Below are 69774 nucleotides of genomic sequence, written 5' to 3'. Positions count from 1 at the left end.
AGTGTCTGAGGAACACAGTAGCAGAGACACACTGGGTCAGGCCTTCCTGACACACCCACCAGGCTCCTGGAGGGGCCAGGAAGTAATCTGAGCTGGAGGCCTGAATCTCCTGAGTTTGTTTGCAAATGGAGCCATACTGAGAACTGGATAAAATGGTGTTACATGATGTAAGGCAAAGGCCTGTTCCCTGCACATCCCCAAGGGTGAGCCATTGTTGGTTCCACTCACAGTTCTCCGTGTTGGAGGTAGGGGTGACGGAGGCATTTAGTGCCACCACTACATAGTAAGGAGGCTGGGGCTTAACACAGATCCAACAATTTTTGCCCAGTGTGTGGTTAGAGCTGTTAAGTGTCTTATGAACAGCTGATAAAAGGGCAAGTAAGGAAACCTGATATGTGTGGGGTTCCTGAGTAATAGGTGTTAGGTCAGGGATGGCTAGGTTCCCTAATGGGGCAGGGATAGCCAGGTCCCCTATTGGGCCAATGGGATGGGGATCTGGTAAAGGCTTCTTGGTCACAGTCAAGATCACCGTCTCTTCCACGTGTAGCAACCCCATGGTCTCCCAAGGGATAATAATGAGTCCCAGTACCTGAGAGACCAGGCCTCTCCAGGCAGGGTCAAAAGGGTTTAGGACAATAAGATTGAGTTTGGGGTGCCAGGGGTCAGACCTGATTGTACGGATATGGAGTAACGGGTCCAAGCGTTGGTCCGAGCCCCTAATGCTGTCCGGTGGGACCCACAGGGAGTCACTAAGGTCAGTTGAGGGGAGGTTGTAGGCCGTGACACAAGGGCAGGCACATGTGGTTGGGCATCCTGAAGTAAAACAGAACAGGTAGCCTGCATCTGCTGGTGGGCCCTCAAAAAGGGTATTGAGGGGGAGATGTATGTCTTCGTGACTTTGGAAAGTCCAGGACTGTTTGTTCCCTGTAGTGATTACCCAAGTAGAGCTTAACAAAAGTCCACATCTGGCATGCACATCCTAAGCCTTATCCCCCACCCCCTGTTTCCACAATCCGGCTAGCAGCTTCTGTGGGGGTGTAAGATCCACCCACAGCCAGCACCCAGAAAGCTGCCAACAGCACAGGTTCTTTTGATCTGCTTAACTAAGGAAAGCAAGGTGAAGGGGTTGACAAGCCTACTTTAATTCAGCATACAAATACCATTCACTTAGTTCAGGGGAAAAAGCCAGCACCCTGAACTTCAGAGCAAATGACAAACAAAGTACAAACATCAACAGACAGACCCAATACAGATTCATAGTTACCGAAATCTAGGTTCAGCCTGGGAGCTCAGAACAAGGGCTAGCCCAGAGTCCTGCACTGCTTCGGGAATGAGCTCCAAGGAAGAGGAGGCCAAGCCCTGGTTTTATATCTTTTTCAGCATCAGGGGTGAGTCACACATGCAACTGACCCATGTGACCTAAAATCACAAAGAGGCTACTTAAACCCACTAAAAGCCTCTGATGTCCCAGACATGTAAACTAGGCCCTTCCTCGAGTTAGCCCCACCTTGGGCCCCACCTTAGTTGCCAATCCACACCCACTAAGGTTTTACACCTAATAGGGGTTTGGGCCTGGGGCTTAGCACCTAGTAAGGCTCAATGAAATACACGAATTACTCAAAGCAAACAAAAGCCAAACTCTTCAAGGGCACTTGTCGAACTAAGTGCTAAGGAACCCACTTTGCCTACCAACACACTCCCCCACCCCATGGCTGGACCCTTTGTGTGCACCCCCAAAGTCCTCCTCCTGACCTTGGAGCATCTGAATTCCTGGAGGGCAGGGGTGGCTTCCTTGCTGTCCTTGAGTGCCCACGCCCAGCACAGTGTCAGGCACATAGATGGTGCTGACTAAATGCTGGCCATTTGGTTTCAATGGCTCTCTCACCTCTAAGCAGCAGTCAGCAGGCTGCTCAGTCACCGAGTGCACATGGGCCAGTGTGGGCACACAGCCCAGACAGCCTCCAGGGTGGGGCTCCTTCCTCCCTCACAAACCCTCCATGGGCAGGGACACCTTCGTACATCACTGCTGCCCAGGCTCATCCTTACTCTCCAGACTCTCTGCCAGTTCACTGAGAAACTTGCCTGTAGGCATGAAACTTTTCTGCTTTGAACTTGGGCATTCCCTAAGGCTCCTTCCTTGCCCTACTGTTCCTCTTTGATAAGGGATCCATTCGGAGAACTTTCTCAGGCACGCCCTGTAGTGCAGGCTACTGCCCCTAGGGGGAGGGGAAGGGGAGGTACTCCTCCCATTCCTGCCCTCCCCTCCTCCTGATACACATCTGCCTTGGGATGGATAGCTCCCTGTACCAGCCACTGAGATACAGACCCCAGGCTTGCTTCCCTTTGGTTCTGCCGAAGGTCCATGTTGGCACACTGCTGATGCTGGAGAAAGGAAGGGCTTAGCTGGACTGCACCAGCAGCAGCCTCTCCAGGCTGGCCAGGGTGGGACCCTCTGACTCAAGCCCAGCCGCCCACATTTATATTTCTCTTCATAACTTGCCCAGTCCACACACACACACACACACACACACACACACACACACACTTTTTGTTGCTACCTGAGAGTACCATGAGGCCAGCCTCTGGCAGAGGTAGGAAGACCCAGAGGACAGATGTGCATCAGCTTTGTGGCCCTAGGAGAGTGTTCAGGCTGCTTAGGGCTGGCTAATCCTTGCACATTGGCTCCAAACCAGATCCATTTTGGTGGAGGACATTTCCATAATGAGAGCTCCCCATAGTGAGGAAGCGACAGCTGGGACCCCTGTCCCCAAATGGATAGGCCTTTTCTAGGTCTGGTCAGATTCCTGTGGGCTCCTGCCTCTCCCAGCTGCCTCCATGCCAGCAGGGAAAGGCTGGGGCTAGGAGCCACCTGTTCGGAAGACTCCAGTGCTCCCCTAATCTCTGACTCCTCAGCTACACGCAGCCCAGTGACTGCTACAGGATGGCACCTGGCAGCTGGAAAAAGGTTTGTTGACTGGAATTTCCTGAACAATCTTCTTGGGGAAGAGTTAAGCCTGGAGAACTTGACTGCCTTTCTTTTGAATACAAGGGTTAGCCTTTCTAAGGGCCTCCCCTGCCCTCCCTCCACACAGACCACTCTGGGCTTGGAGTGCTGCCCCTCCACCATCACTGGCCCCCTTGATGGGTGGCCAGGAGCCTGAGGCCCCCTCATTACATGTGACCCAACAATGAACACCTCTGGGCCACACAGAGAGTTATCTTCCTCCTCTAAAAAAATACATTTATTTATAAACAATGTCAGTCCAGTGTCTTTTGTTTAATGCAACTCCTCCAGCCCAGCATGTGGTACCATGCCTCAGTCTCCTCACTTGTAAGGTGAAGGGACTGGCCCCAGGGGTCTCTAAGATCCCTGCCAGCTCTAGACTTATGGTTCTCCTACCCTATGTTTCCATTTATGTCTATCAACATGCAGATCTCCCTGGGACAATCAGACAGCTCTAGGTCTGACTTTTGAGGTCAAAGATGAGGTCATCCCACTCCTTCTGAAGTCTTACAACTGTTTGGGGTCAATTTTTCCCTCTTCAAGTGTCCCTGGAGCTCCTGACTCATGGCTCCATTGCTCCTTGGTCTCTGGAAGAAAGCCTGGAAACCCTGTCAGATGTTGATCTGTGGGCAGGACGCCCACAGGGGCCTTCTTGTCTCTGAGCAAACTCTCAACTCCCATGTGGACCAAGAGGCCTCGCCATCTATGGCCACGGAACCAACAGGTCTCGTCTTAGCAATGATGGCGTCTCAGAATTCCAGAACCTCAGAACCTCCGAGTCCTCATTCATGTCAGCCCTGAGCAAGCATTGCCCAGACAAGTGGTTGTCCAGCTTCGGCTGGGGAGCTCAGCACCTCTGGAGGCCAGCCCAGGCACTTTTGGGTAGCAAGTATTGCTAGGAAGCATTTCCTGTCTCGGGCAATCCCCTGGACTCTTTTCAGGATCCCTGACTCACTTCCACTTGTGATTCTGGCCCTGAGCACATCCCACCCCGCCGCCCCAGGACATTTTTCTGAAGGATGGAGCCCACCTGGGACTGCCCCTTCTGCCCCATCTGCTTCATGAGTGTTGGGTGCACAAGGGGTGTATTGGCTCATGGGGCTTCTGCCAATATGGCAAGAGTGTGGGGGGGTGGCCCTGACCAGGCGACAAGCTTCCCTACCTCAGTCCCAGCTCCAATGTTGTTCCTGCTGCAACTCGGGAGCCAACAACAAGTTTTTAGGGCCCTGTCAAGTATAGGTGTTCCCATTTCTTTGCTCCCACAAAAGGGCCACCATTACTGTTTTGACATCTATGGGACTTTTCTTTCTGTCTTTGACCTTCTTGAGGTAGATGCCTAGCCACAGCTCTGGGCCAAAGAATGTGGACATTTCAGTCACTTTCTTAGAACAATTCAACCTTGTTTTCTGGAATGGTTCTATTAAGTCAGCTCCACCAGCAATGCATTAGTGTGCCCATCTCTCCACAACCCTGCCTATGGTGCCTATCACCATGTTTCCTCATCTTTGCCATTTGTGGGTATGAAATGAAGCCTCAGGTTTGTTTGGATTCATGTTTCTCTTACTCCTAGGGATTTGGAGCAATCTTTCATATGATCACAAGGTGTTCCAAAAGTCTTAGTGCAGTTCCAAGCTTTTGGGACATCTTGAATCACGAAACATCTTTGTCAAGCTGTATTCATCCCAGCTCAAATCATTGAGTCGAAGTCAGACGAGGCAAACTTCAGTATGGCCACACCGTCTTCAGCTCCCCTGAAACTCCAAAGCTGGACAAAGCCGCCTTCCCTGAGCAAGGTCTTATGGCTCAGGTGTCCGGGGCAGCTCTGGACCTCCTGGAAGTAAGGTAAAACGAATGGGGGTAGCAGCAGCAGCTGAAGCTGGGCTCACGAGGGCTGCCACAGGGAGACCCTCTTGCCTGGATGTGCTCAGTCCTTGGGGAAGCTGATTTCTAAAAGAAGACACAATCGGGATCTTTGTCGCTCTTGGCCTCCTTAGGCGTCCACCCAAGAGCCCCAGGAAATCGCTTGGGTTTGCCTCATGTCTGGGATCTCCCAAAGAGGCGGGGCAGAAAGGGCTTCAATGTGCAGTGAAAAACAGGCATAGGGTAGTTATTTATTTCCTCACACAAAGGCAATTCTTAACCCTAGAGACTCACCAGTGTGAATTAGCAGACTTAAACAGCAGTGATAACATCAGTACTAGGATGCTCTCCCAAGAGACTGATACTTAAAATAATCAAAATGTGAAGAATTTTGTTGAACTACTTACCTGGCATTTTACCTTCATCTCTTCTCTGCCCTGTCCAAACAATTCCCTCTGGGCCCAAAGCTTTTGGCAAGCTAGCTCAAGAGCAGGGCTCATCTCCTGCCCAACCCCCCCACTCCCCCGTCCTCCCCCATAGTCAGCTTTGACCAATGAACCCAGCAGCTCAGAACCTCTCAGACTCACCAATTAGCCTCCAAGGCTGGAAACAGCCACTCAGTCACCCACAGTCAGAAAGACATGGAGCAGAAAAGAATAAAAGGCTCCCCACCCCCCCAACCTCTGCTCCCTTCCCATGGAGACCCACCCATCTCAGGAGGCACTAGGTCCTAGATCCAAGTTTGTCATTTCTGTGGGAGTGAGGGAAGGGCATTTATCTTTGCCTCCTCCCTCCGAGGAAGAGGCAGCTCCTTTAAGGTCCATGGAATGGGCCTCTGTCTTGGTGGTCCAGTGGCCAATCCTCTGGAAGCAGACACCCCTCGATGCCATGATAGAGCCAAGGGACCAATAAGGGGCTGCCTATTGTCCCAAAGTGCTTGAATCAATTTTGGGGTTGGGCAGAATCACCTGGATAGCTCGGGGCATGTTTTAGGATTCCAGTCCAGCTCATGCCCAGACTTTCAGTAAGGAAAATTGGAGTGAAATTCACAGGGTGGGCACCATCCAATCCTCAAGCTGCTGAGCACTGATTAAATGCCTACTGTGTGCCAGGCACTGTGCACAGGGCTGGGGTGGTGATGGAGGGGAGGTGATGGTACAGAGACAAAACCCAACAACTGCTCCTTGCCAGGACAGGCTCTTGGTGGAGAGCCAAGGGAGGCACGTGCAGGTTTGGAGGAGCCTCGTTTGCTCTTGGAGCTTTTTCCATCTGCTAGGTGCCATTCTGTGGCTGACTAGGCTGTGTCCTCATCTGGCCCTGTTGTTGGGGTCTGCGGCTGACTTCACAAGAAGGGAGGACTGCCCTAAAGTCTGGTGAGTCTGCCGCCAGCTGCCCTCAGGCATGGCCCTTCCCAGGCTGGGAGCTCCATGAGGCCACACAGGATGGCTAGAACCAATTTGCTGTAGTTTCTCCTCTTCCAAAAACCAAGGGCTTTTGCAATGGACCTCCCAGGGATGGACACACACACACACAGCCCATATATGAGCTGCCCCTCTGTGCTGTGGACCCCACGAGAATGGGAACCCCTGGACAGAAGGGGTTAGCTGTCTTCCTCTTCTATTTATAAAGCCAGCACTCAACACAGTGCTTGGCACAAGCAAGTGCTTTCTAAATGCTCTGTTCATTCATTCATTCACTGATGGAAGGAACAATCAAGGCTCATGCTTGTTGCCAAAGATCACCCCCCTTCCCAGATTTACGATCTTTTTGCTTTCCCTTTGAAGAGCTTTCTTGTCCTCTTCGCAACTACCACCCAAGACCAAAGAATCCAAATAGCAGAGTCTAAGGAAGAGCTGCTCCCCAGCTGCCCTGGTCATTCCACAGTCCAGAAACAACCACCCCTCCCCTGCTCCCCAGCCCAGCCAATGGCTCTAGTCTTAAGCTAGCCCCAAATTAGGGGAACAGGCAGCAGTCACTCACCAGTTTCCATTCCCTGGAGCACTGCTATTTTCTGTTGGGGCTCATGGGGCTTTGAGGTTCTTACAAATAAAACCAACAACGAGCACTTTTGTACAGCTGGGCGTGTCTTTGTTCAATAATCCCCCCTTTCTATATTTCTGGTAAAAGATTTTCTGGGTCAGAAGGGGTGAATAATTTGAGATCCTATGAGCCCAGCTGGGAGGGAGGAAGGGAGGGGACAGAGCTCAGCAGCATCTAAATCCCGTATCTGCTCATCAGTTTGTAGACATTCAGTTTCCAGCTGCCCCTGGGACTGAACACTCATTCCTCTTAGACTGGATAACCCGTGTCCTCTCTCCATTTGCCTTCTCTGCCCAAGCCTCCTCTCAGGCTGAACCCCATCCTAATAGGGCGCTCACATCAGGCTGTCCGCAGTCTCCCCCTCCCCCACCTTATTATGGTCAGGCCCTTATTATGCAGATTCACAAGATTACTCATCCCCGGGACAAAAAGAAGCAAGTGAAACTGCCCATGGCTTCAGAGGCTTCCATTGTGCTGCGCCACAGTACAATGTTCTCCCCACAGAACATTCTGGTGACTCCAAGTCTGTGTCCCTCCCTTGGCCACTACCTCCCCCAGTGGGAGCCGTCCCTGCTCTGTGCCCAGGCCAACATGCTCCAGAATGGGGACGGTGTGTCCCCAAGGCCGACATCCAATTCTACTACCTTCCAAATTTCTGTGGCAAGCAGCACAGGGCTGCTGTGATTTCCTTGGATCTTTCCTAACAGTTCACATGCTGTCTGCCCTCACTCTGAGTCTGCTGCATTTGTTCAGAGAGATCCTGTGCTAAGGTCTGCAGAGAGGACCCTGGCTCCAGAGGGCTCTGCTGCAAACTCGGCCACTGGGGACTTCCCAGGGGGTCTTGGCACCTGGAGGGGGCTGTGCAAGGGACTACCCAGTGATGCCAGAATTCAGAGCAGTCGGGAACCCCTGAAAACATCCTGTGTAAGCCTGCCATTACATCAAGGAGGTAAGTTCCAGGCCCTAGAGCTGTCCAGGTGGTCAGCAGAGAGAGGTCCAGAGTGGGGACTGGCCACACAGGCCACACTGGAATCCTGCGCATGCATCCTGGCCTCCACCACCAAAGAAATCTGACACCAAGCTCCTAACCACATTTCCTTTAATTGTAAAAGTAGTTCTGGGCCTAATTCTCACCATCTATACACTTTTAAAGGTATATACTTCAAGTCTGACATGGTGTGCACCAAGGGTACTAGTGACCAGGTCATACCAGGAACACATGTCCACGCATGGGCACACACACACACGTGTGTGCACACACACGATGCTAGAGATCAGGATAGCCCCTTGAAACCAGTCTTGCTCAACTAGGATTGGGGAGGGGTCCCTCAGTAGATTCCCCCTGGACGCTACTGCATACAGAGGGCTAGTTTTGCCCAGAGTGACCCCACCAAGGTGTGGAGGGAGGCAGGCCTTTGATTCCATGTGTCTGAAAGAGCCACCAGACATGCAGATGGAGATGTTTGGGTATACAAAGGAAGGAAGGAAGGAAGGAAGGAAGGAAGGAAGGAAGGAAGGAAGGGAGGAAGGAAGGAAGGAAGGAAGGAAGGAAGGAAGGGAGGAAGGAAGGAAGGAAGGAAGGAAGGAAGGAAGGAAGGAAGGAAGGAAGGAAGGAAGGAAGGAAGGAAGGAAAGAGGGAGGGAGGGAGGGAGAGAAGGGAGGGAGGGAAGAGGCTTGCTATGACAATGTCAGCCCACTGGAGGAGAAGGGGCGCTGCTGATAACCAGATGCCCTCAGTTCTTCCCAGGCCTCAAAGTGAGGAGGGGCCAGGCTCTGTCCACGGGAGGTGAGGTGAGGCCACACCAGATGAGTCCCCCTTATTTGGAGGTGTTCAGGTGTCTCGTCAGGTCCTCGATCCTCATGTCCTTCAGCTGGACCAGGTGTTCAAGCCTATGCACTTTCATCTGTAGAATCTGAAGTAAACAGAGTTATGGATCATTCCACTGGGAGCTCCCCGAGGGCAGGGCCCATCTTTGCTTCCTGTGCTTAGCATAATGCCTGGCACATAGTAGGTGCTTAATAAATATTTCCTGACTGCCAGTTACTCAGTAGAACTCACATGGCCACCTTGGAGAGTCTCTGGGGGGGTTGGGGTCAGCATCAGTGGGCCCATCTTACAGAATGGTCATTGAGGCTCTGCTGTCCCACAGCCAGAGCTGCCAAGGGTCAAAGCCAGGCCTTCTGCCTGTCCTTTCTCCTGCTATGCTACCTCAGGCCTTTGAGCTCCCTCTGAAAATGGGCCCCACGCCCACCCTCAGGATGGGTGGCCACGGCTTCTGCTTTGTGGATAGCAGAGTCACTGTCCTGCCTCTTCCTCCCAACCACAGCGCAGCGGTCCAGACCCTCATGAGCTGTCACAGAAATCAAAGCCCTTGTCACACCTCGCTTGTGGTCGACAGCCCAACAGATGGGTACTGTTTTCCTTCCCATTTTACAGATGAGAAAGTTGGCGAGTGACCAAGGAAGGGCATGTGGACCCAGGTGCTCTGGGCTCCAAATTTGACCTTCTTTCTGCTAAGCCCTACTGCGCAGGCAGGTGTGTTGAGGTGTGTCTCTAATCAGGGTCTGGTGATCCCTGAGTCAGTGATAAACTCTCCCAGGTCACACATGTGTGGAAAATCCCTTCTCAGTCCATTTGCTGGGCTGACCTGGGCCTCCTGTCCTCCAGGGCTGCATATGGCTGCCAACTGTGATTTTTAAGGAATGTGGGGGACCAACTCTACTGCTGGTGGGGCATGAGGAGGGCAGGTTCCCAGATAAGAGACCCCATGTGTCACCTCAGCATGCTCAGGGATGGGCCCTCAGGAGTCACTGGGTTTCTGACCGACCCCTTAGTGAATCAATGAATTCTGGCCTCCCTTTCCTGCCAGCCCAGGGCCAAAAAACCCACCCCAATAAGCACTGGTGGGAGGTGGGCCCTTGAGCAGAACTGGTGATGGGAGGCCCAGACATGGCCTCCTCCAGCACCAGAGAACAGAGAGCATCCCATGTGGCCTGGCCAGCCCTCCCTATGTCTAGACCACTTTATCCTGCTCTTCCAAGGGGCCTCTACTCTTAACAAGCTGCCCTTCCTCTCGGACCCCTTCCATCTTTATGCCCCTCTCCACCCTGGGTCCAGAGGAGGATGTATGCCCCTGACTCTTTTTCGCCACTTGCAGATGCTCCCCCTCAGCACCTTCTCCCTCTTTGAGGGTCATTATACCCGAGAATATCTGTCAGTCTCTCGAGATCCTGGCTCCTGGCCCCAGACACCCTTCTTCTATTTTCAGAATCTCAGCATCTGGATCACTGTTGCGACCTCCACCCTAACCCATGTGCTTAGACTTGGGGACTCTATGGTGCTCATGAAGGTCCCAACAACTCCCATGCCCTGAACCTTCCCTCCACATGGCACCCACAAGGTGCCTCTGGGCCTCCTCCATCTGGCCACCACTTCCAATCCTTTCCCAGGCTATCAGCCTTTGGGCAGCTTCCCTTTGAAATTGACCCTAGAGCTGACTCATTCAACGTTTCACCATCTTCTGCCTACAAATCCCTCACACCCTCATTCTCTCCCTGCTCTCTCCTTTCAACGCTCGACCTGAACCCTTCTCACACAGGGCCTTCTCCATGCCTTCCAGGGTCTGCCCCACACAGTCTCCACTAGACTATCTCCATTGTATACAGGCCCCTGACTCTTCCTTGGCTGACTATTGGACCCTCCACAGCAGCATTTCCAAACCTCTCTCCATCATGCCCTTCCTCAGAAGCCATCTACCATAAGCTGCCTCCTCTGCCCAGCTCCATGTCTTCAGGCCCCTCAAAGGCATCCCCATTCTCTCCTCCTTTGGTCCAGGCTCCAAGGGAGAGGTGGCCCTTCCAGCTGGGGCCAATGTCTCTGGTTTGTGTCCTCCCTGCTGTCTCCTCCAGGACCCTTCTGTCTCCCACCACCCCCTCTCACACCAATGTTCAATCTTTCCTCCTCCATTGGATCCTTCCCTCCTGCCACAAACATGTGCAGGTCTCTACAACCTTAAACCCCCTTCCCATGCCCCTCATCATTCCTTCAAGCTGCCATCCAGTGCCACTCTTCCCTTTCAGAGCCAAAATCTAGAAAAGGCTGTGCACGGCCACGGTCATCAGCAAACCTCTCACTTTGCCTCCGGCTCACTTCTGACCCGTGACCTCGTTACTGAAGGGAAGCTGCTCTCTCCAGGTCACCAATGATCTCTCTGACACTGACACCCCCACTGCCACTTTCTCTTCTGGGTTCTATGACGCTCTTTCTTCTGATCAGCCTCCTCCTTGACTCGCTGGCTTCCTTCTCTCTGTCCTTTGCAGGGTCATTTCTCTGGCCTTGCCTCTATGGGTGGGGGTGGGGCCCCTCTGTGCTGGCACTGAGGCTCTCCCCCCTCTCCAGGTGCTCTCATCAGCTCCCATGGATTCAACCATAATTTAAGTGCAGATGATTCCCAGGCCTGTCTATGCAGCCCTCTTCTCTCTCACGAGGATGATTCACATTCTCAAACCTGTCTAGCAGCCTCCATCTCTCTCAAGAGGATCATTCCCAGACCTGTCTACATAGCCTCTTCTCTCTCACAAGCTCCTGTCTCATCTGCCTCTTGGGCACCTCTCACATGGTCCATGGGCATCTCAAACTCAAAGGTTCCAAACACAACTGATTATTTTTCCCTCCTCCTAACATTCTGACTTCTACTGAGTGGCACATAATAGGTGCTTTAAAATGCTGGTCAAGTTGGACTCTAGCAGAGGGCATGGCTCCTTTGGTCAAAGGAACAATAAATAAAGAGACTAAATCTCAGAGGAAGTAGAGTCCCCTTGCCACTTCCCCTCAGGTCTTACATAATGAAATTCTTGTGATTCCTGCCTCAGTCAGTCAAACAGGCCATGGGGCAAGTGGCCAGACCAGCTGTCTGCCGAGGACACTGTCACCACTGGCATAAAGAAAGGCAGGCCACAGGGAAATGCCAGCACAGCTCCTTCACTGAAAAGCCCAAGGTGTCAAGGCTCCTGAAATCCCCTCAAGGGTGTTGGTAGAGACAAGTTGGGTCTTGGGAAGTCTCCCCATGTTTTTGACTTTGGGACCTCATCTTGCCCACTTCAAACAAGCAATTCCCGCTTCCTCACCCTTCACAGGGTCATTCCAAAAGTCTCTGCTGATTTCTCTGGCGCAGTAGGGAAGGACAGGGGCCCCACATAGCGAAAAGGCTGTTCGTGTCTGGAGGTGGCAGAGGAGATCAGGTAGTGACTTGGACCAAACGCAGGCAAGAAGGAAAGTAAGGGTCTTGGGCCCACAAAGTTGGGAGAAAGACTCTTCTGAGATGGTGACCCAAGGGTTGGGAGGGACCTCGGAGGTCATCTGGCCCCAACCAGAGGCCATCTTGGGAAGGGCATGGAGAAGAGAAGGTTTAGGAGAAGTGGCCAAGCTGCTGGACGGGAGGGGGACAAGCCCCGTTCTGCTCAGCCTATGGGGGGCAGAAAGTGCCAACAGCAGGTGGAGGGCGGAAGTTAGGAAGGACTTCCCAAAGTAGCCTGAAGTCTCTTGGCATTCAAAGAGGGTCAGAGGGGGCACAGACGGTGGCTGGTGACAGGCGCCTTCTGGGGCAAACCTGCTTCTCAGGAAGGGCAGGAAGGCCCTTCCTCCTCCAGGCCAGGGGCAAAGATGATGCTGTCAGAAGCCCCTCTTCACTGTCTTGGGGGGAGTCCAGTGGTCTCTCCTCTGCCCTCATCCTCCATCTCTGAAGCCTCCCACGCTGGTCACCCTCTCTCCTCCTCAATGGTATTTTGCTCTCCTGGTTCTCCTCCCAACCACTGCTTCTCTGCCTCCTTTGCTGGCTCTCCCAGGGCACCAATGGCCTCTTCTCACTGTCTCCCCTGCCCACATCCATCCAGCACCATCTCATTGATCCCACCTTCTACTGTCCCCCTTTCTCCTCTGCCCCAAGGCAGACCCTTATCATCCCTCACTTGAACACTAAGTGGCCTCCAGCCTCTCTCTCCTCTCCAGTCTGTCCTCCACTGCCACGTGTGCTGGCCACATCTCTGCCCCGCTCCAGGAGTCCCGTGTGGCCCTCAGGCCTCTGGGAGCACATACAAGCTGCCCTCCCTGCAGGCTGGCTCCAGATCAGCCAGGAAATCCTACCGATTCTATTCTGTGCCAGCCACTGACACCTCATGTGATGCTTAAGTCACTTTGGTCCAAGGAAGTCTGGTCTGCTCTCTATGCCACTCAGCAGCCTTGCAGATGGCCTGAATCCAGCAGAATTGCCTGGCTAGAGTAGTCACTAGCCTACACTGACCTCCACTCTCCACCCAGTGCCATGCCTAGGATGCTTCAGATTTTGGACCAGTTGTACTGTCTTCCCCATGGAGGATGCTGTCTCCTGGTTTTTGGATACTTCTCCTTTTGGCTGTAAGGATGATCTGTCCACCCCTCATTTGGGGTCTTAGTGCACTGTGGAGGCTTAAATTCACACTTTGCTATTGGTCGTGCTCAGATCTCTGTACCTCAGTTTAGCCTGATGTCAATCTCAGCACCCCTTTTGTAGCCTCATTATACACAGGACTCTGTTTTACACCCCCCACAGTTTAGCCCCTGACCTCCCTGCTCCCACCTCCCTGCCTTTGCGTCAGCCCTGTGCCTGGAACGCTGTCCCAGGGCCCACATCTCCTGAACTCACTTTTGTGCTCCCTATTTTCTCACCAGCAGTCAGGCTGTTTGGCCCAACAGAAGGTCAGCTCCTCCAGGGCAGGGTGCCAGCTCCCAGCCTAGTGCTAGGCACACAGGAAGTAGATGCCCCCCAAGGCAGGGTGGGAAGCCAGGCCAGGCCCTCTTTCCCCTCTCTACCAGGGCCCCCCTCCTCTGGCCCTACCTGTACCGTCTCCTGGAGCACGGTGAGTGCCTGCTCCTTCTGCTCCAGAAGCTGCTGGAAGTTGGGTTCATTGTGTGGGCACTGGTTGAAGCTTGAATCCTGCCTGGGAAAAGGGCGTACCTGTGAGTATCCAGCTCGAACCCACAGGGCAGGGGCAGGGAGGGGAGCCAAAGAGGGAAAGCCCAAGGGTGGGGGGAACCTAAGAGGGAATGGGGGGAGGGACCCAAGAGGCAAAGGCCAAGGGGGGAGCCCCCCAACACCTGGCCTGGCTGACACACCCCACCTTCCAGAGTGGTCACTGGCTCTCTCCTCTCCTTTCTGACTAGGAATTGTCTTCTTGCCTGAAGGCACCCTACCAGCTGGTGATTCTACAAGAAAAGACCTCCTGTTGATAAATAAAGAAAAAAGAAGCCTACAGAGTGGGGCTGGAGGTTTCTGCTGTCTCCAGAAGCTCTCGGCTGGACAGCAGGAAGGGCAGGAGAGTTAGGTCTGTGGGTCTTCCCACCTGCTGGGGATGCATGGTGCAGACATGGGGCTTCACACCTCTGTTGGATGACGAGTCAGTGACCTCCAGGTCCAGCCAAGGATGCCAAACCAGCCACCCCTCCTTAATAAGGATCAAAATGGCTTCTGTTCCGCCCTCAGCACGGAGGCCCTTGTGTGAGGCATGGCCTGCAAGGGGCTCTGAGAGAGAAGGTGCCTCGAAAACTTCCTTGGGGCTCACCAAATGGGAATTAGGAACAGTAACTGATAGTTTTACCTCCTATGACTCTTCAAAAAATGAGTCGACTAATTACCAAGTGTTTATGTGTGCTAGTGCTGCGCTAACATTTATAGAACATTTATTAAGCACTAACTGTGTGCTGGGTGCTATGCTACAGTAGCAAACACTCATAGAGCATTTTAAGGTTTGTGAAGCACTTTACATGCACATTCTGGTTCACACCACCCAAGGGACACAGACACTGTTGTTATCTTCAATTTTTGGAAGAGGCAGACGATAGTGAACTGACTTGCGCAAAGTCACCCAGCCAGTAAGAGCCGCAGCAGGAGTCCTGAGCTCTGGGCACTCTGGCACTACTACTAGTAATGAACCCCCTCTCCCCCCTATGAAGGAACTTCTGTTCTAATGAGGAGACCAGGACACAGCTAGGCACATACACAGAAGGAAGAGAAAGGGAACAAATCCGAAGTGGCTGAACATAAGGCACTTTAGGCATGAGGGGATGAGCTTTCTGTCAGCCTGTGAGGGTTGCCTGGGGTAGAAAGCAGGTGGTGGTACTCGATTTTCTGAATTCATGACCATCCCACTACACGCCCGTTTACTTGACTAGAGGCTGGTCACATAGAACCCATTTTTCCCTGCCCGCACGCAGTCACCGCCACGTCAGGAACAGTTTAAATACTACCAGCAGATTTGCAGTTTTCTAGCTCTGCCAAGTGTCTGTTGATGTCGATGCTGTCAAATCCAATGGGGTCCTGCAGAGATTTTAGAGAAGAGTCATCATCAGACATGTGCTGCAGAGTGGACACATATCTAGTCTATGCTCAAGACTGATCCCTGCTGCTTTCACTTCAGCGTTAGAGCTGGATGCTATGGAAGAAGGGCTAAAATCCTGGTCCATTACTAGGGGATTCTAAGAGGCAGTGGGGTCATTGTTTGGCAAAGGAAAGAGGCTAAGTCTGCAGGCTAGACTTCCCCCTCCAGCCAATCTGGGCTTCTCACTCTGGCTCCTCTACCTCCATGACTTTGCCCATGTCATGGGGGCTAGACAAGAATTTGTTCCCTCCCTTTCTTCCTAGCTTCCAAGGTCCATCTGGAGTCCAGCTCACCAGCCTTTCCTTTTGTGGGTCACTAGCCCTGTACGTGTGACATCGTGGATGCCTTTGTCTGCTTCCCATAGTTAACATTTCACTCATTCGTGGTGTCCGTTTCACCCACCAAGACCCTGGAGGGCAGGGGCCCAGTTCACATCTCTCTGTGCCCCTAGGACTGACTTGCATGTATGGAGTTCTCAGTGGACAGTTAAAAAAATTAAATTTTATTTTTCTCCAGTTATACGTAAAGACAAATTTAAACACTGATTTTTTTTTTTAAATTTTGAGCCCTTCCCTGAGACAGTAAGCAATTGGATCTAGGTTCTACGTGACCAGTCATTCAACACGTATTAGTTATGTTGTGAAAGAAGACACAGACTCAAAGGGAAAAAAATTTTAAAAAAACATGAAAAAAATACAGAAAGTTTAAACAAAAAGTCGGCTTTGATCTGCATTCTGACAAAATCAGTTCTTTCTCCTGAGGAGGATGGCATTTTTCATCCTGAGGCCTTTGGGATTGCCTTGGATCACTGTGTTGCTGAGAAGAGCTAAGCTATTCCTAGCTAGGCATCATACAGTATTGTTGCTCATGGACACTTATTGGCAAGCTCCTTTATTAACCCAGAAACGAAATGGAAGAGGTTGACAATTTCACAGGGTCAGTCAGACAGTGATGCCCCTAAATGTCTCTATGCTGGCAATCCCTGACCCTTGCTATGGGATTCCTGCTCTAAGGGTATGTTTGTATAAAACAGTCTAGGGAGAAGCCAGTGCAACAAACTGGTCCTTGTTGGCCTGACTGGGAAAGGCCTGTCTGCTCATGACCCACCAGGAGCTGCTGGGGCCCCTGACTTGGGCCAGGAGCAGAAAAGTCTGGAAGGGAAAGCCCAGGAGTGGTCCCTGCCTAACCTAGGCTGAGTCCCAAAGGCAGAGAGTGTGGGGAGAGGCCCATGTCTCAAAGGATCCAAGCTCTGCCCTGGCCTTTGGCTCCTGGCCTGCTCCAGTACATCCCACATAGTCCCACATACAACAAAGGCAGCAGTTTTCTAAACTCTGAAGCTTCCCTGGGGCTTCCCAGGCCCTGCATTAGGGCTGCCCACCCCACCCCCCATGCTGCCTCCCTAGCCTAGCCTGAAGCTCTTGCTCAGAGAGGATGGGGGGCTTCTATAAGAAGGTGAATTGGAGGAATCCAGAAGGAACTGGGAAGCCTTGGGAAGGGGCCTCTGGAAAAAAGAGAATCTCCCTGGCCTGGGCAGCAGAACCCTCCCCTGGGGCCACCTGACCCTGCTTCAGAGCAGCCAGAGAAGCCAGACCCATCCATACATGGGGCACAGACAGAAGGCATGTGGGACCTGTGGCCGACCTCATCCTGCTCTCCTGACTCCCTTTCTCCCCGCCCCCTCACACAGCAGGTGCCTCTAGCCTAGGGCTGTGGCTTGGACCAGGAAATGCCCTGGGGCTCAATTAGAATCAGACCAGGGATTGTCCAGGCTTGGGGCTAGGGCTGAAGGGTGGACTTCTTCTGGCCCCCCAGAAACCCCTTGTAGCCCAGGCCTTGTAAATGCCTTAGTTCACTCCCAGGTGAAACCGTTCAGGATCGGTCCTTACTCCCTTAAGAGGAGAAGGCCAATGGCAGTCAAGAGGTGTCCCAGACGAACAAGCTTGGGCAGTGCTCAGAAGGGAGCAGGTTCTGGGGGCAGGTACAGTGTTTCTGCCAGATGCCAACACTTCTACTTTTGGCTTGTTGCCCTGTTATGTGCTCTGTTCGCAGTAGATTCATTCTCAGGGGTAAAAGAAAAGATCCTCCACTGCCATTATTCCAAGTCAGTCCGGGCCTCAGGGAAAGGCTGACTGGAGACACAAAGTACATCCCTCCCAAGGAGCCCTTGAGTCACACCTTTGGCCAGACCCTCTGAGGCACCCATGGACCCTCACTCCAGTGACCCAGGACCCTCCCACTGAGCTAGATTGTGATCCTCCTACGAGCTAACAGAGCTGGAAGGGTCCCCTCTGCCCATACATACATCTGAGTCATCCAGCCTCAAGACCTTGGGGGTAGGAGGCACCCAAGCCATCATGGGAGGAAGCTCATTCTGAAACTGGCCTCTTGCAGCTCTGGGCTCTGCCCTTTGGGCCTCCCATGACAGTTCTCTAATACTTGAAGACAGTGGTCACATCCTCCCCCTCAGTCTTCTTTCAGAGGCCAGGAAGAACACTCTCAGGTCCTACAAGTGACCCTCCAACAACATGGACTGGGGTGGGGGGGCCTTCCTATCCTGGCTGCCCTCCTCTGGACATGCTCCAATTTGACAAAGTCCTTCATCAGCAGGACCAGCGAGGAACCCAAGGCCTCAGATGAGGTCTGACCAGGGCAAGGGACCGGGCAATGAACTTTCCCCTCCCTGTTCCTCCCAAGGTGGGACTGGCTTTCTGGCTGCTACCTCCCCCTGCTGACTCCACCTGAGCCTGCAATCCACTAAGACCCCTAGATCTTCCTCAGAACAGCTGCTCTTTTCCCCAGGCCTCCCTCATCAGATACTTGTGAAAGGAATGTGCAGGACACTAAGTGTTTCCCCCTTGGATTACATCTTGTTCGATTCAGCCCAAGGCTCTTGTCTGTCAAGGTCCTTGTGAGATCCGGCCTCATGCAGTTCAGTACCCTCAGCCAATGTGATAAGCACCCATCTAGGCCCCAGGGTAAGCACAGAACCCAGGGCTGCAGGGCCATTAACAACCCCTAGCCATCAACCAGTTCTGAATCTAACTGCCTAATCCAAGGCTCTCCCCTCTCTTCCACAAGCTGGGTAAAGGGCAGCCCCAGCTTTAACCGGAAGGGCAGGGGACCCTGGCAGCCATGGGGGCAGGGGAGGCCCAGAGTCCAAAGATCCAATGGCAGGGTCACCTCTGTCCCTGTCTCATCTCGTGCAACTTGTCCTATTTTCTGTGATCTTACAAATACCCAAGGCAGGGATTCATCCGCCCCATGTACCAGACCCCAGAACACCCAGAGCATGGGGCCAGGAGTCAGGAGGCCCTGGGTCCAAGCTGGGCGACCCTGGGAAAGTCCCTGAACTGCTGCCTGCCTCAGTTTCCTCCACTCTAAACCACGGGAAATAACAGCCCCTGCCTCCTGGCTGCTGTGAGAACCAGAGTGCTCAGCCCAGGGCCTGGCACACACAGTAGGTGCTCTGGCTCTTCCCGACTTGTCCTCCTCTCTGTTCTGACACAGAAGGCATTCTCCCTGGCACAGGAAACAAAGAGAGTGGGATGGCCCGCTGCCATCTCTCACTTGTCTCTTGGCCCTGGCCCATCCTCCCCAAGGAAAGCCTCTGATTTCTCCTTTGGCAGTCCTTGGTTAACAGCTCCCTCCAAGCTTTGGTGACCCTTAAGCGCCATGCCCTTCCTGCAGCCTGCAGTCAACCTTGTGACAAGCACAGCAGGTCCTCAGAGCGAGCGCACACATGCACACATGCACACATGCACACAGACACACACACACACCCATCCTCCTCATCCCTGGACCTACCCACACTAAGCTCACCAGCTGCAGCTTCCATTCACTTTGGTGCCAGTACAAGGCACCAGAGAAGGGCCTTGGGGAGCCTGTGGCCACGTGAGCCCCAAATGCTCAGAGGGCAAGAAAACACAATTTTGTGCATGAACCCTATGGCTACACTGGGGGAACCAAGGCGGCACGTGGGGAAGTGTGGCACTGTCACAAGCTTTCTTTTCCTCGGGGAAGCCTCCATTTTAGGGGACTCTAGGCCAAGACAGTGACCCTGACTTGGCCTTCACTGGTTTCCCAAACACTCCCAATCATGGCCAAAGTGGGGAGGAGAACAATGATCACTTTTCCTTCTCTTCCTATGATTTATCACCAACAAGCATTGATTGAGCGTTTACCTAGGCCAGTGCTGGGCATACGTATACAAGCCAAGACAAAGACCTTTGTCCCCCTGAGGAGCTCACACTCTGATCGGAGAAGACGGCAGATAAAAGCTGAAGAGGGGAGGGCAGGAGGTGCCCGTGCAAGGGCAGCCTGGGCTTCTGCCTTCCAGGGGAGGTTTTGGGGAAAGCCAAAGAGTGAAAGGGAAGTGATTATGTCCCACCTACCACCATCTCATGATATCAGTGTGCATTGATCTATGGCCGCTAGGTGGCGCTGCAGCGGATAGAGTCAGGCAGACTCATCCTCCTGAGCTCAAATCTGGCCTCAGCTGTGTGACCCTGGGCAAAGCACTTCACCCTGTTGGCCTCAGTTTCCTTTTCTGTAAAATGAGCTGCAGAAGGAAATGGCGAAGAGTTGGACAGGGCTGAATAACAACAAACAACAAGCACTTGTGTAGCGCCTCCCATGTGCTAAGTGTTTTATAATATAATAATAAATATCTCCTAACCCTAACCCTAACCCTAACCCTAACCCTAACCCTCACAATGACCCTGGGAGGTAAGTGCTGTTATTATCTCCACTTTACAGATGAGAAGACTGAGGCAGACAGAAGTTAAGTGACTTGCCCGAGGTCATACAGCTAGGAAGTGTCTGAGGCCAGATTTGGGCTCAGGTCTTCCTTACCCCAGGCCTTTCTCTGTTCACTCCACCATGCAGAAGGATCCGTACAGTAAGCAGATTGAATTCTATTCAGTCCCACAAATAAATGTGAAGCAAAGGCTGCTCCCCAGGTTCTAAGACCAGATGTGGTTGAGCAGTGAGTGCCACAGAGCTTCCTTGACCGATGAAATCACAGGTTTGGTCTCCCTCTCCTCTAGCACCCAAATGTGCCAGGCACTGTGATCCTTTTGAAGGGAGCTAGGTGTTGCAACAATTCGGCTAGCAGCTGCTGTGGGGGTGAAAGGACAACACAGGCCCAACAAGAATGCTGCTAGAACAGGTTCTTTAGATCTGCTTTACTAAGGAAAGCAACATTAAGGGGTTAACAATCTTATTTTAATCCAATATACAAATATCACTCACTTAGTTCAGGGGAAAAAGCCAGCACCCTGAACTTCAGAGCAAATGCAAACAAATTACAAACATACATTATAAAGAGACCAAATACAATTCATAGTTACCAAGAAACCATCACCATTTGGGTGTGCCGGGAGGCTCTTAGAGCAGCTGCCCAGAGTCCTGTGCCTCCAGGAGTGAGAGCCTCTCAAAATAGCTCCATCCTCTCTTTTTATACACACTTTAGCCATCATCAAATGTCATCTGAGTGACCAGAACTTAGACTCCTACTATTGGCTCTGGTCTTAGCAACTCCCCTTAGGGCGCTGAGGGCTTCACACACACATAGGCTTAGCACCAAGTAGATAGCGATTTGGGCCTGGGGCTTTGTACCTAGTAAAGCTCAATCAAAGACACTTGATTAATTTATCATTCTAAAACAGTAAAAAAGTCCCAACAGTTTGTTCTTTCTCTAATTGGCATATACAACACTCCTGTTATTTGTTTTAACAATGCATGAGAGCTACTAATACCTCGATCCTGTGCCCATCAATGAGTGGCCTGGACCCCTAAATGGCTGGCTGTCTAGTGGACCCATTTTGCTAATGCTGGGTCATCAGTTGGGGTCAGAGTAGGGACAATACGTTCAGTAGCAATCTTTTCTAGCCAATCCACATGTGCATTGTACTGATGTTCTGGTGTGGTCAGGGTCACATGAGCATCAATGTGAAAAACTGACAAACTCCTAATCAGAGACATATTCCATATATCTTCCCATAACTCTTTACCCCAAACTTGTTTGCCATGAATCTCCCAATTCTGATTCTTCCATATAGGCATCCACGTAGCTAATCCATTAGCTACCACCCATGAGTCAGGAAATATATGACACTGTCCTCCTTTCTCTGTCTTGATGGCTTGGTGTACTGCCATCAGTTCAGCATATTGGCTACTTCTACCTATCCCAGAACTTTCCAGAGTTTGCCTAGTACAGGGGTTATAGGCTACTGCTTTCCAACGTCTCTTGTGTCCCAAATAATTTGCTGTCCCATCAGTAAACCAAGCATGTTTCTTCTGTTCCTTGGTTAGTCCATCATATTCATCATTCCATTTCACTAAGGATGGTACCAACTGTTGCTTAGGGTCAGCAGGTTTTTCATTTGCCTCTGTGTCAATGTTTGCTACAGATTCATGTAGAGCAGAAACTCCACTTTTGTCTGCTCTCGACCTATTCTAAATATACCACTTCCAGTTGATTATGCTTGCCTCTTGTGCACGTCCAATTCTGTGGGAAGCTGGGGTACTCATTACCCAAGTCATAATTGGAATTCCAGGCCTTAATACCACTTCATGACCAGAGTTAGTTGCTCAGTTTCTACCAAAGCCCAATATGCAGCTAACAGCTGCTTCTCAAAGGGTGTATATTGCCTCCTGGATGAAGACAGTTTCCTTGACCAAAATCCTTAAGGTACACTTCGGCTTTGTTGCTTTTGCCACAAACTCCAATTCACATAGTCATCTTGCACAGTCACTTGTAATTCCACTGGCCCATTCTGCATAGGCCACAAATCCAGGGCTAATTGTATAGCAGCCTTTGCTTCCTCAAAAGCTCTACTTTGTTCAAGTCCCCACTCAAATTCATATTTCTTCCTGGTGACTTCATACAAGGGTTTCAAAAATCTGTCCCAAGTGTGGGATGTGGTGTCTCCAATAACCAAATAGCCCTATGAACTTTTGGGCCTCTTTCTTATTAGTAGGGGTAGGAAAATCCTGGATTTTTGTCGAGCTTGTGGGAGAATTTCTCATAGTCCTTTATTCCACTGTATCCCCCAAAATTTTACAGTTTGAGTTGGTCCTTGAACCTTTGCAGGGTTAATTTCCCATCCTTTGCTTTTCATATAATCAATTAATAGTGTCAAACTCTTCTCCACTTCTTTTATATTTTCTCCCTGTAGCATGATGTCACCTATGTAGTGGGTAAGCTGTATACCAGGTAGCTTTAATTCATCCAAATGCTCAGCTACAATTCTGTGGCAAATAGTTGGGCTACAAAGATATCCTTGTGGCAGGCGTGTAATACTGTCTGCCTTGCTAAGTAAAAGCAAACTGGCCCCATTGCTTGGGGGTCTATTGGGATTGTAAAGAAGGCAATGGACAAATCAATAACTGCATACCAAGTCCCTTCATGTTTCTGTATTCTCTTTATTAAAATAAGTGTCCGGAACAGCAGCATACAGGGGAGGAGTCACTTTGTTCAACTGTCTATAATCTACTGTCATCCTCCATGTCCCATCTGACTTTCAAACTGGCTAGACAGGATTGTTCCATCAAGTGGTTGTAGGGACTAACACTCCCGCTTCAACATATTCTTTTACAGTACTGGCAATTTCATCTTGCCCACCTGGCACATGACATTTCCTCAAAGTAATTACTTCAGAAGGTTCAGGCAAAATGATTGGATGCATCTTTATTTTCCCCGCTAAAACTGCGTTAACACCTATTTTCCTCACAGCAAATTGGTACTTCCCTTCAGGTAAATTCAAGGTCATACCCTTCAATACGTCTATTCCAATGATGTATTCAGGAATAGGCACAATAACCACAGTATATTCGTTCTTGGGCAATTGTCCAATTTTCATCATTAATTTAACTTGCCTGGCTGATTTTTCGGCCCCTCCTAATGCTGTGATGGTAATAGGGGTTCCATGGCTGAACTTGTCTGGATTTCCATAGATAAGGGTGGCCTCGGCCCCAGTGTCTATTAATGCTCTAGTTATTGTACTTGACCCATTTTTGCAATATATGGTCAAGTTAATGTGGGGTCTGCAATCCAGCTTGTGTATTTCCTTAATTTGGGGCTTGGCCTGTTTCCTAGTATCCCCAAACATGTGACTCACTTGGGTGTGAGGGTTCAGGGTCTGTAGTGTCTACAGGAGCAGTTCTTATTTGCCTATTTCATCTGTTATCGAGTCCCTTATCTCGGTACATTCTGCACAGTTCATTGGTTGAAATGCCATCTATCATTTCAAAGTCTACCCCTGCTCTCAATAGAGCAGTGAACATTTCTTTTCTTGTCACTCTATTTTGGCACTGAATTTGCTGGCTGTTCACTCTCCTCTCTCAAGGAGATCTATCTCTTTCCCAGTCTCCTAAGTCATTTAACTGTAAAATCTTATCTATCACCACCGAAAGACGGCTCCCTATTATCCCAAGTAACAGAGTCAAAATTAGATGTTTATAAGCAGGAGGAGCTGTCTTAACTATTAAATTCCTATGAGAGACTCCCAAGGGATCATCATAATATGTATCTACAGTTCCTGTCATGATAGCAGTTTTCATTACCTCCTCCTTTAGTTTTATGATATGATCTCTAAGTGAATATCAAGGTTTATTCCCAGTGGGCCATATAGAATCAGTAGGATATTTTTTACTACATCCCTCAGCGGCTAATGCCAACAGATTAGTCCTGCTATCACCATCTTCTTGCTGATGATAATCCCTAAATGCTTGCTGAACTACAGGACACTGGCTGATACATTGGCATCTTGATCACTGATTCTTACCATCTACGATATTAATGATTCTCTTATTCTTTGCATGAATCTACTCAAATGTCTGTGATCTCTTGCTGTGAAAAATCTTCCAGAACTGTCACCTTGGGTTACCATCCTCCTCCTCTGTATGGGACGAACATCTTGTCTGAGTATTTAACAATTTCTCACTCTCTATGCGAGAGACATCCTGAACCCTAATAGCATTGAGTGCCTCGGCCCCTGGCATTGTCTCATTTTCTCTCGACTCCCTTCCCCTGTCACCAAGATCAGGCTCAACCTGGGCTAGGTTGAAATGCATTCTTGGCTTATTTGGCCTCCTGTTGCTCCTAGCCACGTTAACGGAAAAATTCTCACTTGAGTCAGTAGACTCTTGAGCAACAACTTGTCCTCCAGGTTTCTGAGAGTCCCCATATTGCCATGGTGTAGCAGTACCCCCATTTCTTTCACTTAATCTCAATCTTTCATATACTAGCCGGTAAGCCGATAACACCATCCAACTTCGCCTAGATTGTGATGCCCCTGACTCAATTCTAACCTCTTGTAAACATCTTTCCAAATCCCTAGGATCTCCTCTCTGTAGCCTTGGTTCCCAGTTTTCACAGAGTCCATCTCCTTTAGCCCATTCCTTTGCTAGGGAGGAATAAAATGGATCCTCCCACCCTGGGATATTCATCTCTTCCTGTGAAGTCCTTCTGCTTCTTAAAAGGGATCTTATACCTAGCGATCCCATCCTCGCCTCCAGATATAGCATTAAGGCAGAATTCGTGACTGCGAAGAAAATCATGAACATGGTTTGGAATCGCAGGATATAAGGAATTCTCTAAGTAGAGTGCAGAGGAATTAAAGCATTTATTCAAGCTCCAAAGTAGCAAACCCATGGACCAATGTCCCCAATGCGATATCGTGGCCAAAACCTTCCAGATCCAATAAGCTTGCCTCACAATAGTAACCAGGAGGGTACAGAAAAAATATGGCAGTAAGCCAAACCATACTTGTGCTTCCCCCAATGCTAGGGCCCTCCTGTAAGAAGATTACCCACTGGTCTCAAGCCCTTGCTCAGCACTCTCTGGTCTGCATGCTCCAGAAGCTGGTTCTCAGGTCAGTCCTACTCTCAGTAGCACCTTCTGCTTGTTCTGCTTCTGCTGGTCCTCCTTCTCCTGCATCCACCACATCTGCTTCTCCAAGCTCTGTTCTCTTTTTTTTACAGTTTTTAGCTGTCATCCAATCAACTAGAATGTCATCTGAGTGACCAGAACTTAGGCACCTACTATTGGTTCTGGTCTTAGCAACTCCCCTTAGGACCCTAGGGGCTTTACACTCACATGGGCTTAGCACCTAGTAGCTAGGGGTTTGGGACTTACTTAGGAGGGAAGCTCTAATCAGACCTCCCTTCTTTGGCCCCACCTGGAGCCCCACCTGAAGCCTATTCAAATGGGGGTGGGGATCTTCTCATTTACCGATTGCCTTTACACTAGGTATTCTCCTAGGGAAAAGGAGGCAAGGTACCTTTCAGATGTGAAGAGCCCACATAAATACCCTGCATTTCTCTATGTTACCAAGGAAACTTAACAGGAAGAGACAGAAGAGAAATTTCATTTAAAATCACTACAGACAGCATAACGTACTTGGGAATCTACCTGCTAAGACATACATGGCAACTAAACGAACACAAGCATATAAATAAAGACACATCTAAAGAATTAGAGAGTCAATATACTAAAAGTGACAACGCCAGCTAAATCCACTTACTTATTCAGTGCCATACCAATCAAATCACCACAGAATTACTTTGTAGAAATAGAAAAAATAAAAAAAAATTCATCTTGAGGGAGAAAAGATCAAGAATGTCAAGAGAATCAGTGAAAACAAATGGGAAGGAAGGTGGCCCCATGCTACCGGATCTCAAACTAGGCAAGGTAGTTGGGAGGAGCAGAGGGACAGACAAGGCACACATAAATGAGCACTGTGACCTCACATCCCAAAGATCCCAGTGACTGGAGTAAGAGCATTCTATTGGACAAAAACTGCAAAGCAGTCTGGCAGAAACCAGGCATGGGCCAACATCTTATACCATATACCAAGATAAGCTGCAAATGGGTACCTAATTGAGACATAAAGAATATCATAAACAAATTAGTGATGTATGGAAGAAATTACCTGTCATATCTATGGACAAATGAAGAGTTTGTGACCAAACAAGAGATAGCGGGGTTCACAGCAGGTAAAGTGGATAATTTCAATTACATAATTTTTTTTTCACAAACAAAGCCAATGAATCTAAAAATGAGAAGAAAAGGAGGACAGTGGGGGGGGGGGTGATCAGCAGCAAGTTTCTCTGATGAAGGTTTCATTTCTCAAGTATATAGGGAACTGAGTCAATTTACAAGCATAAAAGTCATTCAATTGATAATTGGTCAGAGGATATGAATAAGGAGTTTTCAGAAGAAGAAATCAAAGCTATCAAGAGACATATAAAAAATGCTCTAAATCACTAATAATTAGAGAAATGCAAGTTAAAACAACCCCGAGGAACTATCTCGCACCCATCAGATTGACTGACATGGCAGAAAAGAAGGAACACTAACATACTCTCAGCAGAGCTGGGAGTTGGTCCAACCATTCCGGAAAACAATTTGGAACTCTGCCCAAAAGCTATCCTAAAGGGTCCAGGGTCACCACTACTAGGTCTGTAACCCAAAGAGATCAAAGAAAGAGGAAAGGCACCTAAATGCACACAAATATTCATAGCAGCTCTTTTTGTGGAGGCAAAGACTGGAGACTGAAGGGATGCCCATCAGTGGGGGAATGGCTGAACAAGGTGTGGTCTATGATTGGGATGGAATGCTACTGTGCTATAAGAAACGATGAGCAGGATAGGATGCTTTCAGAAAAACCTAGGAAGACTTATATGAACTGATGCAAAGTGAGCAGAACCAGTAAAACATTGTACACAGGAACAGCAACATTGTAACCTTAACGAACTGTGAGATAATTAGCTACTCTAATCAGTACAGTGACCCACCACAATTCCAAGACACTCATGATGAAGCATATTTTCTTCTCTTTCTTTTTCTTGACTTTTTTTGGGGGATGGGGAGATGGCTAATGTGGATATTTGTTTTGCATGACTATACATATTTGTAATGGGTTCTATTTTTCTTGTCCTCTCAATGGGTGAGGAAGGAGTAAGGGGGAGGGAGAGAATTTGGCAATAAAAATAAAATAAAGTGAAATTAAAAAAGCCTTTAGTCGGGGTTAGGGGGGTACGTTATGTACAGAGACTGGGAGGTAGAGTTTGGAGGTATGCACAGGGGATTAGCCTGTTTGACTAAAACAGATTTGGGAACAAGATGAGAAGGGGCAGTCGGGGCCAGACTGTGGAGGGAGTAAATTCAGGCTGCGGAGTCTCTCTTTTATCTCGAGGGAACAGGGAGCCATCAGAAGTTTGGGAGCCGTGTCAGGACTCTTAGTTTGGCAGCTGCTGGAGGACAGACTGGAGAGGGAAGGGGACCATCACCCTGACCTTGCTTCCTTGCTCTGAGCCACCCACAAACAGGGCCAGCAGTGAGCGGCCTCCCAGCTCCGCTTGCTACTCCAGCAGGTCACACACACTGGAGCCAAGGGTGCATGAAATACTGGTGTTCTCTACACCTCTGATGCCTGGGTCAGGAACCAAGGCAGGTGCCAGGCAGGGGAAGGCAGCTTGTGATCCCAGGAGTAGCTACAAGCTGCCCTGTGCAGTCTGACCTGCTGCTGGTGCCTGACAGGGAGGGATGGGGCCTGCCCATGCCCCCCCAGCCCAGCGCCAGCTCTTTTTTCAGGAGAAGATATGCAGGTACCAGGTGGCCTGGGCAGCCCCAGAAACACCTGCATCCCTCCCCTTCCTGGGAACAGAGGCCACGTCTCCCCCTGGGGCCCCCCAGCAGCGCCCCATGGGGAAAAGGACCTTGGGACGCACCTTTGTGTTCATCCTGGCCTCCTGGATGGCCTTCCTTTGGCATTTTTCTTCCACTTTTTGCCTCAATGTAGACAGCACAGACTCAATGGCCCCTGGGGCACTGATGACAACCTTCCGAATGTCCTCCTCTGAGACATAGAAGCGAAGTTTAGGGAACACTTTCCTGAAAAGCAATCGGGAGATAACAGGACTCTAACCAGGCTTCTCTTGCTTTCTGTCAGCCTCAGACAACCAATGAGTACCCGAGAAGGCAGAGTCCTAAAGCCAAGGTGCAAAGCTGTCCAGGGAAAAGCCCTGTCATGGCTCCCCTTCCCTGGCTCTAGAGGCAGATGTTCCCTCCCTGTGTAACCAGGGTCGGTGGCTTCCCCAACCCAGACCCCACCCCCACCTCAGACTCCTCTCCTGTGAGAAAAGGGGATTAGATGGAATGGTCTCTAAGGCCCCCCCCACCAGCTCGTCCTCCTATGACTTGTCCTTGCTGGCCCACCACTTACGCCAGCACCAGCATCCACAGATACCTGCACCCCTGTCTCTAACAATGCAGTGTCCCTAGGTTCTGAAGCAGCATTTCAGTGACTAACAGGCCTGGCCTCTCCTCTCCTCTCCTCCCTCATGGTCCCACCACAGTTCTTGCCCTCTCTGAAGTCTTGATGCAAACTCATGTTTCTGGTTTCCCAGAAAAACCACCTGCCTTAAACACAGCAGGCTGGAGATAGGACCCAGAGCATTCAAGGCCCAGACTGGAGTGAATGGAATGGGATAATATGAATTGTCTCCTTTCCACTGAACTGAGGCAGGTGTATCAGTGGGCCGGTGCTCTACTCACTGCGCCATCTAGCTTCCCCAGTCAGGGGTCCTTTGGGGACGACCTCCAGTGACAGGGAACTGGTGGACATCCACCTCCATTAGGGACCTTTTCCTTTGGTGGATCTGAAATCTGGTCCTCCTCCCCAACCCCCCACCAAGCAGTACAAGGCTAACTTTTCTTCCCAATGATAACCTTTCAAATACCTCAAGACAACTATCAGATCTCCCTCAAAACCTGGCTTAGTTAGTTGTTGTTCAACCCAGCATCGACCCCGACCCAAAGCCAGCAAGTGTTGGGAGGGCTTACAATATTGTGGAGAAACAAAACCAAGCCTAGACTGTGGCACCTGCTGCACCCAGTACATATGACTGCCCCCAAGAGTGGTGCCCAATGTGCCCAGTGCAGACCCAGCCAGCTTGGTGCCCAATGCACCCAGTACAGATCCCCTCCCAGAGTGGTGCCCAATGCGCTTAGTACAGACCCAGCCAGTGAGGTGCCCAATGAGCCTGTTACATAGCCCCCTCAGAGTGGTGCCCAATGCGCTGGTACAGACCCCCACCAGTGGTGCACAATGAGCCTGGTACAGACCCCCCCAGAGTGGTACTCAATGCACCCAGTATAGACCCAGCCAGCTCGGTGCCCAATGCACCCAGTACAGATCCCCTCCCAGAGTGGTGCCCAATGTGCTCAGCACAGACCCAGCTAGTGCAGTGCCCAATGAGTCCATTACAGAGCCCCCTCAGAGTGGTGCCCAATGAGCCTGGTACAGACCCCCCCAGAGTGGTACTCAATGCGCCCAGTATAGACCCCTCCAGTGTGGTGCCCAATGAGCCCTGTACAGACCCAGCCAGTGCGGTGCCCAGTACGCCCGGTATAGACCCCCCTCAGAGTGGTGCCCAATGCACCTGGTACAGACACCCTTCCAGTGAGGTGCCGAATGCTCCCGGTACAGACCGCCCCCCCCCCAGAGTGGTACCCAATGTACCGAGTACAGACCCAGCCAGTTTGGTGCACCGGGTACAGACCCCCGCCCCCAGTGGTGCCTAGTGCACCCAGTACAAATGACCCCCCCCCAGTGTGATGCCAAATGTGCCCAGTACAGACCCCCCAGAGTGGTGCCCAATACGCCCAGTACAGACCCAGTCAATACAGTGCCCAATCCACCTGGTCCAGACCCCCAAATGGTGCCCAATGCACCCAGTGCAAACGACTCCCCCCAGTGGTGCCCAATGCACCGGGTACAGACCTCCCCAAGTGGTGCCCAATGCACCCGGTACAGGCCTCCCCAAGTGGTGCCCAATGCACCCGGTATAGGCCTCCCCAAGTGGTGCCCAATGCGCCCGGTACAGACCCCTCCTAGAGTGGTGCCCAATGCGCCCGGTACAGATCCCCCCTAGAATGGTCCTCAATGCGCCCGATACACACCCCCCCCCCCAGTGGTGCCCAATGCACCGGGTACAGACCTCCCCAAGTGGTGCCCAATGCGCCCGGTACAGACCCCTCCGCAGTGGTGCCCAATGCACCGGGTACAGACCTCCCCAAGTGGTGCCCAATGCGCCAGGTTCAGAGCCCTGCGTGCAGCTCCCCAGCCCCTCTCCCTGCTCCCAGCAGCCGAGGCACGTGCCTGTTGAGAGTGCTCCAGTTGCTCAGTTTTTGCTCGGTGTTACTGGTCGGGATGTAGTTGTGCATTTCAACAAGTTTGGGCTGAAAGTGTTTCACAATCTCTGCAATCATCACTGCAGGGAATTCAAAAGAAAACTGGTTCTACTTCTGTCGCCAAAAGGGAAGGAACTCAGAGCTGCTACAAAAACTCACTGTCACTTCGCCTCCACTGGCATCCTCCCCCCGCCCCACCCCCCTCCTCCAAGAATGTGAGCTCCTGGAGGTCAGGGGAAGAATTTCACCATTTTGGTTTGGTTTGGTACCCTCAGCGCCAAGTACTTAATGCCCCTGGCATCGAACTGAATTCGATGAAATCGACTGACGACACCAGCCCTTGGCACTCTGGGGACGCGAACTTTCCTGGCAGAACCATCTAGGAGTTTTGGCTCAGAGCGGCGGCGGATCCCCGAGCAGCGTTTCCCTTGCCTTCCTCCAGCCAATCCTCAGAGGGCATTGCTCGCTGATTGGTGACCGGCCTCGCCCTTGTCATGCCGCATCCAATGATCGTACAGCATCTCCCGATGCCTAGTGACGGGCTCCGCCCCCCTGCGGCCAGCCAGTCATTTCCCGCTGCCTACCGAGAAGTCCCGCTCCCCACCGTCTCCAGCCAATCCTCGGGCCGACACGCCGGCTGCCTCGAGGCCCGGCCCCTCCCTCCGCTGAGCAACAGCCAATGACAGGCGATGGCGTCCTGCGCCTAGCTGAACGCTCTGGTTCTCGGCCCCCGTCTCTCCGGCTCTCCCCGGCTCCCGCCCTGGCCCGGCCTCAGGGCTGGTCTCCGGGCCGGGCCCTGCTCCCGCCCCGCCAGGCTCACCGCCGTCGCTGAAGTCCCGGGCCAGGTGGCGCTTTGGGCGGCTGAAGGGCACGCTGTCCACCCAGGCATAGAGGTGGTGGAGCGCCGTGAGCGGCAGCGGCGCGGACAGCAGAGAGCCCGGGGCCGTGCGCCCAGGTCGGTTCATGGCTCGGCCAGCCCGAGTAGTGGCCCTGGAGCCGCCGTTGCTCGGAGACCGGACGAGGCGCGACGGCGGCCCCGGAGGGACATACGTCGCCGAAGGAAGAAGCTGGGAGTGGACTGGGGCCGTACTGGGCCGCGCCTGAGGCGGGGCGGGGGTGGGGTGGGGCCAGAACTGAGAAAGACCCAGCCAGGGAGGAGTGGGGGCGGGCCCTGGACCAAGCGGCAGGGAGTAGGCCAGGGCCAAAGCAGGGCGCGGGCGGAGCTAGGGCAGTGGGCGGGGACACAGCTGGTGCTGGGGTAGGGGAGGGCACCCGCGGAGCCGAGTGGAACCAGGAGACGGAGGCGGGGCTAGAGCAGGTTGGGATAGGGGTGGGGGGCGGTGGCCCTAGCGGGGCAGAGGGGGTTGGGCCATGCTGGAGCGGGGTAGGACAAGAGGCCGGCAGGAGGGGGGGAGGGGTGTAAGCGGAAAGGGGCGGGGCCAGAGCAAAGCAGTGAGAACTGGGAAGAATGAAGGAACCGGGACAGAGAGGGGCGGGGCTGGAAGGCGTGGCCAAAGCCAGTTGATGAGGCGGGGCTGGGCAGAAGGGGGAGGGGTGGTGACCAAAGGCAAACTGGAGGTGGGGATAGGGTGGGAAGAGGCGGGGTCAGAAGGGTTCGAAGGCATGGCCAGAGCAAAACCAGTGGGGCTGGGGGGGGGGGGGGAATTGGGCGGAGCCAGGATGGGGAGGGGCGGGGCTAGATCCATCCACCTGGAGATTGGTCATTCAATGGCCAATGGATCAGCCCACTCACATTTGTTGAGTGCCCAACGTGCCCACGAAGTTAGAGGCAGGAGGTGGGGGCTCAGGCCAGATCCTGGATTTCACAGATGCAGAGAGGGAGCTCCTCCACCCAGGATCTGGGTTCAAATCCCAGCCTCAGTTTTCCAGCCTGTCAATGGGCCTCTGAGTGAGACCCCTTCGGTAGGGAGGTTCTGTCCAGGCAGCTGAGAGTCCTGGACTACAGAGGTCTCTAGAAAATCCTGGGTTCAAGTCCTGCGGCAGAAACTTCTTGCCCGTGTGGGCTGGGGGTAAGTGCCTCGATTTCCTCCCCTCTTAAAGGAGGGCGCTTGTATTATGAAGGCAGAATTTATGATTTCAAAGACAATCATATATATGTCTGAACGATTCAGAACCACAGGATATAAGGAATTATCTAAGTAGAAGGCAGAAGAATTAAAGCATTCATTCAAGCTCCAAAGTAACAGACCCACGAGCCAGCATCCCCATTTTGATATTTTGATCAAAAGCTTCCAGGCCCAATAAATCCACCTCACAAGAGTAACCAGGAGGCCACAGAGAAGCATGATGGTATTAAACAAAATCACATACATGCTTCCCCTCTCCGGCAAGAAGATTACCCACTGGCCTCAAGTCCTTGCTCAGTACTCCTGGGTCCACACGAGGGTCGGGCTCTGCTACCGACCTTCAGCTTTATCTTCAGCTTTGGCTGCAGCTGTCTCTGGCTCCAACAGAAAATCTCAATCTCCAAGCTGTCTTCTCTCTTATAGAGTTATGGATGTCATCAAGCATCGTCTGTAGGCTCTGGTGACTGGTTCTTGAGTTGGCCCCTCCCCTTAGGACCCTGGGAGGTTCACATCCGCATAGATTAGGTTAACACCTAATGGGGGGTTAGCACTTAGTAAGGCTTGGCTCTGGAGTTAGCACCTCCCCTTAGCCAGCCCCACCTTGGGCCCCACCCCAGTCACCAATCCACACCCACATAGGTTCCACACCTAATAGGGGTTTGAGCCTGGGGCTTAGCACCTAGTAAGGATTACTCAAAGAAAACAAAGGCCGTTTTGCTTACCAACACAGCACTGGGCTCGCCTACCAGTGCGGCTACCTTTAACAGCCTTTGAGAGGCTAAGGATGGGGCCTGTTGCAACAATTTGCCTAGTAGCTGCTGTGGGGCTGTAAAACCAACAACAACCAGCTCACAGAACACTGCAAGCCCAGGCTCCTTTGATCTGTTTTATTAAGGAAAACAACCTTAAGGGGTTAACAATCTTATTTTAATCCAGTATACAAATATCATTTACTTAGTTCAGGGGAAAAAGCCAGCACCCTGAACTTCGGAGCAAATACAAATTACAAACATCAACAGACCTTGTCTGATTCAAATGTCAATTCATAGTTACCAGAGTTTAACAAAGTCTGAACATCTGGGTTTACAAGCTTGAGGGCTCTTAACTACAGCTGCCCAGAGTCTCCACATCAGCACACCACCAAGAGTGAGAGCCCTTAGCAAACAGCTCTGTCTTCCCTTTTTATCCACTCTGTAGCCTCATCAAACGTCATCTGAGCGACCAGAACTTAAGCTCTTACTATTGGCTCTGGTCTTAGGACCCTGGGGGCTACACGCCCACATCTGCTTAGTACCTAGTAGCTTAGCACTTAGTAGCTAGGAGTTTTGGGCTTACTTGGGAGCAAAGATATAATCAGACCTCCCTTCATTGCCCCCCCCTTAGTTACCAATGCAGGGCCTCAGAGGGAAGACTCAAACCCAGCCCTTCCTAACCTGGCAGCATTGGGCATGGTCAGCCAATAGCTCGGTCTTTGGAGGAGTCGGCCTCAGAGCCCCCACCCCAGCCGGCAGTTCCCTCCCCACTACTGGGTCTTAGATTCCCTTGATCTTTGTCCTCCTAGCTGGCCAGCACCCACAGCCACCCCTGACCGGCTTGTAACCCATCCCATCCTCTGCTTCTAGGCTTCTCAAGACTCTTTCTTATCTCTCTTCATGTTTGCCCTGGGAGACAATCCAAATTCTCCCCATGGTCTCCTGTTGGGCTGGGAGCTCTGGGGAACAGGGTCATATTTCTGCCTGTCTTTGTAACCCCCACACTGGGGCTGGCACACAGAAAGCGCTCAATGGTGCTCATTGACTGACCATGCCCAGGGGCCCTTGGGGCTGAGCTATCTCCACTGGTGATTCACCTGGCCAGCCTCCCCTCCTCCTGCCTGGAAGGGTTGGTCCGGCTTTTGGCCCTCTCATCAGCTCTGCCACCTCTAAGGGAGGAATTGTTGCAACAATTAGGCTAGCAGCTGCTGTGGGGGTGAAAGACTAGCAAAAGCCCAACAACAAGAAGGCTGCCAGCACAGGTTCTTTGATCTGCTTTACTAAGGAAAGTAACATTAAGGGGTTAACAATCTTATTTCAATCCAACATACAAATATCATTCACTTAGTTCAGGGGAAAAAGCCAGCACCCTGAACTTTAGAGCAAATACAAATTACAAACATCAACAGACAGACCTTGTCTGATTCAAATCTCAATGCATAGTTACCAGGGTTTAACAAAGTTCCAACATCTGGGTTTACAAGCTGGGGGGCTCTTAACAGCTGCCCAGAGCCTCTTCTAGTCACACACCACTCTTCCAGTGAGACCCCCAAACAAAACATCTGGGTTTCTTCAATGCAGGGGGCTCCTTAACAGCTACCCAGAGTCTCCACATCAACATTCTTCCATGAGTGAGAGCCCCAAGGGAGAACACCAACCTGGGTTTATATATCTTGTTCAGGGTCAAAGGTGAGTCACACATGCGATTCACCCATGTGACCTAAAAGCGTCATAAAAATATGACTTAAACCCACGTGGTCTAAAAGCCTCTGATGTCACAAACATGTCACTCAAACCCATGTAAACTAGGCTTTCCCTTGAGGCAAGGAGGTCATCAAGGGCTCCTAATTTAATCACAGAAACAAAGGCCAAACTCTTCAAGGACGCTTGATTGAATAAGTGCTAAAAGCCCTCCTTAATTACCAATACAGGAACCAACCCTACATGAGCCTTGATTAGAAGGGGGGGGGGGGGTGCCTGGCCCTGGTCCTCTAGAGGAGAGGGCAGGGCCTCTCTTTTCTGCCTGTCTCCTCTTCCATTCATTCCTACAAAGTACCTAGAAGATACATGGCAAAAGCAGTTTGGGCATCAGCAAAACCTGCAGAGCCAGGCTGGACATTTGGATCCCTGGGCAGTGCAGGGTGGTGGGAGCCTCAAAGGCTGGCCTGGAGCCAGGAGGTGGCTGTGTCTGATTCTCTAGGCGGCCCCTGCTCCCTCTGGTCACTGGAGTTTTCTGAGCTGGGAATGACAGACCCTGGCCACCCCTCCCCACACAGGGTGATTTCAGGCAGGTCCCCACCAAGCCAAGCTTGAATGCCCAAGGTCCCCATTGAGAATGTTGTGGTTTATCCAGGTGCCAGCTTCTGCAGGTCAGACTGGTCAAGTTGTCCTGTGGGATCAGAGTCTTTAGCCTGTTAGATACCCCTTGAGATACCCTAGATGTTAAATAAGATTCATCTGGCCTCTTCTGGTGAAGATTTGGTATAAATGCTCTCTGTCCTGGAGCCCCCCAATCCTCCCTCCCAAACATACACCCATAGCTCAGGGAATAGGTGAGGCTCACAAGACCCAGAGACCACTGAGGCATCCAGGCCTTCCGTGTGTGCGTGTATGTGTGTGTGGCGGGGGTGGGGTGGGGTGGGGGGGAGCAGTCCAGGCACTCATTCTGCAGGAGAGGCCATAGTGTCAGAGCACCTAGGTCTCTTACAATGAGGTATGTAAAGGAGCAATCATTGAGAATCCTATGGAGAGAGATGCCCCCTACCCCAGACTCACCTGGGCTGAGAGCTGGACCTTGTAAAGAGAGCAGAGCAACAGGGACAAGAGCTTTCAAGTATTTTATTTTCACAAAACCAATCTGTAAATGTGATCAAAATGAAGCTCTGGACTCTACAGAGCCCCATAAAAATAGGCAGGTTAAAGGTTAGGATTGAGTTTTTAATGTTATAAAAATATTCATAGCATTTGCCCTTTATCCCAAAGATTCTCATAGAATAATTTAATGATAAAATGCAGCATTTTCAGCAAGGAAGACTAATCAGAAAAGCACCTTCAGTCTTTCTGGAGCAGCAGACACCGTTATCCCAAAACCCCAGGTCATGTGCCAAGCATGTTGGCCCCCAGAGAGGACCCCAGCCCATTTACCGAGAATGTTGGGGGGGCCCCAGAGAGGACCTCAGCCCATGTTGGGGTGCCCCAGAGAGGCTGCTGCCTTGGACCATGCTGTACATCAAACCTGATTCAGACTAATGCGAGTGGGGTCCCATGACAAAATCAAGCCATGGGGAGAGTCTGGCTGGCATACTGTTCACAGCTGGCCAGGGTAACTGATGGGGCCTTGACTTAGAGGCTGGTTTGTCCCTGGATGCCTAGCAGACATGAACAACTGCAGCCTTTTGGGGACCACTTGAAATGAATGGAGTAAAATGACTGTCCCTGAGAAATGTCCATCCCATACAAAGAGCAAGGGCCACCTTTGAGGGCCCTTGTGGATGGGAGAGGAAGCGAGTATTTCACAGATCCTGCGGTGTGCAGCAGCCTGGACTGTCCACTGAGGTGCAGGGTGCAGGAGGGATGGGACCCACTGTTCCTGTAAGCAGGCATCAGGCGGAGCAGCCTACAGGACTGCAGGGAGCCCCAGAGACTCTGTGGGAAGTGAAGAGGGGAAAGGCCCACATATGCAGAAAAACATCTGGGCACCAGCTCAGGGTTGGCCTTTTGCCTTCTCCGGGAAGGTCTTGGCTCTCCAGAGACAGGCAGACACCAGCCCCAGCTCTGGGGGATGTTTGAGGGTTGCCAGATGCGGGGTAGAGGAGGGGAGAGAGCCAGCCAGGCCGCTCCTTCCTCCCTCTGCATTGCAGATGACTGATTGACATCAAGCATGGTCCGGGCCTGCCAGGATTGGGGACCATCAAAGCAGCTAGCTGATTCCTTTGTCATGGCCCCAAGTCTCTTCAGCCTCAGGGCCCGGGTTTCCAGTCACCTGCGCTGGACTGGCGGCATCAGAGCCACCTTGGGACCAGCTCCCTTGGAGAAGGAAAAGGTAGTCTCTTGAAAAGCATGTTCCACTTAGGCAGTTTATTCCCCCATAAGCTGATAACTGGATACCCCAATATTAGGCCCCATGGCCACAGTGATGATCCAGGATCAGACTGGGCTTTCACCTTCCTGAGATAAAAGGCCCTGCAGGGTTAGAGACTACTGCCCCAGGACTGATGGAAACCCCAGATTTACAAGGGCAGTGGCAGGAACAGAATGCACCTGTCACCCCAGGGGAGTTCTTAAGCACAAAGGTCAAATCTGGACAGCACCCTCCATATGCATGATTTTTAAAAGCTAGCCTAGCCTTTGCAGGGGAACAGATGCCCTGAGGCGAGAGCCTCATGGGTCCTCTCAAGGGCATCTTACCTGGGGCTGTGAGGCAGTCACAGCTGGAGGTTTTACAGGTGGAGGTGGAGGACCAGAAGTTGGCTTGACCACCTGAAAGGCACAGTCAGGTCACTCATATGCTTGCCATATTTCCCAGGCCTGGCCCTGCTCTCTAGCTCCCCCAGAGGGCCCTCAGCACCCCAGCTCAGCAAGGCCTAGGGTGGAGCCAATCATAGCCTTTAGAAATGGGGATGGGGCTGTGGACCTACCACCATGGGATGGATCCAGCCCTACAAACCAGCTAGCCAAGGGCTTCAGGCAGATGGGTGAGGGGTTGGCCCCTCACCTCTAAGGGTGGGGACCATACTGCTGCAGGACAGCCCCAAACTCAGGTCGGGCTGGGCTAGTACAACCTCCCTCCTTCCTAGGTGGGGCAGAAAGAAAGAAGAGGAAGCTCTGGACCTGGTGTCCAGTGGCCAGGCTTGAGAAGCCTTGGAGTATGATGTCAGATGTTGCTTCTGTTTATGGTTCCTGGCCCCCCCACCAACATGAAGACAGGGAGCAAGGGTCAGAAAGAAGACAGGAACTGAAAAGGGTAACATGGATCAGCCAAAACGGGCCAGGTTGCTCCCCTGCCTCCTAGATGGTGGAAAGCCTGAGCCGTGGGCTCAGTTCAGGGGCAGAGTGGAGGGGGAGCTGTCCTTGGATGTGGGGTGTTGTCTGCCTCCTTCAGGGGAGTGTTCTTTGACCCCAGAGCTGCCTCACCTGCTTAGGTTTCAGTTCCGGCAGTGGCTTGCTGGGCGGTGTAGGTCTGCTCTGAGAGAGAGAGAGAGGAAGAGGACAGGTTGCCTGAGCCACCCTGAGTGGTGGGGGACCAAGGCCAGCTCAGCCTGTGGGCACTTTGGCTGCTGGCTTTGTCCCCAACCTGGACTGTGGGGCTGACCACATCTACAGCCACTAAGCACAAGGAGGGCTGGTGGCTCGTAGAGAATGGCTGCAAAGTCTCAGAGAGGGGCACCCCAGGGAAGTCTTTGGGAGAGCATGGAGTTTAATGACCAAGACCCAGGGTCAAATTTAAGCCCTTTCACCTCTTTGAGAGCCCTCCCAGAGAGGACCCAGGTATCACTAGATTGTTTCTTTTTCCCAGGGAATTGGACATGGCACTGTCCCCTTCCACACACACAGCCCTCCACCTCTCCAAAAGTGGAAAGCTGGGTCACTGGCTCCCTTGGCCATCAAGCAGATGCCCCCAGATTCCATCAGAAAGTGCAGCTTCCAGGCCATGGCTTACCTGCTGAGGGGTCTGCCTGGTATACACAGGCACTCTGAAGGGTGCCTGGGGTCCAGCTGCTTCAGGAAGCTGTGAAGAAAGAGGGGGCAGAGTTAAAATGTATCTGCTCCAAAGGCCCAAGTGAGCCCCAGAAAGCTCGGCTGATCTGTGCTTGGGTAGCACAATGATTACACCCAGATTCACATGATCCCTCTCCCGGGAGGGAGCTCAGTGTCCAAGCTATCCCTGCACCAGGAGGTCAGGGGCCCTGGAGACAATGGCCTATCCTTATAGAAGGGAGAATGAGTTCAAGAGGTCCTCCTCAACCTGGACCGTCATCATGGCTTGTCCGCAAGGCACCCAGTGCACTTGGGGCTCTGCTGGGAACCCTGCAAGGACAGCCATTTCCAAGGTGGCTCACAGCAGGCTGGCCATGCTGCTTCACTGCTGTACTCACCGCAGGGGGTGGCTGTCCAGGGACCACCGGAGCAGACTGGGGTTTAGGGTGCTGCACAGCTGGTGCAGTAGAGACTGGTCCTGGTGCTCTGCAGACCCCTTTTTGGAACAAGGGGTTGGAGAGGCCAGAAGGGGTTTCTGTTGCAATTTTCCTGAGGGAGGCGAAGGGTGAAAATGAGGTGAGTGGAAAGCTTGATTGCACTTGGATGCCAGGGTGCTTGGGGTGAGCACCGGGCATGGCAGGTCCAGGGCTCTGAGCACACAGGCATCTTCCCCATGTGCACGCACAGGCCACCCTGAAACATCCCCCTCCTGCTAGGCCCCTGAGAACCATTGCTGGGAGTGAGCTGGGAAATCATTTCCATCTCAGTGAAGAGACGTGGCTTGTCCAAGGTCACCCTCCATGTTACTGGGGATTGCCAGGCATTCAGCAGCATTCCTGACAGAAAAGAGCTAAGCCCATCCGCCTTTGGCATGTATCTACTCCACAAAGCCACAACTCCCAAAAAGCACAGGCCCCTTTTACCTCTTCAGAAGTTAGGGGGAAGTAGGGAGCCAAATTAGAGCTAAAGGTCCTGGGCCTGCCCCTCCCTCCTCATGCCAGCAGGTATGGGGCTGGAATTCCTGGGGTGGCTCTTGGGGGTGAAAACCCTGGTGTGGTGGGTTCAATCTGAAGTTCCATTACTAAGAGCAAGTGATCCCCACCAACATCTGGGAGAGTGGGCTCTTGTGTGGGAATACAGAACTCGGTGTCATAAGAGACCCAAGTTCAAACCCTCTTTCTGGGTCTGTGAGCTGGGTGACCATGAGCAACTCACTCACCCACTCTGAGTATGACTTTCCTCTTGAGAACAATGGGAACACATCCAGTCCCCCTCAGGGTTGTTGCTTGGCTCATCCAAGATCATGGATGGTCACAAGGCAAAACTTAATGCATCCACCAACATGCCCATTATCAAGTCTGGTACCAGACTTCTCGCCTTCCTCCCCTGCTCCCTATACTTCCAGTACTCAGGCCCCCTTTTGAGGTGCCGTGTTTCCTTGCAGACAGACCCAGAGAACATTCCTCCTCCCAGAGCCAGACCCACTGGGCCAGGACAGCCAGTGAGAATTGCCTGGCACCCCGGATGGTTCTCACCTCTTCTGCAAAGGAGGTAGCATTCGACGCTTGTAGAGAATGAAGGCCACGCCGATCAGCAGGACAAGCACAGCCAGGGTCACCAGAACCCCTGTCAGCACCCCCTGGGCCCCTTGGAGGGAGAAGGAAGCAGTTAAGCACCATCATGTGTCAGGCTCTTTGCAAATTGGAGCAGCCTTGCAGCAGACCCTCTGTGCATGAAACAGCCCAGGTAGATGAAGGCCACCTCTGCCTCTTTCCTCCCAGAGCCCTTGGACCAACAGAAGCAAGGGATTGACCCCCCAAGAGGAACATTACCGAGCTGGACCCCAGTTGGCTGGGCATTTAGCCTTCCCTGCCTGGATAGAGTCTCAGCCCTAAGCCTAGGGCTTGCCTCAGGGGTCTTCTCTGCCTCTGGTGCTTCCCCACTTGTACAAGCAGTGACCCAGCCGACGGAGAGGCTGGCTCAGTGCCCCTCAGATCCTCTGGTTAACTTATTCTGCTCTCCCCCTCCCCACTGGGCCCAGAATATGGGTATTCCCTCATGGTCTCCCCTGCCTGACAGATGCTGATACAGCAAGACTGTCTATGTTATAGCAACAGGCAGCCAGTGGTCTCTCAAGTGACAGGTCAAGGGGGAATGGGGGCTAAACCCTGCAACAGGTGTGGCCTAGCAAAATATTTGGGTTACTCAGGCTGCAGATAACAGTTCATCCAGGCTTGGAGATGAGGGGACCACAACCTCCTGGGCCCACTTGGCTTGGCTGGGAAAGGGAGACTTGCATGTGTCAAGCCAGGGGCCCCTACCCATTAGGATGTGGGACCTGGTCCACATCAGTGCTGCCTCTGGGCTGTTCACTGCAGACAATGCCCATTTTTGCCCTGTGACAGCCCACTGCTCTAGCTGCCTCAAGCATGGCTGACCAGTCCCTGCCCCCTGATCCCATGTCTGCTTAGTGTAAGGCATTGTGCAATGTGGTGAGGAGGCCAGCGGGGAGGGGGGAATCACATCACAAAGTGGCGTACTAGGGGTGTCTACCTGAGGTAACAGCAGCCACTTTCTGTTGGCAGTATGGTGGAGCCCAGCCCGGCTGACAGTGGCATTCTCTCTTGTGGTTGCAAACCTGTAAGGGCATTATCAGAGCATCAGAGGGCAAAAGCAGGGCCAAGACCTCCACACACAGGGAGTAGGTGGCATCGCCAAGATGGCACATCTCTAGAACTCAATTGACTCTGGGCTCTATCTCTCCCCAACTGTGACCCCAGTCAGTCAATAGGCATTTATTAAATGCCTACTGCATGCTAAGCACCGGGGATATAAAAGAAGCAGAAGACCATCCCCACCCACAGGGGCTCATAATCTAATGGGAGAGTCATGAAGCAAACACCTCTGTACAAACAAGTTCTATAAATAGGAAAGAATGAACAGAGAGAATGCTCTAGAATTGAGGGGCTGGGAAAGGCTTTCTCTAGAAGGTGGGATATTTGTTTGGACTTAGAGGAAGCCAGGGAAGTCAGTGGTCAGATGAGAGGAGAGGGGCTATTCAAGGCACGGGGGGCAGCCAGAAGGCCAGTGTCCCTGGATCCAAAAGTACGTGTCGGGGGAAGGTAAGAGATCAGGTTATAAAGGGCCTGGAGCATTTTTCATTTGACCTTGAAGATGTGATAGGGAGCCCCCGGAGTTTATTGAGTAAGGGGTGACATGGATGGACCTGAGCTTTAGTAAAATCATTTCAGTGGCCGAATGGAGGGTGGACTAGAGGGAGGACAGTCTGGAAGCAAGCAGACCCTCCAGCAGCTATCACCATGGCCCAGGTATGAGGTGACGAGGGGCTGCACCAGGGTGGGGGCTGTAATCGAGAGATGGTGCAGAGGTAACATCGACAGGCCTTGCTGCCATATTGGATCTGGGGATGAGAGATAGTGAGGAGTCCAGGATGATCCCTAGGTTGTGAGCCCAAGGAACTGGGAGGATGATGTTGCCCTCTACAGAGATAGGGAACCTAGGAGGTGGGGAGGTTTAAGGGGAAGATCATGAGGTCTGTTTTGGACATACTGAGTTTAAAATGTCTATTGGACATCCTGTTTGAGATGTCTAAGAAGTAGTTGGAGATGCTGGATTGGAGGTCAGCAGAGAGACTGGGACAAGAAAGGGAGATGTGAGAATCTTCGGGGTTGTTCCGTTGTTTTTCAGTCTTGCTTGTCTGACTCTTTGTGACCCCATTTGGGATTTCTTGGCAAAGATACAGGAGTGGTTTGCCATCTCCTTCCCAAGCTCACTTTACAGATGAGGAAACTAAGGCAAACAGGGTGAAGTGACTTGCCCAGGGTCACACAGCTAGGCAGTGTCTGAGGCCAGACATAAACTCAGGTCTTTCTGACTCCAGGCTCGGCATTCTGTCTCCTGGGCCCTGTAGTAGCTCCATCAGCATAAAGATAGTCATTAATCCATGGGAGCTGATGAGATCACCAAGTGAAGAGGTCTACAGGGAGAAGGGAAGAGGGCCCAGGACAGAGCACAAAAGGAGGGCGTGACCTGAAGGACGATCCAGCAAAGGAGACAGAGGAGGAGCAGTCAGGGAGGGAGGAGGAGAGCCAAGAGAGATCTCTGTATAGGGCAAACCTTTTAGCCTCTCAACCCCAGTCTTTCCATCTGTAATAGGGGGATTGACCTACGCTAGCCTAAAGACAGATGCCCTTGTCATTCTGCAGGCTCTAGCAGCTGGTGATTTCATGCCCCGCCCCCAGCCCCCTCTTCTTATGTCTTGTTGTGCCTGGAAGGAGGCCCTTAGCTCCTGCCAGGATGGCAAGGCTTGGAGTCCAGGCTCAGCAACAAATTGCTCCCCCCAGAAGAGCCATGCTTGAGCCTTGGGCAGAGTTCCTAGGTTCAGATGTTGAGAGGCTGGGCCACAAAGCTCTGAAGGCCTCTGAGACCGCTAGACCTGCCTCCGTGGCACCACAGGAGAACATCCACTATGAGTGGGTAGGGTTACTCTGACTGCCTGAGAACAAAGGAGGCCACTTCTCATTTGAAATTGGTGACAATGGATGTACATGTCAGGAAGGAAGGATGGATTAAGCACCTACTATGTGCCAGGGACTGTGCTAAGCTCTTGACAGATATCTCATGCAACCCTCACCATAAGCCTTGGGGGATGGCTGCTATTCTCATCCGTGTTTTACGGCCAAGAAAACTAGATGGAGGTTAAATGACTTGCCTAAAGTCACACAACTGACAAGCATCTGAGGCTACATTTGAATTCAGGTCGTCCTGACTCCATGCCCAGCATTCCACCCACTGTGTACCACCTGGCTGCCTCAGCTTCATGAGAAGATGCTGGGGTGGGGTTAGGGGTGGACTCTGGGAAAACGAAGAGAAGCTAGCATCGGTGCTACAACAAACAGGATCCAAGACTGTGAACTGAAGAAAGGGGGAGTCTGGGAGCCTGCAAATCTGAGCATGTTCCAGAGATGCCACGGAACATGAAGTGAGTTGGTCATCAAGCAAAAATGGGAGACAAAAATGTGTCTAGGTCATGACAGAGAATAAGCGTCTTCCAAGACTAAAGATATGCCTTGCTCAAGTCTCGGAAGCCTCCACTAAGCAAGTGAAGAGTGTGCCCTCAGGTGGTGTTTTCAGGGCTGGGGGCTGAGGAAGAAGCCGCTTGCCCTCCCAGCAGGAGAGAAGACGGTGAAAGCTGGTTGATGATGGTGACTTCTTGCTCAGGGACCTGCCAGACTGGCCACCACCACAGAGAGGACACACATCGATGTGACAGACAGCGGACAGACTCACACCAGCCACATTTCTGACTTGGCATATGTGTTAGAGGAAATTGGTTCCTTTCACTTTTGGGGTGGGGTGGATAGATTTCTGTTAATTAAAAACAAACAGAGGTTGGTTTTACTATCGTTACAAGAACCTTCTCACACATTGGCTCTACTGGAAAGGGTCTGTATGTAAAAAACTAACACTAATGAAACTTTTCAAACATATACACAAATTAAAAACAAAATCATTGCTTCTCACTGAAGGCAAGGAATGCAAAAGAGAAAGACTGGCCTGGGAGCGGGCGGCTGACAGGGTTAGCCTGGGTGTTCTCACCCACACTTTGAGCTCCTGGGACTGACTCACAGAGCAGGGAAGGAATGTACCCCAGCGAGAGCCAGTAAGAATGCATTTTGCTGGTGTCTTGGAAATCCAATCAAGAGGGTGGATGGAGGAAGATGACTGGCCGTCTGGGTGCACCGCACCAAGCTGGATCAAAAAAGCTCGGTATACAAGATGGAGACCATGGGATGTGGGGAAGGAGAAGAACAAAGACACCACCATGGCAAAGAAAGCTGGAAGATGAACCTCCCAGGTGTCCACCCAAGATCACATCCAAGAAAGGGAACAAAGCAGAGGGCAAAGGCAATGTGGGTGGGAGAGAAAGTCTGAGGAGGACCTGCATGGGAGAAGCTCTGGGAAGCCCCCAGAGAGAGAAATCCCAGTCTCTGTCAAAACGTTTTGTATAGAAGGCAAGAGGGTCAGCGTCACACAGAAATCCAGACGTATCCACATGGGCAGCCTGAACTCACCCCACGACCACTGCATTGACTGGAGCAGTTCTTGGCTCCATAGATGCGGAGATCCTTACAGTGCCCGTCGTAGCAAACCTAGGAGATCAGTGGGGCAGGTGTCTGGGGAAGCCCTGCCTCCATGCCCTCCACAAGCTGCTGCCCTGCAGGGCCCAGGACTCAAGCCAAGGCCCCACTGCTGGACAGACAGAGAGTGGAGGCTATAGCCCATGTGTTTCTGCCTAAGACGCCCATGGCTTTCCTCTCCATCCCAGCCTGCCCCAACAGACACACACACACACACACACACACACACACACACACACACACACACACAGCTCCTGTGTTGGGATGAGACCTTGGGGGCCATAGCCACAGCAGCCCACACTCACCATCTGCTCTCCACATTTGGTCCCTGTGGCCACCATCTCAAAAGGCTCATCATCTTTTCCCTTTACTGCCATGGTACACGGTAGCCAGCCCAGGGTGATGGTACAGTAGGCCCTGTGGGTGATCATCCCCCCAGAGCAGTGCAGGACCCCACACTTGTTCAAACTGCCAGGAGAGAAGGCTTTTACTCAGCAGGTGGCTCCTCGGGCCTGTCTACCAGCTCAGCCCAGGGGAATCAAACCAGCTGACAGGTCATCCCCCAGACAGTGTAGTGTTGGGCTCAGGCACCATGCTTGGGCGCCGGGCTTGGGTTCAACTGCCTCATTTCCCCCAACCTTACCATTCAGGGAGGGCCAAGGTCACCCCCCCTTCCCTGCTTCGAACGATCGTCACTAACAAGTAAGCCACTGAACAGGTGTCTGTGACCCTGCAGTGTCCAACTGGAAGGAACAGAATTCAGATGGCCAATCCTGGCCAACCTTGGGTGGAGGGTGGCTGGTGTGGGGCAGGGAAGGGGAGGGGGCTCTCACCCCAGCCTGGTGTTCCAGGGTATCCCCCCCAAACCACAGAGTAGCCAGGGAGCCTCACCTCCTTGGGGGCTGAGCTGAGCAGCTCCCCTGTACATTGAGCCAGAAGCACCCGTCAGAGGCCACAGAAGCACCTGCCGGGGAGGGAGAGGACTAAGCTCTGGGCATATCTGGTAGTGGTGGGGGTCTGGGAGGGGAGGGTGGACCTGGGTGAGGGGAAAGGCCCCCCAGAGTTTTGCACCATTTCATCATGTGGATGAGGGGAGACCACGTCTCAGAGTGAGGTCAGCATCCGCCCCAGGCCAGTGACCATCGGCCTCTGCTCCACAATGCCCTGCCCCCTTCTCAGGGCAGCCCAGGCCACCCCGGGCCGGCTCTTATTGCCTGATGTCCACATCCCCCCATCACCCCTGGCTCTTCTGCCCTCTGGGTCGAAGCACAATGAGGGTGGTCCACCCCTGGAGCTCAATGACCATCACCTGGAGCCCTACGGGCCTCGCCCCTTTATTCCTTTCTATCTGCAGAATTTCATGCTCAGACAGACTCTTTCCCGGGTCCCGGCTGCCCTTCTCCCAAGCTCCCATCCTGAGGAGCTACCTTCAGACCCAGGTGAGGCAGAAGTCCTGGAGGCCCCTTGCAGGGTACCCGCCTACACTACCCAGCTCACCCTTGCCCCAGAGTGCCTGGCACTGCTGCTGGTAGGTGGGACATGTCCCGTTGTAACAGTAGCCATCCGGGCAAGGGTTGCCATTTTCTTGGAAGACATTCTCTGGACACTCTCCCCGCTGGCCGTCACAGTGCTCAGGCAGGTCACAGTCATCCTGAGACTCACGGCAGATCTGCCCAGCTGGTACCACCTGCATCAGTGCCAACAGAGACACGTCACCCACCCGAGGGCTGGATGCTTCTTCCCAGGGTGGCCTAAGCATTCTGCCCCCTGTGCCACATCCAAGATTGGCTTTCCCCACCCTGCTGGCCCTTGCACTTGGGCGCCTGGGTCCTTCCTCCTCCTGTTTCCCCCAGGATCTGCCCCATCAATCACTGACCCTCCGTGCCTCATCTTCAACCCCCCCGAAGGGCTAGTAATAGGAAGGCAGTGCTCTGTCCTAGTCATCAAAACTAGAGGGCCCAGACAACCCATGTCCTGTCTGAACAACTGGGCTCGGTGCTCAGGTACAAAGGGTTGGTTAAACTAGGAGGCTGCCTCCTGGAGGGCACTGAGGGTACCCTCACCCTCGGGTCTGGGCCCCTGGCAGGAACTCTGTCACCAGGAGTCCCACAGCCCTGCAACAAGGCTCTCACAGTTGGACCTCGTGGCCTCCCCAAACCTTTCTGAGGGCAGGTGGAGAGTGGCTTTCCTCTGGTCCAAAACGAGCTTGGTGTGGATCTGCCTCCTGTCCACTGGCTCTGTTCCCACCAGCCACAGACCCTAACCACAAACCCTGTCCTGAGGACCCTCCAAGTGGAGGCCTTCCCAGAAGAAGCTGTCGCCCTGAGACTCAGCTCTGCCTCCTCCCTCAGCCTCCTTTACCCCTGAAAGTCCACCTCCGACCAGCACTGATCCCTAAATCTGACCCCCTTGGGCCCTGTAGCCATCTCATCCACAGTTAATGACATGTTTTTCCCATAAAATGAGCTATATGTAAAGCACTTAGCGCGGTGCCTGGCCTATAGTAGGTGCTTAATAAATGCTTTTTCATTCACTGACTCTTTTCTAAAAAAAAAATTTTTTATTGACATCCTTCATTTACACTCCTATCTTTCCTGCCTTTTACCTCTCAGTGAGGTCCAAGGACCTTTTCATTCCCATCCTCCTTGACCTGTGGAGCTTCTTTTGGTCCTACTGAACCCCACCCCTCAATCCTGTGCACTCCCCTCCCTTAGCTTCTGTGACACTGTGCTCATGTGCTCTCTCTCTCCACCCCCTCTTCTCTTTCCCTCACTCCTCCCTCTCTCTGTCGTTTTCTCTTTCCCTCCCTCCCCTCCTTTGTCTCCCTCCTCTTTCTCGGTCTCTCTGTCCCCTCTCTCTATCTCCCTCTACTCTCTCTCTGTCTCTCTTTCCTTCCCCGCCCCCTGCCCTGTCTCCCTCCTCTTTCTCCATCTCTCCCCCCACCCCCGTCTCTTTCCTCCCTCTCTCTGTCTCTCTTTCCCTCCCTCTGTCTCCCTCCTCTTTCTCTGTCTCTCCCTCCCCCCACACCCCAGTCTCCCTCCTCTTTCTCTTTCTTTCTCCCTTCCTCCCTCTCTCTCCCTCCCTCTTCCATGTATCTCCCCTCTCTGTCTCTCTCTTTCCCTCCCCTCCATCTCCCTCCACCCCTCTGTTTCCCTCCTCTCTGCCTCTCCCCTCCCACCCCATCTCTTTCTTTGTCTCTGCCTCCACCCAACCCCAGTCTCCCTCCTCTTTTTTTGTCTCTCCCCACCTCCCCACTTTCTCTGGGTTTTACTCCTGTTGTGACTACGCCATTTCAGTCTCCATCACTGGTCTTCGTCCACCTGTGGCCTACCCAGCGTGAGTCCCCCGTCCCCCCCTTCACCTCCTTCCCCCAGGGCTCTGTCCCGGGTCCCTTCTCTTTCTCTCTATACCCTGTCTCGATGCTCCCAGAAGCCCCATGATGACCCCTTGGCAGATTTCTGCCCATCTGGACAGTGGTCCCTCGCCTCCCTCCTGGGCTCCAGTTTGGTATCAGACCTGATGGTCACCTTCAACTGGCTGCTCCCTCCCCCTGCTCCTCACTTTGAGCTGCTCTGTATGAGCCCCCCAGGACTGAGCTCTGGGTCGCCCTGGACTCTGCCCTCTTCCTCCCCTCCATGCCCACTTGGCTGCCAGGTCCTTGCAGAGCCAGCTCCCCAAAGTCTCCCTCTTCCATCCCCTTTTCCCCTCTCTGTCCCACTCCATTCACTTTCCTAATACCTTCCCCATTACTGTTGGACAAAGCTCCTGAGAAAGGGTTTCTCCACCACTGACTTGTCAGCACAGCTGCCAAAATAAACTGCCCACTTCACCCCCTGCTCAGACCCAGCTTTTAGGCCACAGCTTCAAAGCTAGAGCTGGTGTGGCCCTCACAAAGGCTGGCTGGGTAGCCAGGCATCTAAGGTCTGTTAGAAAAATGCCCAAACATATGCCCTGACAAAATATGTCAGCAGCCGGCAGCCAGAAGGAAGAAGTGGAGAACCCCAGGACTCAGTCAAAGCTAGGCCTGGCCCCTGGCCCCGGGGAGGCGGATCTTACTCCAGAGGAATGGACCGATTCAGGGCCAGAGGACACTAACCCAGAGAGACCTTGTCACCCCAGACCCCAGTACAGAGCCTGGCCCACAGTAGGTGTTGAATGAATGATGCGCCACTTTTCTCACGGTGTGATCCTAACAGTGAAAAGCCTCTGGGTGGGATAGATGCCAAGAGGGACACAAGGTGGGGGCTGCCCACACTGCCCATTTCTTCCCTTGGGGAACCTTGACTAATGCCATGACTCTGGGCCACTGGCCTTGGTGGCTGCCTTACCTGGCACTCGTGGCAACATTCTCCATGTGCGCACGTGGCTCCCGTGACCAGTCTGCATGTGGTAGCATTACAGCAGTGGTTTGTGCACTCCTGTGAGGAGGAGGAGACAACCATGAGGGGCCCAGTCCGTGGTGCATCGTATCCCAGCAGCCAGGGAGGGGCCCGTTCCTGGACCATGGCAGGCTTCCTTCTAAAGAGTGCCTGAGGACCCTAGAGCTCCCACTCTGAAGGATGGCGGGATGGACAGCAGGAGTGACTTTAGACCCTGCCTTGCCTGGTCCGTGTGCCCACAGCTGTACCCTGCACTCAGGAATGACTTTAGACATGACTGTGCCCCGCATTAGGGTGACTTTGGACCCAGCCCTGTCTGGTTCGCGTGCTCATGGCTGTGCCCCGCACTCAGGAATGACTTTAGACATGGCTGTGCCTGCACTCAGGTGACTTTGGACCCAGCCCTGCCTGGTCCATGTCCATGTACCCACATACCTCTGGGCTGCCACAGTCACACTCCTCCCCACGCTCCACAAATCTGTTTCCACACACGGGCCCTCCATAGATCTCATCCAGCTTTGGAAAGTTTGTCAGGCAGCTCGTCTGGAAGATGTTATTTCCAACAAAATTCTGCAGTTTGTCCCTGCTGCAGGTGCTGAATGTTTTGGGGAAGACAGTGCTGCCAGAGAGGAGAAAGCATTGAGGATGGTGCTCAGAGGGGTCCCAGAGCTCACCCACCTTGGCGGGAGGAGGAAGGAACCAGGGCCAGGGAACTCCCAGCCTGGAAGCAGACAGCATAGCCCAGGTCAGCCATGTCTGACCTGGTCCCAGAATAGAATCCCAGAGCTCTGAACTTCAGGAAATAGTTGTCCCTTTCCAAAAATCTACCAACTCTTAGGAAAACCCACTTCTATTACTGAATGAGCAAAGAGAACAGGACAAAGGCGTATTGAGACCTTTTGGGCACCGAGGCTGAGGGAGGAGGGAGAAGGGTCCTTCCGGGAATCCAGGTCTTATTAGGTGGGTTATGGAGCCAGCAGAGTATGGGGCTGGCAGAGGGAAGAGTGCCAAGTTTATCCTCTATCCCAACCCTTACTGTGCCCTTCCTCAGAAAGGATGTTCACGAGAGGCACAAGGCATGGTACCCAGCTACAAGGAAGGAGGGCACCCCCTAAGCTCCGGGGCTCAGACCCCACTGGCCCACCAGGGCCTGGGGCTCAGCTCCTACCCCCTCCGTGGAGTCCACCTTGGTGGCTAACCCTACCTGAGACTGGCCGCCATGATGCACCCACCATTCTTCTCCTCACGACAGTAGCAGCCAGCGATGTTTTCATCATGGTCCATGCCGAGATTGTGTCCCATCTCATGAGCTATGGTCGATGCCACTCCAATAGGATTGACATGGTGGTCCTGGGGAGGGAAGAGAATGGATGGATGGCCACATCAGCCAGCCTGGTGGTGGGATGGGGCCAGGGGATGAGCCAAGGACCCTGCCCTCCAGGCTCTGTCCAGCGGAGGGGAGAAGCCATGGACACAAGTCACAAGGATCAATTAAAAACAGGCCCAGAGCCCCTGTGACTTCAATTTGAACCTAACCCTAAATGTGTGTGCCCCCCACCCATACGGCTTGAAAAGACAAAAAAGCGATTATGAACAAGGGGTCTGCAGTCCTGCTGGGAGGCTACAGGGACCCCAAAACATCTGCTTATGAGCAGTGCCAGGCCAGGGGCTACTGGACTGTGGTCCCCAGCCTTGTGGCTCAGGAGCTCAGATCTGGGATCAGGGGCCAGGGGCTGCTGCCTTCACATGTGCTCACCTGGTTCACAGCCCCAGAGCCCGAGGTGCACATGGAGGCCACTTTGGCCAGCCCCACTGTTGTTTGTTCGAAATCCACACCCCTAAGAGAGAAGTTATTGACACCCTTTGAACCCAGTGCCCAGGAAACCAGTCATGCCCAAGCCCAAACTCCTCTGCAGGGTGGGGGGCCAAGCCTCACAGCCACCCCACAATCACTCTTGGGGGTCTTCTCCACTCTTAGATAGGACACACTCCATTCCAGTCACCTCCTTGTCTTTGCCTATGCTGTTCCTCCCTCACGGAGTGCCCTCCACTCAACTTCCTGTCCCCATCTAAATGCTCTCTTTCACTTGTGGCTGAGCCACCCCAACTCTCTCTGTCCCAGAAGCTTCCTGGGGAGCCCATGGACCATATTTCCTGGGGACACGCAGGGGCCATAGCCTCATGGCTGGGAAGCCAGGCAGGTGCTGGGCCCCTCCCAAGCCTGGAGGATGCTCCCTCAGGCCCAAGGAACAAGAGAAGCCTCATCTCCCCAAGGCACACTCCCACAAACATCCAGAACAAGCATGCAGGCTTTCAGCCTTGTGGGTGGCAAGGCATCTATCACCAGGTCTCCCTGACTCATGGAAAGCCCTCCTTCTGGTGGGTAGCCCCCACTCCTGGAGCTCTCTCCCCCTCCTCCCTTCTTCCCTTTCACTGCCAAGGGCACCATCGTCCCCCAGTCACCCAGATGTGCACTGTCTTCACTGGCCCTCATCCCCCAAAGTCAATCAGTGGCCAACTCCCTCTCCCTTTCCCCCACCTAGCTCTCATCACCTCTACTGGGCTCTGGCCTCAAGCATCTGCCCTCACCAGTCTGAGCTGCCACCCCTCGCCTCCCCTAGAAACCCCAGTGGCTCCCCAACCCTCCTGCCCTGGTCATGGAGCCAGAAGGCCTGGGGCCAAGGTGAAGATGCACGGTGCTGCCCCCGGGTGCATGGCCTATGGCTGGCGCTCATCTGCCTCTGGCCACAGGCCTTTCATTTCCTTCTGCCACTCAGTCAGTCTCTTAGGGAGAACCAGCAGCTGCACCATCCCGGGGCCCTGCCACACCTCAGCATATATACACTCACGTGATCAGTTGGGCATTGTCATGCTTTTTTCGGGGGACAAGTTCCTGGCTGCGCCACCTGAGGAAGTTGTCCAGCGTGGAGTCGGGGTTGCTGCTGATCTGGGCCTTGTCCCCACGGTCCCATATTTCCAGGCCAATGAGGACCACACGGAAATTGAGCTCTTGATAGAGCTGTGAGGGCAGGGGCATGGCCAATGAGGCCACTGGGGAAGGAGGCCAGGCCAGCTCTGCCCAAGAATGGCCAGCCTGGCCTAAAAAAGCCCTCTTCACCCTGGACAGATGGGTCCAGGCCTGCCCCACAGGGGCCAGGCTCATGGTCAGTGGACCCTGAGAATACCACCACCCTGCCCACTGCCTGACCCTCAAGTCATTCGGGCCTGTGTGCAGAAAGGGGCTAGGCAGTGGCTTTCCTGGTGCACATACTTCCTATAGGGGCTAAGCCGGGGAGGGTCATGGGGGCACCCAGGGGGAGGAGAGAGGGTCATAGAGGGGTGGGGGCCACACCAGGGGGAGGAGAGAGGGTCATGGGGGATAGAAGCATACCAAGGGGAGGAGGGAGGGTCATGGGGGGTGGGAAGCCAGGGGGAGGAGGGAGGGTCATGAGGGGGTGGGGGCCACATCAGGGGGAGGAGGGAGGATCATGGGGGTAGGGGGATTGGAAGCCCTCCCCATAAAGAGCTCACCTTGTCCACATGATTCACAATCTCTTTCACTCGACTCCGTATGTCCTCTCGGCCCCTAAACCTCACATACTGGGGAAGGAAAGAATGGTCACATCTAAGCTTCTCCCCCAGGCCTCAGCCCATGAGGAGTAAGCAAATTTAGGGTTGGAGTGGGAGGATCATGGGCCTTATCTCGCCTCTCACCTCAGTATAATCCACAACCACAAAGAGCTCCACGTAGTAGGTTTCCTTTGGGACTGTCCCCGATTTCTGAGGGAGAAACCAAGGGCCCGTGAGTCAGGGGAGCAAGGCCCTGACCCCGCTCCAGCCCTGGGTCCAGGACCTCTGCCCCTCTGCCTTCCCCTCCCCAGGAGGAGCGCTGGTTGACTCCAGCAGAGCTGGGCTGCTGGGACTGAAATCTTGGCTGGGTGACCCACCCCAGAGATCTGGGGACTGACCCTTCTGCCCTCCTAGCCCTGACACCCGATGGTCCTCAGCTCCTCTGTCAAGTGTGGGGATGGGGCCGCCTCCTCTCCCTGCTCACTCTGGATCTGGGATCTTTCCGAAGCCCCTGGCCCACAGTAAACGCTTAGGAATGCATGATGGCTGCCTCAGCCCTCAATACGGAGCTGTCATTCTGGAAGCACCAAGCCCAATGCCACCTCCCACTCAAAGGCTCCTGGTTGGGGGCCCAGAGCTAATCCTTCCAGTGACACCATGATGCAGGGGACATGCTCCAGGCAGGGCCTCCAAACAAGGCCATTTTGTGACTGTGACAGAGGAACTCTCAGCCAGAGCAAAGGGAACACCCAAACTCTGGTGCCAGGGCACCAAGCCCAAGAGGGAGGATGGAGCCATCTCCCCAGAGCCTAGGAGCCAAGTCTGGGGTTGAGGGGCCATCTCCCCAGAGACCAGGAGCCAAGCCTGGGGTGGGGGGGAGCCATCTCCTCAGAGCCCAGGAGCCATGCCTGGGTGGAGGGAAGCCCAGGGAACAGACTTAAGGGGGGGTCATCTCCCCAGAGCCCATGAGACTTGAACCTTAGACTCCAAATCAAGCCTTGGGACTGTTGAGTGAGGAGGGTGCAGGGGCTGGTCCCAGCTCTCTACCAGCCCTGTCCTGGCCCAAGAGGCCATACCTAGGGCCTTACCCAGTTCCGGGGCTTTTGGGCTGCAGCCATCCTGGGTTCCAGATCCTCCTCCAGGGTGGTATTGCTGACCCCACATGTCACTAGCTTCTGAATGAGATGATCTGCTCTGTAGACCGCATGTCTGCCCTCATGGCCAGTACCCTCCAGGGGCTCAATGATGTGGACTGCAGAACCCATCTGGAAGAATCCCCTGCAAGCACAGCCAGGACATCCCCTCGCTGACCTACAGCCCCCCGGGGGCCCCTTCCACAGTCCCTCAGACCCTAGCAGGAGCGGCCCAAATGCCTGTGGCCAGGCCCTTGTGTCCTGCCCATGGCCCATCTGGTCTGTGAGCTGGCCAGCACATCCTTTGCTAGGCCTGTAGGTTGCCCTTCCCTGGGCTAAGCGGCCAGCAGAGCTGGGGCCCCAACGTGAGCAGGGAGGCCTCTATCACATCAGCTGGGAGTGCTCCAAGGGGTCTGGGAAGGCAGAGCAACCACTAGGAGTATGAGCCGGGTGAGGGGCTGCCAGCCTGGCTGGGCTTCTTACTCCTCCGGCCCAATGTGCAGGTCTCTAACCCTAACCCTGGCCTAGGGAGAACCAGAACAGCCTCAAGTGACTGCCTGCCAAGCATGGCTTCCACCACACCATCCCACCAGTTAGGGAGCACAGGGGAGGGAGATGAGGCAACAGACACAGGGCTGAGTCACAGGGATGAGGCTTGAGTTTGTTCAGAACGTCCTCGAGTGCGGGGAACTCGGACCCTCTGTGACAGCAGGCAGGACGGAGCTATATCCAGCCTCAGGGGCCCAGCTCTTGCACTTTCCCATTCTAAGCCTCAGCAACTTCATCTGCAAAATGGGCCTCATAACCTTTCCACTCCCAGGGGTATTGTGAGGAAGAGGGCTCAGCAACCTCAGAGCTGTTTAGAGCCCTAATTATTCCCACTGGGGGTCAGGGAGGAGATCCTCAGCAGGATCACACCTGAGGGACCTACCTGATTCCGTGGCAGGCACTGATGCTGGCCACCGAGCCCTGGTGCCCCTCAACATGGCCCTGGTAGAAGCAATGGTCCTGGACCAGCAAGAGGAGAGAGGATGGAGGGTCACAGGAGAGGCCCACAACCTGGACAGGGCACCCTCCTTGTCCCTGGCGCTGTGCCCTACCTGCAAGTCTCCAGGCTGCTTGGTCACCTCGGTGCCATTGGCCAAGGTATAGGTCTCCGTGTAGCCGGCCCCCATCAGGTCCCTGCAAGACAGCGACCGCTGACCCCCTGTCCTTTCTTCAGAGCCTTGCTGGGGCTCCCCCAAGGTCCCCTCTCCCTGTGGCCTTTCACATCTCACAGACAGGTGAGCTCACCTGGAGACTGGGGAGCCATGATTCCATCAGGGGACTGTGGGTGGGGGTCATGGGCCCCCACTTCCCTCCAGGATGGAGGCTACTCGAGGTCCCTCCACACTCACCTATTTCTGCGCAAGTGCAGGGTGAAGTTGCTCCCATTCAGACCCAGGACATAGCGGAGGTTTTCTGGATGCAGAGTCTGAACCTGACAAAATGGACATTGGTTAAGGATGAGTGTGCTGACCAGCCCTCGTATGGGGCCCAGGCACAGATGGAGGGGGCTCCCTTCTCATGCCTAACAACTCAAGCGATCACTGCAGGGAGCTCCAGATGCCTGACACATGCAAGGCCATGGCCACAGTACCAGTGACACTTGGGTCCAAGCCCAGCTCTGCCCAGACGGCCCCAGCACTGTGACCATGGCTGGGCCTGAGGCCAAGCCCCTTCCCTCTCTGTGCCCCAGACCCCTCTTCTACACATTGAGAGGGCGTGACTCAATGACACCATTCCCTTCCTACTGAGACCCTGGAAGCCGCCGGGGACCACCTGCCCACTGAGTCTGACTCTTACCCCAAGGGGGAGGGGTCTGCTGCAGGCTCCCTCTATAAGAACAGGCACTCACCATCTTTGGACCTGGGGGCTAGACACAGCCTTTAATAAAGTTCAAGTTTAAACAAGCGTTAACACTTTCAGGACTGAACTGAATGACAAGCAGGGGTTGACACAGACCAAACAAGTGGCATTGGGTGACCAATCACTGGGGTTTTCTGGGCAGAGATACTGGAGCGGTTTGCCATTTCCTTCTCCAGCTAATTTTACAGATGACAAAACAGGCAAATAGGGTTAAGTGACTTGTCCAGGGTCACACAGCCAGCAAGCATCTGAGGACAGATTTGAACTCAGGAAAAAGAGTCTTCCTGATTCTAAGCCCAGAGCTCTATCCACTGTACAACCTAGTTCCTGTAGGGGAAGTATTTATTATTCCCATATTATGGATGTGGAAGTTGAGGCCCAAAGGTCTTAAGTGACCCGTTCAACATCTCCTGGGATACAGCTCTTAATCCATTGGCTCTAAATCCATTTTCTCAATCCTCATTCTTGACCTCTCCGCAACTTTTAATACCATCCAACCCCCTCTTTTCTCCTCTAGGTTTTTGGGACACCACTCAAGATCAAGCAGAGAAAGACCCATTTCTCTTGGGTCTTTCCTGTTGGGTCAAATTACAGAAGTCCTTTCAACAGACTGGGAACCTTGTTAAGATTTTCACCCACCTCAGACCCATCTTAGCCATAAGTAGCACTACTTTGATTCTTTTTAAAAACAATTTATTGATATCTTTGGTTTTGCACCCCCAATATTTCCCACTGTATCTTTCCTCTTGCCCCCTACGACAGAACCATCCCTTATAATAATGAATTGATTTTAAAGACAAAGGAAAGTAGTTCATTAAAACCAACCAACATATTAAAAACCTTGATGTCGTATTCAGGGTTCCATATCTATGTCCTCCATCTCAGCAAAAAGGAGCCAAGGAGGTATCATCATAATTGTGAAGCTTTGTTTGGATTGTTTGTTCTTGTTTAGTCACTGTGTACATGGTTTCTTGGTTCTGCTTACTTCACTTTGAATCAGTTTATCTAAGTTTCTCTATGCTTTTTTGTATTCATGGTGTTGTTTCTTATAGCATAGTAATATTCTAGACATTCACTCACAAAAATTTGTTTAGTCATTCTCTGATGAGTGGACATCTACTCTATCTCCAATTCTTCTGCTACTAAATACAAAAATCCTGCTATGAATTTAGGCATATATAGGGACTCTCTTTTTGTCCCTGATTACCTTACTGTCTATGTCTAGCAGCTATTTTAGTCGCTTCACACAATTCCAAAATGCTTTCCAGAATGATTGGACCAATTAACAGCTCTGTTATAATGTAGAGTTGTGCCCATTCTTCCACAGCCCATTGTTGCAACAATCAGGCTAGCAGCTGTTGTGGGGGTGAAAGACCCACACAAGCCCAACAACAAGCACGCTACCAGCACACTGCCAAAGCACAGGTTCTTTTGATTTGCTGTAGTAAGGAAAGCAGCGTTAAGGGGTTGACAAGCTTACTTTAATTCAGCATACAAATATCATTCACTTAGTTCAGGGGAGAAAGTGAGCACCCTGAACTTCAGAGCAAAATACAAACAAAGTACAAACATCGACAGACAGACCTTGTCTGATTCAAATCCCAATACATAGTTACCAGAGTTTAACAAAGTCCCAACATCCGGGTTACGAGCTGGAGGGCTCTTAGCTACAGCTGCCCGGAGTCTCCTCACCAGCACACCAGCACGAGTGAGAGCCCTTAACAAATTACAAACATCGACAGACAGACCAAATACGGATTCATAGTTACCAACATCTAGGTTCAGCCCAGGAGCTTATAACGAGGGCTGGCCCAGAGTCACTCGCACCACCACTGCTATGGGTAAGAGCTCTGGGGAAGAGAAAGCCAACCCCTGGTTCTATATCTTTTTCAGGGTCAAGAGTGAGTCACACATGCAACTCACCCATGCTAAAATCGTCCCAAAGAGGCGACTTAAACCCACGTGGTCTAAGAGCCTCTGCTGTCCCAGACATGTCACTCAAACTCACGTGTGTACTAGGCCCTCCCTTAGTTAGCCCCACCTGGGGCCCTACCTTGGTTACCAATTCACACCCACATAGGTTTGGGCCTGGGGCTTAGCACCTAGTAAGGCTCAAAGACACTTAATTAATCATTTTAAAACAGTAAGAAAGTCCCAACTCAATTGATTTTACACCCGTTCATCACTGACTTCTCATCTTCTGTCATTTTTCCGGTTTGGTAGGTGTGAGGTAAAATTTCAAGGTTATTTCGGTTTTGCATTTTCTGTTATTAGTAGTGACCTGAAGCATCCTTTTTATATGTTAGTATCCACTCCTCCTCCATTCTTATTTGAATTCTTATCGATAACTCTTTGTTCATATTCTTTCATGACTTATCTGTAATGGTGATGGTTACCATCCTGACTTTAAGGGCAATGGCCTTTTTCAAGAGTAGGCACAGGCCACAGTGTGGAATTTATCTGAATTTGGGATCCAGCAGATGGCCAATTTCATCTGCTTCCTTAAGGACCAGTCTAGGAATAAGCCTACTTCCTCCAGGGTATGAGGCTTAAGGTCATTCATAGCTGGTAAGCCATCACCATGGTGAAACATACATCCCAAGTGTGGGGGACTTTCCCATTAAGCCCCACATATATGATCTATAGCTTGTGTGGGTGTCAGGTATTTGTTGATGTCATTCTTGGAAAGGAATACATCCACTTCTTCCAAGGGGCTTCCAGCAGGTATGTTATTGATTATTCTGGATAGCTGCACAGTTGAGAGTGAAACCAATCACTTTTTCTGGTTCTTGGTCTTTGGTCCTTCTCTACTAGATGAATGACACAGCTTACTTCTAGCCTCTTGTCCCTGTGGGTTGAGCCCCTCAGCCTGGATCTCTGGAAAGGCCTGAGCTTCATCTTTGCTGTTGGAAGGTTACTGGAGTTTCTCTTCATCAAAACAAGATTTCATTGACATGTAGAGATGATCAGTTGGCTTGGAGACCTCGTATGGCTCTTTGGATTCAGCAAATTCTTTGTCTTCATTGGAAGCAATTATATTGTCCAACTGGGCAAGAACACTTCAAGGACTAAGATAATGATTCTCCTTTTCTATCTCTTGCTGGTTCTCAGGAGCTAAATCACTCATCAAAGGAGATTGACTGGGTCTTGAAGAATTCCCTTCTATTTGATGCTGCTTAAGAAGAAAGTCGTGTTTCCTTTAGGACTTGGAGAAATAATTAAGTATTTTCAATTTCACTGCCTGTGATGGAGTGAGAGCAAATGTTTTGTTGTCTTGGAGACTGTTTCTTGGAAGGCTTGAGTAGGTCTTGTCCTCTGGTAACTAGGACAACGAGAAGTATGGCCAGGGTAGGAAATAGGTCTCTTATCTTCTGAGAAATCTTGCTCCTGCCTCAGCTAACTCTTGATGCTTGCTCTCCTCTGGAGTTGGAATCAGCAGAGATCTCCCCAGCTTTGGGACGAGCCAGGTACCAGCAAAGAGAAAGGGGGAACCCTGCTGACTTCAAACCATAGGTCAGTGTGAGCTGGAGCCATGGGAGGAGGTAGGCAGGCACGGAAGATCACCTGTTCTGAAGCCAGGCCCACCTCCACTGGGAAGGCAGCAAAGGCCTGGGGCTTTTGGCAATGGGGGGCCCCAACTCAGAGTCTTGGTCACTGTGGACCATGGGTCGCTCCAGCAATCTGCCCCAACTCCTAAGTGGGCCAAGGCCAGAAGCATCCCAGCTGCCCGGAGCTTCCAGCACCCAGAGGGCCAGGAGCTGCAATTAGCCTGGGGCCTTGCTTGGCTCATTCTGACTCTGGCCAGGTCACTTGGGACCCTCTGGCTCTTGGCCCAGCGACCCCAATGAGACAAACTCATCTAAGCCAGAGCAGCTAGGAGCCACTTCCTGGAACAGAACAGGCCAGAGGTGATTTCCAAGAGAGGAGATGGAACTTTTCTCTCTAAAGGAAAGCCTGGAGTCTGACTTAAGACTTTTCTATTTCAACTGAGACCTGCCCTTTTGAAAATACTAAAAAGAGGAAGTTGTGAAAGGTAGTAAGATTATGAAAACAAACCAAAAACCACCCCAGGAGACACCCATCCCAACCTACGTTTAGTAAGCACTAGCTGTGTGCACATAGGCTGCTGGCCAGAGAGGAACAGAGAATAAGAAGGGAGGGCCTCTTCTCTGGAGGGCTAGATGACCCAGTTGTCACCTGGACCCTGGCCCACCCCAGCCCCATAGTGGGACCACAGGTAGAACCAGGGCTGGACAGTTGGGTCTGGCCATCCCCAGTGTAGATGGGGAGAAGGTGGGTCTAGCTTTCCCCAGAGTAGAAAGGTAAAGCCCCAGCAGGGAAAGAGTGGAGGATGGGAAGGGCCATGGAGGACTCCCACACGTGGGGGCAGGAGGAACAAAAGAAAGAGGAGGGGCACCTGGGTGAGCAGGACCACCCCTCAGAAATTCTGTCCCAGTCCAAGGCAGGTGGAGCATCCAGCAGCTGGAGCATGAAGGATCCAGGGGAGGGAGCAGAGAGACCATGGTCGGGGCCACCAGTTTAAGGGTTTGGGCAGCAAGGAAGGAGGCTGGGTGGACAGAGTCGTCCTTGGTTCTCTCTGTCAGTGTCTCATCCTATCAGACTTTTATATGCAGAGAAGTAAACAGACAGTCCCTGTCCTTACAATCCCGATGACCCTGGGCCAGGATGTCCTCCCATTGCCCAGCACAGGACCCCGGACACAGCAAGAGTTTCATAATTGCCAGCTGTGCCATGTTTGCTGGTGTGAATGGTGGCAGATTCCTGCCTCCCAGTCCAGCTCTTCCAGGAGAAAGCTCCCTGCCACTCTTGCCCTCACACTTACTGAGCCAGGGCACAACAAAGGAAGGATGGGGCTGGAGAGGGTCTGATTTCTGGGAAAGAAGCCAGCGAGCTCTGTCACTAGCCTGCCTGCCTGCTTGCCCACCCATCCAGCTGCAGAAAAGGTTGTTGATTTTAGTTGATAAGATTGAGAAATCCCCACTCCAGATTTCTACGGCTGTCTCCCAGCCAGGGACCTGAGTTCCTTAAATGAACAGCTAGTGCTGAGCTCAAAATTAGAGCTACAGGTGGAAGGACCCCAGAGATCTCCCCTGAATTGGGCAATCAAGACACACGATAGAGCCAGGGCTGACCCAGGGCTGACCCACAGCAGAGCCAGGGCTGGCCCATGGCAGAACCAGGGCTGAGTGGCCGAGAGGACCTAGCATCTCTCACTCAGGGCAGGATCCCAGGTCCATTGTTGGGGCCCAAGGGAGCCACTCTACAACGGGGAGCAGAGGTCGCATGCTGAGTGAGAGCCAGAGACAGACTTACCGGGGTTGAGGAGAGGTCTCTCCGGGCCCTGGGGACAGGCACCTTCCATGGATACACAACCTCATACTGCTCCATGTGGGTCAAGGGGCCAGGCAGAAGCAGGCGGGCAGAGAGTCCTGGAGAGAGGAGGCAGTGGATGAAGATGCTGCTGGCGGCAGGGGTGGGGGTGGTGTGGGGGAGAAATGGCCAAGATCAGTGGTCAAGACCAAGACCAACAACCACCTGTGGCTCATATTTTCTCAGTTTGCTTTGTGGGAACCAAAGTTCAGTGAAGGAGTTTCCTCTCCCACTCTTCCCCTCCAGCCCCAGCATCCTCCCCCATCTTCCAAAGGCCAAGGGGCAGCCTAGCCCAGGTCATCAGCACCCCCATGGCCTCTCATCAAGCAGCCAAAGAAGGGAGGAAGAGGAGGAGGAGGAGGTGGTGATGACTGGAAGCTGCAGCTCAGACTCTAACCCTCCCACAGGTACCAGCTTCAGTTCCAAGAAGCTGAATGGACCAGAGGTGGAAAGTCCAACACTCAGCTTGCCCCTCAGCCTTTGCCAACCAATGCTCCCCTCTGTGTCTCAGGTTTTCCTTTGGAGGCCAAGTCCTGAGGCTGTGAGAACAAGTCTGTCACAGAGGAGTGAATTTGTGTGGCCTATGAAGATAAGGGCATCCCCAGGGCTGGCTCTGCCCAGAGCCCACATCGGACCCGCAGCTCAGCTCCTTTCTATCCCCTCAAGCCAGCCCTCAGTGAAACCCATCTGCAATTATTTACCCACACACCCCACAGACACTCTCACGATTTCGATCACCATCGTTTCAGATTGGTTGTTATTGAGGTGTTTTCCATCATGCCCAACTCACTGTGACACCATTTGGGGTTTTCTTATTTTTTCCGCCATTTAATAGTATTTTGTTTTTTGCCAATTACATGTAAAGATAGTTTTCAACATTCATTTTTGTAAGATTTTGAGTTCCAAACTTTTCTTCCTCCCTCCCCTCCATCCTCCCCAAAACAGAAAGCAATCTGATAGAGGCTATACATGTGCAATCATGCTAAACATTTCCACATTAGTCATGTTGTGAAAGAAGAATCAGAACAAAAGGGAAAAACCACGAGAAAGAAAAAACAAAAAAAAGTGAAAATGCTTTGATCTGCATTCAGACTCTGTAGTTCTTTCTCTGGATGTATTGCATTTTCCATCGTGAGTCTTTTGGAATTGTCTTAGGTAATCGTGTTAAATCATTGCATCGCTGAGAAGAGCTAAGTCTACCAAAGCTGGTCATAGCACAATGTGGCTGTTAATGTGTTCTGTTCTCCTGGTTCTGATCACTTCACTCAGTCTCAGTTCATGTAAGTCTTTCCAGGTTTTTCTGAAACCCAACTGCTCACCATTTCTTATATCACAATATTATTCCATTACATTCAGATACAACATGTTCAGCCATTCCCCAACAGACAGGTATCCCCTCAATTTACAATTCTTTGCCACCACAAAAAGCTGCTATAAATATTTTTGTACATGTGATTCTTTTACCTTTTTTATGATCTTTTCAGAATACAGACCTAGCAGGGGGTATTGCTGGATCAAAGGGTATGCACAGTTTTATAGCCCTTTGGGCATAGTTCCAAATTGCTCTCCAGAGTGGCTGTATCAGTTCACAACTCCACCAACAATGCATTAGTATTCCAATTTTCCCACATCTTTTCCAACATTTATCATTTTCCTGTTTTGTCATGTTAGCCAATTTAATAGGTATGAGGTGGTACCTCAGTTGTTTTAATCTGCAATTCTCTAATCAATAGATTTAGAGCATTTTTTATATGACTATAGATAGCTTTGATTTCTTCATCTCAAAACTGCCTGCTTATATCCATTTGGGATTTTCTTGGCAATGACACTGGAGTAGTTTGCTATTTCCTTCTCTAATTCATTTTACAGATGAGGACACTGAGACAAAAGGGATGAAGTGACTTGCCCAGGGTCACACAGCTAGTAAGTATCTGAGGCCAAATTTTATCTTGTGTCTTCCTCATTCCTGGCCCTGTGCTCTATCCGCGTGTTCTATCCACCTTAGGTGACCATCATTTCAGAGGCATTGGTAAAATGGAGAAACAGACAAGCCCACTGCTGGAAGTCCCCCTTTGCTCTCGTGCTCAACCACTGCCTTGGCCCAGGCCCAGATACAAGGAGTGGCAGGGACACCTCGACACTTCCACCCATCCGGCAGCGCCACATTCTTTTCCTGGGCAGGGAGGCTTCCAGGCCTCTCATAGGAGGGAGGGAAAAGCAGACCCTGGGGGGACGGGGGAGGAGGCTTGGCCACCCTCTTCTCCAGGCTGGAGGACCCAAAGCATTTGCAGGTCACCCTCTCCAGAGCCCAGCAAGCACCAGCAACCAGGACCACAGCAATCTGGGCTGCACTGCCTCTCCTATTCAGACTGCCTATCAGATACGGGAGAAGCAAGCACGGGACAGCAAACATTGAAGTGGCCCTGGAGACTGTGGGCCTCAGGGCAGAGCAGAAAGGGATACTAGACCATTCTCAGCAATACAATGATCCAAGACAATCCCAGAGATGAAGCTGACCCTCTGACTCCAGACAAAGAACCGATAGTGACTAAACACAGACTGGAGCAGGCTACTTTTCACTTTCTTTTTTTCCCCCTTTTATTTGAGTCTTCTTGTACAAAATGACTAAGATGGAAATGATTACTTACCATCTCAGGGAGGGCAGAGGGGAGGGATAGAATTTAGAACTCAAAACTTTAAATAAAAATGTTTTTAAAAATTTTAAGAGGATGCTAGAGATGTTGCAGATGAGGAAACAGAAGCCTAGGCAGGGGAAGTGACCTGCCTGCGCAGAATTCCAACCCAGATCCTCTGACTCTGCCCACTCCACTACTGCACAGCTGTGGTCAAGGCCCCTCCCATCGGCCAGAACTGGCCACAGTGGGGTCAATGAGGTGTGGGGCCAGGGAAGACCAACATACAACTCACATCCAGAGAAAGAATGAGGTCTCCCCTAAACCCTCCCTTCTTTTTAGCTTCCCTATTTCTGTCCAGGGCACCATGTTCTTCCAATGGAACCAAGCCAGGCTCCCAGCCTCAAAGTCATACTGTACTCCTCACTGTCTCTAGCTCTTTCATATCCAAGATATCTGAGCAGCCCGTGATCTCACCTCTGCAACATCTTTTGTCAATTCAAACTTTGCCTTTTGTCCATTACACCTGTTTGCTATTAATTCCACCTCTGTTATATCTTTTGTCAATTCTACCAGTTACACCTCTTGTCCCTTCCACCTCTCTTACACCTCTTGTCAATTCTACCTGTTATACCTCTTGTCAATTCCACCTCTCTTACACCTCTTGTCAATTCCACCTCTCTTACACCTCTTGTCAATTCCACCTCTCTTATACCTCTTGTCAATTCCACCTCTCTTACACCTCTTGTCAATTCCACCTCTCTTACACCTCTTGTCAATTCCACCTCTCTTACACCTCTTGTCAATTCCACCTGTTACACCTCTTGTCCCTTCCACCTCTCTTACACCTCTTATCCCTTACATCTCTTGTCAATTCTACCTGTTATACCTCTTGTCAATTCCACCTCTCTTACACCTCTTGTCCCTTCCACCTCTCTTACACCTCTTGTCAATTCCACCTCTCTTACACCTCTTGTCCCTTCCACCTCTCTTACACCTCTTGTCAATTCCACCTCTCTTACACTTCTTGTCCATTCCACCACTGCCACATCTCTTTTCAATTTTGCCTCTGCCACATCTCTTGTAGATTTCACCTTCCTGTCATCTCTCCATTACCCCATCTCTTCTCCTCTGACACTGCCCCCACTCTGGTACAGGGCCTCATCACCCCTGGACTATTGCAGAAGTTTCTGGCTCCAAGTGCCTTCTACAGGAAGCCTGTCCTGATGCCCCAATTATCTAGTGCCCCCCCACCCCCATCATTGCCTTTGTGCTTAAGGGAATACACATTTCGATTCTCCCACTGCCTGCCCCCAACATGTAAGTCACCTGCGGGCAAGACAGAAGACAATATTCCCACACCTAACACTGTGCCAGTACATTACAGGTGCTTAGGAAATGCCTGTGCATGGATGGATGAATGACTGTATGGCTGTCCCAGCTGCCATGAGAAAATTGAGGGGAAGGAAGGTGTAATGGGCCAATAATCTTCCCAGGGGAGATTGACCTAGAACCCTGGAGTTTCTTGTAAGGAAGAGAAGGGGTTTGGGCCTGGGACAGTCCAACCTCAGGCCCAACACTGGTCCTGTCACCTAGATTTTCAGAACAGGACCAGGAGGCCTCTAGGGTAAGAGCCTTGCCAAAGGTCCAAAGGCAAGGCTATGCTGGGCCAAGCCTGCTCTCTCCAAGCCCAGGACAGGACCAAGGCTGGTGGGCTGTGCGTCAGGAGAGCTGGCTATGGCCAGTTGGGCAGGTCGCCAGGTAAACTTAAGTATCCAGAGACGGACACTCAGGATGGGAAAGGGCTTTCTCTGACCCATGTCATCTATGGAGACCAGCTGAAGGCACTGGGCATAGATACCCTGAAGAGGAGTGGGAGAGATCCTGGCTTTGTATCTGTCCTGTGAAAAAGGGCCCCAGAGAGCAGACTTTGGAGCAATCTGCAGGGGGGAGGTGATAAGCTCCCCATTCCAGAGGTCTTCGAGCAAAGGCTGAACAAGAGTTTATTGGGGATGAGGCAGGTGGCACTTGTGTGCAGGTGCAGGCTGGACTAGATAAATGGCCTCTGAAGTCCCTTACCAGCGTGACATCCTGTCACTTTTTCAGCTGTCCCTGTATACTTACACCCCAGGATGGTCGGGGCCTCTTGAGGTAGGCCTCAAACTAACTCATTTATGGGAAGAATAGTATCTAGATTATATACCCCAGGGGTGTGATGGGATAGCCTCCATGCCCATAGGTGTATCCATCCAGTTTCTAGCACCGTGCCTGGCATTCAGTAGGCACTTAATAAACCTAGTTGACGGCTCTGAGTTCACAAGATAAGCCACCAGAGGCCTCCAGATTTGAGGGATAGGGACGCTGGTACCTCTAGCCTCAGATTCTCTACATGTAAGATGGGGTGGCTGGCCTGCATGACATGTAATGGCCCTTCTAGGGCTAAAATCCTAGAACCCAAGTGAAAGAAGGAACTGAGACCCGGACTTTTCTCTGTCATTTTCTATCTCTGTCACAGTCTCTCTATGTAATTGTGTCTCTGTCTCTCTTGTCTCTGTCCGGGTTGGTGTTTCTGGGTCATAATCTCTTCCCCTCCCCCCACTTCCTCCCTCTCCTCTGTCTAGCATTTGAACTCAGGTCTTGAACGACCTTGGTCACCCCATTATATCACCTTCCATCCTTTCATTTTACAGGAGAGTAGGAGGTGGGAGTGGTCAGGGGACAAGAGACTCAGCCAAAGTCACATTCATCTGGCTCTGGGCCCAGAGCCCTGGTTTCTGGACTTTTAGCAGAGGTGTCTTTCTAATGTACTGAACAATTACTTTGAAACTGTTTGCTCACCTGTAACAGCCTGGAGATAATAGTGCCTTCTTTACCTTACTCTCAGGCCAGCAGGAAACAGATATTCATCATTTGCTATGTGCCAAGCTCCAGAGTTAAGGGCCGGGGACACAGAGAAAGGGAAATAGATTTGAGCATGCAGGGTTGGTGGTGGAATGGGGTCAGTGCACCTGGAGAAACCTGGGTTTGAAAATCATGCCTCCCAGGGGCAAGTTCCTCATCTGGCTATAGGCTGGCAGGTGTGTGGGGAAGACCTGATTTGTGTTGCATGTTAGAGCAGCACCCATTTGCCCTGCCCTGCCCCAGGAGGGCGATTCCACTCATTTCCTTTCAGCAGAAACTTGGGGTTAGGGTTCAGGTGAGAGTGGCCTCAGGCTGAGCTCCCTCCCTCACCCACCCAGACTGGCAGTGGTCAGCTGGCTGCCTGTTCCCTTTCCCAGCTGTCCCTGCATACTTACACCCCAGGATCATCAAGGTGGCAGAGATAATAAGGCACAGAGCAGCTAAGTGATTCTTGCAGGGTCTCACAGTCAGCAAATGCTCATGCCCTGGCTCATCTCAGGACTCTCCCTGCCCTGCCCTTCATCATGCCTCCCCCCTGACCTTGCAGATACAGCCTGAACCCTGAGTGGAAGGCATGATTTTCAAACCCAGGTTTCTCCAGGTGCACTGACCCCATTCCACCACTTTTGGTGGCTTTCCCCAGGCCTCTTTGCCCCTGATGCCACCCCCTACCCCAGCCCCTCAGCAGTTATAGAAACATTGCAATTTTCCGAGCAGCAGCAGGACCCCATTCCTCAGGGTTTTCTGAGCAACCTGGGCAGACAGAACCTCCCCATTTATAACAAAGAAATTGCACCCAGAATGCCCCAAACACCCATCGTCCTCTCCCATTCTCACAACCTTCAGATTTACCCAGTGCCTGGATCACACAGCCCCTGGTGGGCCCAAAGCCTAAGCTGGTGCACATGCCCAGAGCTGCGTCGAAAGGAAGCTCTGGACCCCAGGGAAGGGCACAATCCCAGGGCCAGGTGTGGGAGGTCAGTTGGGAGCCAGGACCCCCGCAACAGAATCTCCGAGAGCTTGGAATCAGCGCGCTTCTAACCCTCGGTGTGGGCTGGGGGAGACTTCAGAGGGGATGGAGCGGCTTCCAGGCTCGAAAGAATCCACGCCCCGGAGCTCGTTTCCCAAATCCCTCGGAGGAGTGAGTCACTTAGGTTAATCCCAGATTTGCTCAGAGCCCCTCCTGCAAGCTTCCAGCCCCTCACTCGCTGGAGACAGGATGATTCACCGCTATTAGTCACGGCCGACAGGGGAAATCATTCCCCCGACTCCTCACCCCGCGGTTATGGGTTACTCAATAGGTCGGGCCAATTCCTCTCCCGAATCAGTCCCTAACGCCCTACGAACTGGACAGAAACGTCTAGCCCTGGGTTTCGAATTCCAGTCCCAAAGGAGGGCTGCTTGACACTGAGCAGGTACCTTCCCCTCTCTGGGACCCCGGTGCCTTCCCCGCTGTAAACTGGGGGCTTGGACTGACTAGGGGGTCCCGAGGTCCTGCCCAGGTCTGATCTTCGGGGAAGTCCAAGAATCGGCCTGGAGTAAGCAAGCCAACTAGGCGGAAACTTGTAGAAGAGCCGGGGGTCAAGGTGGCTTCCGAGAGCTCCTGGCCTCCCCTTCCTCCGTCATTTGGGCTCAGGGGCTAAGTAGGGAGCGGAAGAGAGGGCTCTTGGGGAAGTTCACAGTTCCACTGACCCTTCACACACACACACACACACACACACACATCTCACACACACACATCACACACTCAAGCTGCTTCGGGGATCCGTCCGCCTGCCCCTCTCCGGTCACTACTAGCCAGACCCGGGGCTCCGACCCCAGGAGAGGTGGCGGGTCAGATAGAGCGCACTGCCTGACTCACTTCCCTTCACCCAAAACTTAGGGGCCAAATCCACCAGGAGCTCCCGAACCTCGGAGCCATACGACTTAGGACGCTGCTCTGGAACCTGAAGGTTCAGGAACCCAGCCTGGAGACTTCTGGATCCAGCCCAGGATACGGGGAATGATCCAGGAACCCAGTTCCGGGCAAGAGGGGCGAAGTAAACAGCCCAAGGAAGCGAGGTAAGGCTCTTTACGCTTCGGGCTGCAGAATCCACAGCCCCACGCCCCGGGGTCCCCCCTAATCTATTCTCCCCCCCCCCTCCCCCAGCATACACACACTCACCTGAGCGCCCCAGGGCGCTGGGCGGGCTCAAGACGAGGAACAGGACGAGGCCAAAAAGGCAGCAGCATCGACAGGAGCCGCACATGGTCCCTACTCTGACGGAATGGGCCCCGGCTCCCGCGCACGGAGAGCTCACCTGAAGCGCACCCGAGCGGCAGCTGTCAGTCCCAGGTCTGTGGGCGTTCCACCCTGCGCTAAGGGGCAGAAGCCGAGGCCCGGGAGGGGGCGGCGCTCCCTCTCCCTCCTCTTCCCCTTCTATCTCCTCCTCCTTCGCAGCCCCGGTAGGCACCACCTCCGCACACTTCTCCAACCACAGGCTAGGTAGGGCTCTACTTGGCCCCGGGGGCCGCGGGGTCCCGCCGGGTCCCGCCTAACCCAGACCGGGAGGACGAATCGGAGCGGATCTAGGCACGGCCCCGCCCCCTCCCGGACTGGGTGGGAAGGTGTGGCCCAACAGCACCGTTACCTTGTCCCTAGGAGATG

At 52.4% G+C, this 69774-nt stretch overlaps 2 protein-coding genes across 2 annotated transcripts; both read right to left on the bottom strand.

Annotated features, from left to right (window-relative positions):
- Window positions 1-8582: 8582 nt before the first annotated feature.
- LOC118829429 (sperm flagellar protein 1-like) lies at window positions 8583-31480 on the bottom strand. Its single transcript, XM_036736453.1, has 7 exons — window positions 31336-31480; window positions 30484-30595; window positions 28052-28214; window positions 15186-15255; window positions 14060-14144; window positions 13777-13879; window positions 8583-8817 (listed from the first exon to the last, which is right to left on the bottom strand). Exons 1-7 carry the CDS (start codon window positions 31478-31480, stop codon window positions 8722-8724), a joined length of 774 nt encoding a protein of 257 aa, XP_036592348.1. The 3' UTR covers window positions 8583-8721.
- A 4793-nt stretch (window positions 31481-36273) lies between these two features.
- ADAM8 (ADAM metallopeptidase domain 8) lies at window positions 36274-69460 on the bottom strand. The gene is made up of 24 exons (XM_036735571.1): window positions 69292-69460; window positions 61537-61652; window positions 55692-55774; window positions 55395-55476; window positions 55226-55302; window positions 54250-54439; window positions 53306-53371; window positions 53123-53191; window positions 52441-52610; window positions 51348-51429; window positions 50796-50941; window positions 50027-50210; window positions 49541-49630; window positions 46710-46899; window positions 46104-46176; window positions 45518-45680; window positions 45147-45224; window positions 41605-41689; window positions 40587-40698; window positions 39450-39600; window positions 39014-39082; window positions 38488-38538; window positions 37762-37833; window positions 36274-37380 (listed from the first exon to the last, which is right to left on the bottom strand). Exons 1-24 carry the CDS (start codon window positions 69374-69376, stop codon window positions 37333-37335), a joined length of 2532 nt encoding a protein of 843 aa, XP_036591466.1. The 5' UTR covers window positions 69377-69460; the 3' UTR covers window positions 36274-37332.
- Window positions 69461-69774: the final 314 nt, after the last annotated feature.

This window comes from Trichosurus vulpecula, chromosome 8 (assembly GCF_011100635.1).
Source record: "Trichosurus vulpecula isolate mTriVul1 chromosome 8, mTriVul1.pri, whole genome shotgun sequence".
Taxonomy (NCBI): Eukaryota; Metazoa; Chordata; class Mammalia; order Diprotodontia; family Phalangeridae; genus Trichosurus; species Trichosurus vulpecula.
This window is presented reverse-complemented; position numbering and strand designations above follow the sequence as displayed.

What these genes read in the sequence shown, in the direction of transcription:
- LOC118829429 (XM_036736453.1), bottom strand. Translation starts at nt 31,480, where the DNA reads ATGAACCGACCTGGGCGCACGGCCCCGGGCTCTCTGCTGTCCGCGCCG. An exon ending in AGGCCAGGATGAACACAAAG is followed by an intron (nt 15,256 to 28,051) that starts GTGCGTCCCAAG and finishes AAATCTCTGCAG; the next exon opens with GACCCCATTGGATTTGACAG. An exon ending in GCCAGTGACCACTCTGGAAG is followed by an intron (nt 13,880 to 14,059) that starts GTGGGGTGTGTC and finishes CCCTTTTCCCAG; the next exon opens with GCAGGATTCAAGCTTCAACC.
- ADAM8 (XM_036735571.1), bottom strand. Translation starts at nt 69,376, where the DNA reads ATGTGCGGCTCCTGTCGATGCTGCTGCCTTTTTGGCCTCGTCCTGTTC. An exon ending in CAGCGCCCTGGGGCGCTCAG is followed by an intron (nt 61,653 to 69,291) that starts GTGAGTGTGTGT and finishes TCCTCTCTCCAG; the next exon opens with GACTCTCTGCCCGCCTGCTT. An exon ending in CTGGACAGCCACCCCCTGCG is followed by an intron (nt 39,083 to 39,449) that starts GTGAGTACAGCA and finishes CTTTCTTCACAG; the next exon opens with CTTCCTGAAGCAGCTGGACC.